General features: G+C 39.9%; 3 protein-coding genes across 3 annotated transcripts; 1 reads left to right on the forward strand and 2 right to left on the reverse strand.

Moving 5' to 3' along the window:
* Positions 1 to 20400: 20400 nt before the first annotated feature.
* Positions 20401 to 21988, forward strand: LOC145158934 (Zim17-type zinc finger protein). The gene is made up of 4 exons (XM_079077795.1): positions 20401 to 20762; positions 20853 to 20935; positions 21211 to 21462; positions 21585 to 21988. The coding sequence occupies exons 1-4, from the start codon at positions 20639 to 20641 to the stop codon at positions 21765 to 21767; spliced, it is 642 nt and encodes a 213-aa protein (XP_078933921.1). The 5' UTR covers positions 20401 to 20638; the 3' UTR covers positions 21768 to 21988.
* A 12799-nt stretch (positions 21989 to 34787) lies between these two features.
* LOC145158935 (phospholipase D delta-like) lies at positions 34788 to 40449 on the reverse strand. The gene is made up of 10 exons (XM_079077796.1): positions 39256 to 40449; positions 38324 to 38440; positions 37476 to 37670; positions 37030 to 37311; positions 36844 to 36912; positions 36330 to 36477; positions 35996 to 36144; positions 35758 to 35910; positions 35485 to 35685; positions 34788 to 35398 (listed from the first exon to the last, which is right to left on the reverse strand). The coding sequence occupies exons 1-10, from the start codon at positions 40195 to 40197 to the stop codon at positions 35108 to 35110; spliced, it is 2547 nt and encodes an 848-aa protein (XP_078933922.1). The 5' UTR covers positions 40198 to 40449; the 3' UTR covers positions 34788 to 35107.
* A 662-nt stretch (positions 40450 to 41111) lies between these two features.
* Positions 41112 to 42223, reverse strand: LOC145158936 (uncharacterized protein At1g76070-like). Its single transcript, XM_079077797.1, has one exon. It carries the CDS (start codon positions 42168 to 42170, stop codon positions 41286 to 41288), a length of 885 nt encoding a protein of 294 aa, XP_078933923.1. The 5' UTR covers positions 42171 to 42223; the 3' UTR covers positions 41112 to 41285.
* Positions 42224 to 72089: the final 29866 nt, after the last annotated feature.

Raw genomic sequence — 72089 nt, forward strand, 5'->3', positions numbered from 1 at the left:
AATAGACTTTCGAATAATAGATTCTACCCTAGGACCACAACCAAACAAGGAACAGGAAATAAGGCCAAATCAGTCATTCTAAGGCTATAAGCTCCCGACCGTATACAATTTTAAAAGCATACACATAGCAAGTTCCATACGATCATCAAAGCTCAAATATCAGTATAACATGGTTAAAACATTGGGAAACTACTTACTTGGCTCGGCTGATCATGCGCCTTGCACTCTCATCTTTTCATTTCTTTAAAATATTTAACTTTTTTTAAAAACAATTTTACCATTTCCTTAGTTTGAGTCCTGACACACCCGAGAGTGTGCCCGAATCCCTCAAACCAAGGCTCTGATACCAACTTGTAATAACCCAATTTTTCGAAAGACATTTTTCATTTTTAATTAATCAAAAACATTTCCATAAACCATGAAATCCCAAAACAATTGTTTTCAAATCCACATCCATTACAACTTTATTTAAAAACATCAGAGTGTCCTATAAGATGTTGATGAGAGAGTGCACACCGCGCCATCAAGCATTGCCCTTGCCCTTGGGCTCAGATGTACCTGAAACAAATCCACAAACTGTAAGCTAATGCTTAGTGAGTTCCCCAGAGCATACCGCACATACAATCCACATATCACATATCACATTAGCCTTAAAGCTACATATACCACATAAGTCATTCTTACAACATACATGGATGCCCTAGAAACCCTCCAGGGTCTTACTCCGGGTGCCTCGGGAACCCCCCGAGGTATTAGCCAAAGGATTCCCTGGAAACCCTCCAGGGTCTTATTTTGGGTGCCTTGGGAACCCCCCGAGGTCTTAGCCCACGTGCCTCGGGAACCCCCCGAGGTCTTTACCAAGGATTCCTCGAAAACCCTCCAAGGTATTACACCTAGGTGCCTCGGGAACCCCCCGATGTCTTTCATGCAAGTGTCACAAATAACTAGCATATCACATATTCCATAACCCACTAACACATCACATAACAATTAATGGGCCGGCCTTGGTTCCTTAGACCCATTGGTATGGTGAGGAGACTCACCTCTCTCGAATGTTGAACTGACAAGCTGAAATCAGATATGCCCCACGTGCTGCTCCAACTCAACTGCCTAAAAGCATCATAAGACAGACTTGTCATAATCCCAAAACTACCCTCAAAGTCAACCCTAGTCAACCTTGGTCAAAGTCGAAGTCAACAGTCCATGTTGACCTCAACTCGTCGAGTGCATCTAGCCACTCGTCGAGTTCCTACCGAGTCAAGAAGACCTGATCAAACCCTAGCCAACTCGCTGAGTTGTTTCATCAACTTGCTGAGTTCACTTGATATCCAGAAGGCAGGGAAACCCAACCCGACTCGTCAAGTTCCTAGGGCAACTCGTCGAGTTCCCCTTCCTGTATTCTTGTTGTGATGATACACTGAATGCAAGGACTCTAGAGCTTAGATCTGAAGCCCTAAGGTGTCTAGAAGGATAAAGTTTCCAACTTTACCTTCTAGAACCGTTCTAAATTCTCTAAGGCCCTTGTCAAAGGTTATAAAGCTCCAAAGCTTTGCCATATAGTCCAAAACTCTAGGGATCTGAAATCCCTCCTTTCCAAAAGAGTTTCTAGTCCTCAAAACGTTCCAAAGATGGAGGCTTTATGGACATGCATGTCTCTAGATCAAATGGCCAAAAAGAGGGAAATATGCCCTAAAAATCCTTGCATGGTGTCCTTTCTCGACCAAAGGCCAGATCTAGCCCACCTTGGGACCATTTTGCCCTAGAGATTCATAAAGTTGCAACCTTTATGAATCCCATGCATGTAATCAACAAGAAGGATAGGAAATGAAGAGTAAACTCAAGATCTAGCCATATTCTATGATAAAAATCGAGTCTTGAAGACTTACAGCAGTCCACAAGATGGTCAAGCTCAAGAGTGAGGGCTTGGTTTGCTGGATCTTCTTACTATCTCCTTCTTCTTAAGCTTCAAAGTCACACTAGCTCACAAAATGAAAGAGAATGGGGATGAGGGTTAGCACAGACGTTCTTAGGGTTTGGAGGCTGATGGAAGGTCAAGCTCAAGGCTCTTAAGGAGATTATATAGGGTGCAAACCCTAAAATTAGGGTTTTATCTTTACAGTGCCTACTCGTCGAGTAGGGTGTAGATCCCACGTCCTTGAAATGCCCTCTACTCGACGAGTTGGACTCCCAACTCGCCGAGTCCACACACCAAAACCCTAGATCTTAATTAAATTAAGTAATACCTGGAATAGATTTTACAGCGAAGGTCCTAAAACTCCCTCGCTAACTGCTGCACCTCGATAGCTGGTGCAAACTCTACCCTAAACCGGGTCACAAACTCATCCCAAGTCATTGTCTCATTGGCCTCGCCTCCCAAGGCGAACTCTACTTCCTCCCACCAATCTCGAGCTCTGTCCTTCAAAAGAAAGGAAGCAAATCTAACCTTTCACCCCTCGGGGAAAAAGCTTGTCCGAAAAGCGTTCACCATGTCTGCTAACCATCTCTTACTGGCAATTGGGTCCTTCTCCCCAAAGAACTATGGAGCTCCACAAGCACGGAACTCACGAAAGGAAAGAGTGCGAGCCCCCACAATATCCAAAATCTAAGTGTGGAACGTGCCTAGATGCTCATCCAAAATCTTCATAATCCCCTCCTTGACCAAAACCGAAGATCACTTGAGTCTGCTCCAAAATATTGCGGGTGATCTCGGAAGAGATGAACTCCCGCATATGCTCATCAATCGATTTAACACCTGCACCAGAGTTGTTGGAGTATTGAAATTCTCTACAAATTATGAGTGATAAGTTAGGTTATTTTTTACCCTTTATTGTATTGTAAGGTTTCTCTCTCTATAAATAGAGAGAGATGGTCATTTTTTTTTGTATGCACCAAATATGTAGTCTTTTATTTAGAGAGAGAGAAACTCTTGGCTGGGATCTCTCCCACCGAGGTATTCTTCGTTCTGCATATTGTAACCTATATTTCTAGTATATCATTCGATTACTCATCTTTTGTTCTTCATTTATATTTTTGTTATTATTAAATATCAAGATCCTTTAATTCCGCAACTAATCGATCATTCAAATGGGTTCCTACAATTGGTATCAAAGCCGCACATTGAAGATCTAAGCGATTATTTCAATGGAACGACTCCCGGTCGACTACTTTCATCTTTTATTTTTCGATTTTCATACAAGAATTTCTGGATTCGCAACCGGAAAATTTTTATGATGTGTTTTTGATTTTTGAAGTGTTGATTGAAAGCTTTTTCAAGCTTTCAAGAATAAATGTTGTTGCTGTCTCATTTATATTTTTGCTGAAAATCTGGGTTTAAGAAGATCTTATTTTGCTGTTGAAGAAAAAGAAGAAGAAAGATGATATTTGTGGTCTAAATCAGTGGAAGAAATTTTGGTCCAATCATATTTATGTTATGGAAAAGACACAATATCCTGGGTATTATGAAGATGGAGAAGATTTTTCTTGAAGACATCATCAGCTTATTCTTTTGAATTCATTATCTTCACATGAAAATCACCGAAGGTATGCTATTCCTGTTGTTTCTTTAAAGCTGCTTAATGCTTGATAGATATCTTGGAGGACCTTTCAAAAAGATGCTACATCCTTTTACTATTTTCTAATCAAAGGGTACTCCACCATCTATTACTTACCCATACTTTCCTGACAATTTCCGTGTGACAAGCAATCTACACCCATACTTTTACATGAAACCCACACCTTATCCTTACTTTTTACCTTTCTCTCTTATACTTTCTGCCACTTTTTCATCTTTCCAACATCCCACCTTATCCCCATATGCTTTGGAAATTATTTCCATGAATTAATATGAAGTTACATCCCTTTCGGTATCAAAATTTATGAAAAAATGGCATTTTTCGTCATCAGCCCTCTCTTCCTTGGTGCTCAGCACCGAAGACCTAACCTGACCAAAGAATTATGCTCTACCAAGGAGAAATGCTCTACACCGAAATCTGCTGAGAGGTCCTTGCATAGGCAGCCTCTGCGGTCCTTCTCAATCTGAGACACCGCGAAGTGGAGACTTCACATTGAAGACTTACTCTACAGTCGACTACTTCCATGTACCTAAGACTAAAGCATACCGCAGACCCCATTCTCCGCTCCTCGCTACCAAACCTTCAACCTTCACCGATGACCTGCTCACCCTCCTATTCTTCGCTTCTACTCCTCGCTACCCTCTCCTCGCAACTCACATCCGCCTCCTCGCAACAGCCTCACTCCTCGCTACTTCCTACTCCTCGTCACTTTCTGCCTAACCCTTCACTCTTCGCAGATCCTCCCAACTCACCCCTCTTCGGTACCCACCTTCACTGCAGACCCTCTCACCGGAGACCTCACGTCTTCTGTAGCCACAACCTACTCAGTCCATATCAACTATTCTCACATGCCCTCCTTTCACCTCCTCGGATTTTACCTTCCTCCCTCCTCTTCTCAACCTTCCTCTCAATTCAGCCCCTCCCTATAATACCGAAGCCTAATTTTTTTTTTCACCCAATTTTTTTCTCGTTCATTTTTTTCATAATTTTTTTCAACTTTTTATTATTTTTTTGAACTCTCATTTATTTTTTAAAACTCATAATTTTTATTTCACCAATTTTTTTCCCTCGCCAATTTTAATTCTAACACTATTTTTTACCACCGCAACCCATGATCTGAAGCACTTTTGTGAAGAATGATTTTTACAAGACACGATTTATTGTCTTCGCAAAAGAGATTATTATTGGATATTTATTCAAGCTTCAACCGTCACAATGGATTACTTCTTGATGATTACATTGGAAGAATTTTATTATTCTTTCCATGAGGATTGCCCTTTAATTAAGGTCCGTCAACCAACATTTCTTGGATCAGTGTCTTAGGACCAATGATCCTCCATACCGCAGTCGAACATCATATTCCTCTTCGCGAAGTTGGCACCACAATTGCGTCTGATCAACAAAATTGTTTTGCAATCTTCGCTCCATGAAGACCTTTTATGACTTGTCGCTCTTGATCTTCGGTTGACGAACCATGTGTCTTGAGCAAGTGAACTTTATTTATTGAAGTCGCTTCAGGAGTTCCGGCACTGCAGTTTGGATACATCAGTATTTCTCAGCAGAGCAAAGATTTTTCACGCATAGTTCTTATTTGTTACTACGGTACTTGTTCAAGTAGTTTTCAGAAACAGAATCAACCGACTACTTATGACCGGAGCAGTTTGGATACATCAGTATTTCTCAGCATGCGAAGCTCTTCATATCTGACACTCTCCATCCTGATTGATTTATTTATTTTTAATAGCCGGCTATATATATATATATATATATATATATATATATATATATATATATATATATATATATATATATATATATATATATAACGTTATTTTTAAACCAATATTGATATTTTAAATATAAAGATTAACCAATGGTCATGTAAATTATATTCAAGTTAACTAAGAATAAATAAAAATAATATCAAATTGAAAAGTATATTTAATCTTATTTATATGCAATTGGAATACAATGGTAAAACACTTTTGAGATGAAAATCGGTTATTTTATCACGTTATAATAATCTCGCACAACGTGCGAGTATACACCAAGTGTTACAGAAAACGTTTAAAACAACCACATCTGTAACGACCCAATTGTTTTTTTAAGGAATTTTTTTTCATTTTTAGTTAGTCAAACACGTTTACATAAATCATGAAATCCCAACATAATTGTTTTCCAATCCACATTCACTACAATTTTATTTAAAAGAAAACATCAGAGTGCCCCCAAAACACATCAGTGAAAGAGAGATAGAGTGCACGACGCGTCATCACGCCTTGCCCTTGCCCTTGGGCTCAGATGTACCTGAAACAAATCCACAAATGGTAAGTTTGAAAGCTTAGTGAGTTCCCAGAGCACACCCCACATACAAACCACACATCATATCAACTATGCAAGGTACCTCTTCGTTAATCTATCCACAATCACCCATATAGCGTCCATGCCCCTCGCTGTCCTTGGTAATTTCGTGATGAAATCCATGGTGATCTCTTCCCACTTCGACATGGGAATGGGTAGCGGTTGAACCTTGCCATGAGGCCACTGATGCTCGGCCTTGACCTTCCTGCAGGTCAAACATCGCTCCACAAACCAGGCGATCTCCCGCTTCATACAAGGCCACCAATAACTTAGTCTCAAGTCTCTATACATTTTTGTAGCCCCTGTGTGTATAGAGAACTTAGATTTGTGTGCCTCCTCCAATATTTTCTGTGTCACTCCTCCGGTCACCAGTACCCACACCCGGCCACACTGTGTCAAAAGACCTCGACCATCTTTAACAAACAACGTGTACTGCCCCCGTATCCGCTCAATCTTCCAATTTTCCTTCTTAACACCCTCGACTTGGGCCTCCTTGATCATATCCAACAAAGGAGAAATCATCGTTATCCTCATGCAAATTTTCCCAATCAGGGACCCCGCCGTCTTGTGGCTCAAAGCATCGGCCACCACGTTGGCCTTCCCCGGGTAATATAGAATCTCACAATCATAATCCTTTAGTACGTCCAATCATCTCCTCTGACGCATGTTGAGATTCTACCGGTCCATTAAATACTTCAAACTCTTGTGATCAGTGTATATGGTACACCGCACTCCATACAAATAGTGCCTCCAAATCTTGAGGGCGAACACCACTGCCCCCAATTCCAGGTCGTGAGTGGGGTAATTTGCTTCATGAGGCTTCAACTGCCTCGAGGTGTATGCTATCACATGCCCCCTCTGCATCAGAACCGCACCAAACCCCGAAATCGATGTGTCGCAATACACCACCAAATCGTCTAACCCCTCAGGTAGCACTAGAATCGGAGCCTCGCACAACCTCCGTCTCAGGGTTTCAAAAGCTATCTGCTGATCCGTGCCCCACCGAAAGGTCACATTCTTCTTGGTCAAATGGGTCAATGGCACAGCAATCTTGGAGAAATCCTTAATAAACCTCCGATAGTAACCCGCTAAACCCAAGAAGTTACAAATCTCTGACGCGTTCTTCGGTACTTCCCATCGCATCACTGCATCAACCTTAGCCGGATCAACCGAAATGCCCTCCTGGTTGATTATGTGCCCCAAAACCTGCACCTCTCGCAGCCAAAAATCACACTTGGAGAACTTGGCATACAACCTCTCTGCCCTCAAGGTCTCCAATACCTCCCTCAGATGTTGCTCATGATGTTCCTTAGTCTTAGAATAGACCATGATATCATCAATAAAAACAATCATCGACCGATCCAGCATCGGTCTACACACCCTGTTCATGAGATCCATGAATGCTGATGGGGCATTGGTAAGCTCAAACGGCATCACCACAAACTCATAATGCCCATACCGAGTCCTGAAAGCCGTCTTCGGTATATCCTCATCCCGAATCCTCATCTGATGGTAACCTGACCAAAGATCAATCTTGGAAAACCAAGACGCGCCCTTCAGTTGGTCGAACAAATCATCGATCCTCGGTAACGGATAACGGTTCTTTACCGTTAATTTATTTAGCTCCTGGTAATCAATGCACATCCTGTACGATCCATCCTTCTTTTTCACAAATAGGATCGGAGCTCCCCACGGGGAACTACTCGGACGGATAAACCCTCGATCTAGCAGCTCCTGAAGCTGTGTAGATAGATCCTGCATCTCGGGCGGTGCTAGTCGGTACTGTGCTTTCGCTATCGGGGCGGCACCCGACACCAAATCAATACAAAACTCCACTTGCCTCTCCGGAGGCACTCCCGGTAACTCTTCGGGAAAAACATACCGAAATTCTTGTACAACCGGCACACTGCCCACATCCACCGCGGTCTCGACCCTCGTATCCGAGATATAAGCCAGAAATCTCGCACATCCCTGTTGCAGGAACCTCCGAGCCCTTGCGGCAGAACAGAGGGTTAGCCCCTTCGGGGCCCTCTCACCATGAATAATCAGTTCTCCCCCACTTGGGGTCCGAACCCTCACTACTTGGCGCTCGTAGTCAATCATGGCCCCATTGTCCCCCAACCAGTCCATCCCAACAATCACCTTCAGACCTCGCAACGGTATTAGGATCAGATCAACTCGAAACCTTTCTCCAAGCACTTTCAGGACACTATCCCGATACACCCTCCCTGCGCTCACCGTGCGGTCGTCCGCAATCTCTACCTCGAGCAGGGATTCCAAAGTCCTCGAAGCATTCTGAAACTTCTTGCTAAGCGCAAGAGATACGAACGATCGGGTAGCCCCCGAATCAAACAAAACATGGGTGGATATTGTTGGATAAGGTGTCTAAGTCCATAACTATTTCTGGTATGTACTTGACCCGACCCGGCATGGTCCATTTGGGTTGCATGGCATCATGCATTTGGATAGACTAAATGAGAGAAATAACACTTGTGGTTTATTAATATATTATAAGTTCTAATATATTAATAGTATTATTTAATTAGTATTGATCAAGAATTAATCTAGGATTAATTAAGTGATCAAAAGATGACTAATTAAATATATGGGTTGATCATGTAAATCATCCATAACTTGTATAGTGGGCTAAAAGGCTCCATGGATAATCAAGTTGGGTTAAACCCATTGAATGCTCCATGGAGGCTCCATGGGAGTTACAAACCCATGGGTCATGGAAATGAAGAGTCATGCCACATTAGGGTTTACATGGTGTAACCCTAGATGTGACACACTATATAAGCAACATGTTCTCCACCAAAATCGGGACACTAAAAAAACAAGAGGGCTAGAGCCGATTTTGCAAGTATAAGATTCTCTCAAAGTTTACTCCTTTGCATTTGGTGTTGTGTGAAGCATTTGAGGCATCACACTTGGGGTGCTAGGCTCACAAGGTTTCAAGGATCATAATCAACAACAAGGTAAGTTATTCTATCTATTCAAGTTAAAAATGTTCCCCATGTATGCTAGATAGGAATATAACCTTGGAATTCAACTTTGCATGATTATTAGACAAACATAGATCCAAGGTTATTAGGGTTGCATGTACACTTAGGAAGTGTTAGAATGCTCAAAACCCATCAGTGGTATCAGAGCCTAGGTTTGTTTGTTGTTTTTTTTTTTGTGCAAACAGCTTGAAAAAAAATCGTTTTTCTGTTTTCTGCTCGTATGAAAGTTTGCACATTTGTTGCTGGAAATGGACTAGAAACATTACCCTAAACTGTTTTGATGTTTTAAAGCTTGTTTTAGATGGTGTAATGTTTATGCTAATCCATTTACAATGGCAATTATTAAAATTACAAGTTTTTTAAGTGTAATTTTTTATTCTTGAAAGTGTTCATATTCATGTTCTTGAACTTATGAAGATTAGATGATCATAGGAATTGTTTGTAACCTTCATGGTAGTTTAATTCATGATCATAATGTGTTTTAATGGAGTCCATAACTTGTCCTCAAGTTATGGAAAACCAAAAGTCTCACTTTTATTAAAGCCATTAAAAGAACACAAGAGTTATAAAAATGAAGAGTCTTCATTTTTATTACTCAATTAATTCATAAGTTATAAGAAATGAAAAGTTTTGGAAGTTTACAAAACTTGCCCTCAAGTTTTGGAACATGTAAAGTCTTGATTAAAACTTTAGTTCCAACCCTTAGAATTTTAAAAGTTAAAATTCAACCCTTATACTTTATAATATTATAAGTTACTAATATATATATGTATAACGTCAAGTCGTCTTACCGCTAGTACGCCTCATTCACGAAGCCGGTCTATAAAGGGGGTATAAGGTTGTTGCCTATAAAATAGCAACTTAATGGGTATCCACTCTCACCCACCGCTTCCTTGATCGGTGGAGGGTCGTTAGCCGAACGGGTAAGACAAGGACTTATAAATTCTCATTAAAAGTATGATGAATATTATAAAGTAACTAAATGCTTTTATTAAATTCCCAATCTTAGTTACTTTAGGAAAATGTGAATAAGGTGCTAATCCATGAAATTACACTTTACACTTTGTTTAAGTCGTTGGTGGAGCGTGTGTGGTTAACCGGCACACTAACTTGGACTTAACAAGGTAGGTAAAGGGTGACTTAAGGTTTACCATAGCATCGGTGGAGCGTGTGTGGTTTACTGGCACATCGATTGAGTGATAAACCTTGAGGGTACCAAGTGATTTGCATGGTTACTTCACACCTCGTTTTGTGATCCTCGGTATCCCAGTCACAAAACTTGGAGGGCACACTCGAGATTGAAACATGCCTTTGAAAAGTTCATTGAATCTCAAAAGAATCTAGGAATTTCTAAGAACCAATTAAAAACCTAATATTTATATTTCGTTTTTCATGGTGGAAATTGGTGAATCGTCATTCACCTACCTTTCAAATATGTTATAGCTTGGATTACGGCATACCTCTTCTAAGTTATAATATATTGTGATTGGATCCTAGCCTTAATATTACATTTGGGTGTTTTATTAAGGACTCTCTTAATATCTAAACTAATCGTGTTCTCTTCTTTCAGATGTCTTCAAACAATGCTGCTTCTGGCTCTAATCCTAATGGCTCCTTTACCCTTATGAACTTGTGTGGGAAAGTCACTTTTGATGGATCCAACTTCAATGAATGGATCAGAAACATCAGGATGATTACCCGCTACGAGGAAAAAGAATATGTCCTTGACAAGGAGCTTAAGGAGATTGATGAGACCACTGCAACTCCCCAGGAGATCGCTGACTTCCGGGCACATGAAAGGGATGCTACAAAAGTGGCATGCATCATGTTGGCCACCATGACAGCGGAACTCCAAAAGTCCTATGAGGACTTCTACCCTTTTGAAATGCACCAAGATCTGATGGAAAGATACCATCAAAGTGCACGACAAGAGAGGTATGAAATCATATGCTCTATCATAACAACCATGATGAAGGACGGGGAATCCGTCACGAGCCACATGCAGAAAATGCAAAGGTATGTGGATCGGTTGCTGAAGCTTAATGTGAACTTCCCTGAGGAGCTTGCAATATATATCATTTTGCACTCCTTACCATCGTGCTATGATCAATTCCGCATGACATATCACATGAATAAGGAAGAGGTCACACTCAGCAAACTTCAGGGACTCCTCAAGACCGCAGAAACAGGTCTTAAGGGTAAGTCGGTTGTTAACACTCCTACTCCAAACTCCGCCCCGGTTTTGGCAATCGGGAAAGGTAGAGGGAAGAAGAGGAAGAGATCTTCGAAGGGTACCAAGGCTAGGACCCTTGATGGCTCTTCTTCAAGTGGCACCAAGAAAGGTTTTGTCACTCCTTCTTCTGAACCTAAAGAGGCTGAATGCTTCTATTGCCATGAAAAGTCACATTGGAAGCGGAACTGCCCAAAGTACCAGCAAGATGTGAAGGATGGGAAAGTTAAACCCAACCATGCAGGTATTTACACTATCTTATCTAATAACTCACCCCATTCTAACTCTTGGGTCCTTGATACCGGTTGTGGTATTCATATATGTTCTGATTTGCAGGGACTAAGAAGAAGTGAGAATGTGGAGCATGGAAGAATAAACTTAATCATGGGTAATAGGAAAGCTTTACCTGTCACCAAGATTGGAGTTTATACTTTATCGCTAAGTAGTGGCTTTAGTTTAGATTTGAATAAATGTTGTTATTCGCCAGAAATGGCAAGAAATATTATTTCCTTTCATGCATTGTATAAACAAGGTTTCACCTTTTCATTTGATAATGAAGTTGGTTCGATTAATGCTTTCTTTAATAATGTTCTTTATTTTAAAGCATTACCTTGTGATGGTGTGTATGAAACTGTATCTGTGGTTGATAACTTAGGAAATAATGTATTGTGTATTGATTCTGTTAATGATAATAACTTGGATAAAGCATCATTATGGCATTGTCGTCTTGGACATATAAGCAAGAAACGCATAGGCCAACTCCAAAAGGATGGAGTATTGGAGTCATTTGACCTAAAGTCAGATGATAGATGCGAATCATGCTTACTTGGAAAAATGACAAAGTCACCCTTCACAGGTTCTTGTGAGAGGGGTGAAGGTTTGTTGGATCTTATACACATGGATGTGTGTGGGCCCTTCAAACATGCCACAAGGGATGCTAATCGTTATTATTTGACTTTTACTAATGATTACAGTAGATATGGATATGTCTACTTAATCAAGCATAAGTCAGAGACTTTTGAGAGGTTTAAAGAGTTTAAACAGGAAGTCGAGAATCAATTGGGCAGGAACATTAAGATGCTTCGATCCGATCGAGGTGGTGAGTATCTTAGTTCAGAGTTCCTCGACTATCTTAGGGAATGTGGGATTATCTCACAATTGACACCTCCCAGGACACCGCAGTTGAATGGTGTAGCTGAGAGGCGTAATCGAACCTTGTTGGATATGGTTCGTTCCATGATGAGTCGAGCTTCGCTACCAATCTCATTTTGGGGGTATGCCTTAGAGACTGCCGCCCATATCCTTAATCTAGTTCCCACAAAGAAAGTTGCCAAAACTCCTCATGAGATGTGGACTGGTAAAGTACCCAAACTAGACCACATTAAGATTTGGGGTTGCGAGGCTTTCGTGAGACGCGAGACTCATGATAAGCTCGAACCTCGAAGTGAGAGGTGTATTTTCATCGGCTACCCACAGAAATCCTTTGGTTACCTCTTCTACGGACCTAGTGAGAATATGGTCTTTGTAGCTAGGAGGGCGTTCTTTCGAGAGAGAGAGAGAGAGAGTTCATAAGCCAAGGAGACAGTGGGAGGCAAATTGACCTTGAAGAAATTCAAGATTCAAGTGGTGAAGGAACTTCAAACCCTAGCACTCAACTTGAGGAGGAAACTTCTATTGAGCCAATTGACAAGTCTGTACCTCTGAGGCGTTCCACAAGGGTTAGGAATGCACCTGAGCATTACTATGGATTCCATATTACTGCGGAAGGTGATACACTTATCAGTGATGAGACACTGATAGGTCTGGATGAACCTAACAGTTACGCGGAAGCCATGGCAGGCCCTGAGTCAGCCAAGTGGAAAGAGGCAATGGACAGCGAGATACAGTCCATGTATGACAATCAAGTTTGGAACTTGGTTGAGAATGTACCAGGTCGTAAGACTATAGGGTGCAAATGGATCTTCAAGAAGAAGACCGACATGGATGGTAATGTACACACTTATAAGGCACGACTGGTTGCAAAGGGTTTCTCACAAACTCCGGGAGTTAATTATGATGAGACCTTTTCTCCAGTGGCCAAGATTAAGTCTATTAGGGTTCTGTTAGCTATAGCCGCATTTCATGACTATGAAATATAGCAAATGGATGTCAAAACCGCTTTCCTTAATGGAAAGTTGGCTGAGGATGTTTACATGAGTCAGCCAGAGGGTTTTGTCAACACAGAGTACCCTAATAGAGTGTGTAAGCTTGAGAAATCCATTTATGGGTTAAAGCAAGCACCTCGCAGATGGAATCTTTGCTTTGATGAGAAAGTCAAGGAATTTGGCTTTTCTAGGAGTGAAGATGAATCTTGTGTATATGTCAAGGCTAGTGGGAGTATAGTTAGCTTTTTGGTATTGTATGTGGATGACATACTACTCATAGGAAATGACATCCCAACTCTGCAGGAAGTTAAGTCCTGGCTTGAGAAGTGTTTCTCTATGAAGGACCTAGGAGAAGCTGCCTATATTCTAGGGATAAGGATCTTGAGAGACCGGAGTAAAAGACTAATTGGACTTAGTCAGAGTACTTACTTGGATAAGGTGTTGAAGAGATTCGGCATGCAGGACTCCAAGAAAGGAGAGTTACCTATCCAGAGTAATGCCAGATTGAGTAAGACACAAAGCCCTAGTACTGAGGCTGAGATAGCAGAAATGAGTCGAATACCTTATGCTTCGGCTGTAGGATCGATCATGTATGCTATGACGTGTACTCGACCTGATGTAGCCTTTGCTTTGAGCATGGTTAGCAGGTATCAGGGGAACCCTGGCAAGGCACACTGGACTGCGGTAAAGAATATCCTCAAGTACCTACGGAGGACTAAGGACTGGGTCCTTACCCTCGGTGGGAGTGAAGACTTGAGAGTTGTAGGGTATAGTGATGCTAGCTTTCAGACTGATAGGGATAATTTCCGCTCTCAGTCAGGCTGGGTCTTTACCTTAAATGGAGGAGCAATTTCTTGGAAGAGTTCCAAGCAAGAGACAGTGGTTGATTCAACTTGCGAATCAGAGTATATAGCAGCTAGCGAGGCAGCAAAGGAGGCGATATGGCTGAAGAACTTCATTGGAGACCTTGGAGTTGTACCAGCTATTAAAGAGCCAATGGAAATTTTCTGTGATAGTGAAAGTGCAGTTGCCTTAGCCAAGGAACCAAGGGATCACGGGAGATCCAGACACATCGACAGAAAATACCATTTCATCATACATCGAATAGAAGAAGGACTCCTCGTGGCAAAGAGGGTATCATCGGATGAGAATCCAACAGATCCCCTCACGAAGGGACTGACTCGGGTTAAGCATCTCCAGCATGCTCGGAGCATAGGGCTGATATTAGATTTAGTAGTTAGATAACCTTGAAATTTGTAAAGTGTAATTGACATTAGATGATGAATAAAAGGTGTTTTATTTATGAGTAAAGTGTTGTTATCTCTTGTCGATCGTTTACTATATTTCTTTTGCATGTTTTGACTTCCAGAATAATTATGTTTGGTATATCATATTATTCGAACCTCCACAGTCGGTCATATGTCGGAAGTAGGTATGAATCAAGACTGTCATGATTGGTTGCAGAGGTCTAAGTTGTTGGACATGGCTACAACACTCATGAGTGCTCATAAGTTCTGAGCATTGGACTCAACCCACGCTCACTGGAATTACTTCATGCAATTTATCTCGAGTGATCGTGAGACGGTAATATCATATAAGTCTTCAAACATAGAGATATGATTTGTTACTTATGAGTTGGTTATGCATTGATTGTACGTTAACGCATTGGTAACTCGATGTTATAAAACGTGCTTTTGTGTATAATTCAATGAGTGGTAGAACAAACATATGAGTCGAAGTTTATCTGTTCCTTCTTGGATTAGAAGCTGATATCTGGGCCCCTCGATGATTTTGTTTTGACCTATGTACCGGGCCCGGTCAGAACTAAGTTGATGTGTTCAATTAAGTTCTTTGTCAAACAAATCGGAAATCGGGAAACAAACTGTTGGACACAAAGTAAGACACTGTTCCATGTATTTGTCCGGCTGATATCTAGAACAGAGGATTATATGATCACTTATCTGAAATGGCATATCATCATCTTCTCAGTTCCGAGAAACCTTGAAAAGAGCTATGATTGCTGATCGGTTCCTGAAGTCATACTTGCAGTTATAGTTATTAGACTTATCCAAGTGGGAGACTGTTGGATAAGGTGTCTAAGTCCATAACTATTTCTGGTATGTACTTGACCCGACCCGGCATGGTCCATTTGGGTTGCATGGCATCATGCATTTGGATAGACTAAATGAGAGAAATAACACTTGTGGTTTATTAATATATTATAAGTTCTAATATATTAATAGTATTATTTAATTAGTATTGATCAAGAATTAATCTAGGATTAATTAAGTGATCAAAAAATGACTAATTAAATATATGGGTTGATCATGTAAATCATCCATAACTTGTATAGTGGGCTAAAAGGCTCCATGGATAATCAAGTTGGGTTAAACCCATTGAATGCTCCATGGAGGCTCCATGGGAGTTACAAACCCATGGGTCATGGAAATGAAGAGTCATGCCACATTAGGGTTTACATGGTGTAACCCTAGATGTGACACACTATATAAGCAACATGTTCTCCACCAAAATCGGGACACTAAAAAAACAAGAAGGCTAGAGCCGATTTTGCAAGTATAAGATTCTCTCAAAGTTTACTCATTTGCATTTGGTGTTGTGTGAAGCATTTGAGGCATCACACTTGGGGTGCTAGGCTCACAAGGTTTCAAGGATCATAATCAACAACAAGGTAAGTTATTCTATATTTCATTCAAGTTAAAAATGTTCCCCATGTATGCTAGATAGGAATATAACCTTGGAATTCAACTTTGCATGATTATTAGACAAACATAGATCCAAGGTTATTAGGGTTGCATGTACACTTAGGAAGTGTTAGAATGCTCAAAACCCATCAGATATACCATTGACCAAAAAGGTCCCTATACAAGCATAATGTACACATAAGTCATACCAATAATAAAGAGCAGAGAGCAATAGACACGTACCAGCCACAACGTCTGGCGCTGCCCGAGCCTGCTCGGCAGTCAGCTGAAATGCGCGGCTCTTCACTGCTGGAGCTTCCGCCTTAACAAGGCGGCCCTCAGTGATCCTCATCGTGGCGGGCGCAGGCGCCGCCACCGCTCCTCCCCCTCCCTGCAACTACGAACAGTTGACCCGCTTATGGCCGGTCTGGTTACAGTGAAAACAAATCAAGTTCTTCGTAGGGCAATCCCGGCTCAAGTGGCCTTGTTGGCCGCATGCATAGCATCACGTACCCGAGATACGACACGCTCCATAGTGCACCCTACCGCACTTGGCACACCAGCCCCGACCTTACTGGCCCTTGCTGGAAATGTCTGAGGTCTAAGGCTTCTTAGCCTGTCCCACCGTTGTCTGTGCCTGCTCCGGCTTCCGCTTGGTGCGGAAGTCCAACTCCATCTCCCGTTCCCGGGCCTTCTCTACCATTTCATTCAGGGTTTTTCACCCTGTAAAGCTTACAAACTCCCGGATATCATCCCTTAGCATGGAATGATATCTCGTCCTCCGCATATCCTCATCGGTAGCATACTGTGGGATTAACAATGCTCGCTCCCGAAACTTGGCGGTGATCTCCGCCACAGTCTCGGTGGTCTGCTGGAGTTCCTGGAACTCCCTCACCATCCTCTGCACCTCAATGGCTGGTGCAAACTCCAAATCAAATTGCCGCACGAATTCGGCCCATGTCATCTCAGCCACACCGGCTGCTCCCACCTGGCTAGTAACTTCACCCCACCAATCTCGGGCTCTATCTCTCAGCATACAGGAAGCAAATCCCACCTTTGACGCATCCGGACAAGAACTCGTGCGTTGGGCGTTCTTGATATCCGCGATCCAGCGTCGGCTAACAATGGGGTCCCTGACCCCGAAAAACTCTGGTGCTCCGCACGCCTTGAACTCCCGAAACGAGGGAGTTCGGGCCCCAACCTGGCCCGTATCAATCTCGGCTTTGAATGCCCGGAGCCTCTCCTCCATAATCTCCATCATGCCCTCCTTGACCGTCCCAAATATGATTGGGGTAGCGTCAAGGATGCCCTTCGTAACCTCGGCCGCAATCAGCTCGCACAGCCTCTCATCAATGTCATCGGTAGTGTTACCTGATCCCGACCCGGATCCAGATCCCGATCGTGATCCTCCTGCTCCAAATTGTGTCACCACCATGCTGAACTGAAATACCATAATTCATAATGATCAGGATTACCATATAAGGGATCTTCCCACACCGGTCCTCCTTGAAGTTGCCAGATCTAGCATTGGTTCGGGTACAGGTCCTGTGCTTTCAGTAGTACGGGCCCAATACTACCTTCCACACCTACCTGTAACCTTCCTAAGGCTATATCCGATGACCCCATTTTGTCCCAAACTCAATCATGTCTTCCAGACTACTCATAACTCAAATCCTAGGCGATCCTAAGATTTGCTCTACCCATACCAATCAGACCAATCATAACCGGTTGCCTTTATGCATGCAAATTATACACAGAAGAGGATCAAATAGACTTTCGAATAAAAGATTCTACCCTAAGACCACAACTAGGCAAAGGACAGGAAATAAGGCCAAATCAATCATTCTGAGGCTATAAGCTCCTAACCGTATACAATTTTAAAAGCATACACATAGCAAGTTCCATACGATCATCAAAACTCAAATATCAGTATACATAGCTATCACATTGGGGAACTACTTACTTGGCTCGGCTGATCACGCGCGTTGCACTCTCATCTTTTCCTTTCCTTAAAAGCTTTTTATTTCATTTTGTTTTTGAAAAAAAAATCTTTTTACCATTTCCTTAGTTTGAGTCCTGACACACTCGAGGGTGTGCCCGAATCCCTCAAACCAAGGCTCTGATACCAACTTGTAACGACCCATTTTTTTAAGGAATTTTTTTTCATTTTTAGTTAGTCAAACACATTTACATAAATCATGAAATCCCAACATAATTGTTTTCCAATCCACATTCACTAAAATTTTATTTAAAAGAAAACATCAGAGTGTTCGCAAAACACATCAGTGAAAGGGAGATAGAGTGCGCGCCGCGCCATCACGCCTTGCCCTTGCCCTTGGGCTCAGATGTACCTAAAACAAATCCACAAACGGTAAGCTTAAAAGCTTAGTGAGTTCCTAGAGCACACCCCACATACAAACCACACATTATATCAACTATGCAAGGTACCTCTACCACATATCATATATCACATTAGCTATAAAGCTATCTCTAACAGTAGCCATAAAGACTATCTCTACAGTTAGCTATCAAAGCTATCTCTACTCTTAGCCATACAGGCTATCTCTACCGCTAGCCACAAAGGCTATCTCTACCACATATCAACACACAAACATGCCACACGTTTCTAACAACCAATATACCAACTATCATGGAATGGGCCGACCTTGGTGTTGTAGACCCATGGGTATGGTGAGAAGCTTCACCTCTCAAATGCTGAACTAGTAAGCTGAAGTCAGATACGTCCCACGCTGCTTCTTCTCAGCCGCCTATAATCATCAAGTGATTTACTTAACACAACCCCATAATACCCTCATAGTCTACCCTGGTCAATGTCCATAGCCAAGGTTAACAGTCCATATTAACTTCAACTCGTCTAGTATAACCAGCCACTCGCCGAGTTCCTTGCCTAACTCGTCGACTCGCCGAGTCACTAGAGTGACTCGCCGAGTCCCCTCCAAACACTCGACCGCAAACCCTAGCCGAAAACCCCATGGCCGCAAACCCTTAGCCGTAAACCCGACTCGCCGAGTTCCTTTAGTCCATTTCGTTTTCGGTCCTTTACAGTGGAATCTGGAGTCCCAAACTTTAGATCCAACCTTCTCTATCACAGATGACACGTAAAGTTGCAAACTTTACGTGCATGCAAGGCCTCATAATGCTAGGAGGTCAATATAATGCTCTCAACAAGGTTTGTGTGCATGGGAAGGGTCAAGCTACATAAAGGGAGCAACTTTATGACTTTGGGGACCTAAAAGGTCCATATCTGAAACTATATCCCAATGATACGTTCAGATCTAAGATTGGACTCCATTTGCCCCAAAATGGACATGAACTAGAAGGAGGAGAGATTTAAGAATCTACAGATCAAGGTAACGACTTTTTACCTTAAAATGATGCCCAATGCAGTGCAGATGCCGGATCTACTACTTCCCCTCTTGTTCCTTCTTCTAGATCTCTTCTTCAACACTCCAAGCTTGCTAAACCAAGCTCTTACTCTCACTCAAGGGGGGTTCACGGCCGCAAACGTCCTTCTCTGGGATAATAAGGTGCTAAGGGAGGCCCCAAGGGAAGATAATGATCCTTATATAGGGTGCAAACCCTAAGAACTAGGGTTTCCTCTTACAGCTCCTACTCGCCGAGTCAGGACTTTCGACTCGCCGAGTAGGTCTCGGTCCCGCGTCCGTGATTAAATGCCCCTACTCGACGAGTTGGACTCCCAACTCGCCGAGTTCATGCACAAAACCCTTATAATTTATAAATAGCCTCTAAAACCAGGAACAGTTGTTACAACATCACACCAATGACAACAAACACTCAAACAATTTAAATCGACATAATTCTTTTCCACTATTTCCTATTTATCAATAACCATTTTCAATCGGGACATATTATGACGAACAAAGACAAAGACGTTTCATCGTTTGCGCAATCCACTGGATTTCCCTATCAGACCAGACCACTCTTATTTGTACCAAAAAGACAATTCACTAGTAACAAAGAATAGATACCTCGTTTAACAAAAAAACAATGCAAAGTTTAGCAATAAATAGTAGATACCTCAATTAGTAATGTTGTTCAATTCCAACACAAAATAAAAGAATAAGCATAAACAAATTAGTTGTTGAATAGATTATCCAAGACACCTCTTCTCTATACACCAAAAAACTACTGGTTACAATAACAACCGATAAATCAAAAGGCAATAAACGGACAAACTAGTGAGAAGCCATTTCCAATTTAGCGACAAGTTATTTTTCGCAAATAACGCCGAATCCTTTTGCAAATACTGCTGCTACGTAAATAAGAGCTACATTTCCATTACTTTTAGAAAAACTACGTGTTAATATATCGACAATCGGTTATTAATAAATTTCAGTCTAAAAGTCAAAAACAGAAAGGATTAGGTATCCAATGGCTGGTCAAGAATCTCGAGCTACTTGCCTTTCATACATGACCTGATGACCACCAATTTGTGCAACAAAACCAACTTCATTTTTGCCCCAAAATTCAAAATTTAATTCCTTCGTGACGACCTACAATCTCTAGAAACATCCAGCGATCTCCCCAATTCTTCTTCTTCTTCTTCCTCTGGTTTTTCTGTGATTGTTTTTATTTCACAATCATGGAAACCCTAGCTTCATCTGCAACAATCGTATCTTCTTCTCCTAAATCCCTTAAAATTCTGTCTCCTAGATCCAAACACCCTATTGGAAAAAGACTCTTTCGGCTCCCGATTTCTGCCAAGAGTAAGCAATTCTGTAACTTTGTAGTTTTCACTACTTTGCTATACCTACAACTTTTTAATAAATTAGAATTTTCATGATTTGTCGTCTCAGGTAATGGAAACGAATCTGATCTCCGATCAGAGTCAAATGATGCGAGTATTGTCCCAATTTCCACCAACCGAACTTTCTCCAAGGTAATCATGAATCAGCTTACTTTCAATTTTGTGTATAATCATTATTAGGTTTTGTTAGATTAGATAATCTAGATTCTGTGGACCCTCGAAAACATGCTCCTGTAATTGCATGGGTAAAACTGATGATTGATTTGATCTGACGCTTCGATCGACTTCAAAGTTACGTACTTGTTGATGCTATACGATGTTTATGTGTTATCCGTGAAATTGAAGGAGAATCTATGCTAATTGTGTTCTTATGTATGCTGATTGATGTAAATCAAAAACTTTTGCAGGATGATGCTATGGGGTTAGTTTTGAGTGCAGCAAATGTAAGGGGATGGACTACAGGTTCAGGTATGGAAGGGCCTTCAGTGCCTGCAGGTGGTGATGGAGATTGTGAAAAGATTTCTACATTTCCATGGTCTCTTTTCACAAAGTCTCCAAGAAGAAGAATGCGTGTTGCTTTCACTTGTAATGTGTGTGGTCAAAGAACAACCCGTGCTATTAATCCCCATGCTTATACTGATGGCACTGTTTTTGTCCAGGTATTCAATTATTCATGATTCTTTACCTAAAGTTCTGTTTCTTTTTCACTTTAAGTAAAAAGAAACAACACTCAAAAGTGTGGATTCGAGTAATCCTAAAATCATGTTTGATTTGAATGCAGTGTTGTGGATGCAATGTGTTTCACAAACTTGTGGACAATTTGAACTTGTTTCATGAGATGAAATGCTATGTGAATCCATCATTCCAGTATCAGGATCCAAATGGGAATGTTGGAAGCCTTGGATTCAAATATTTAGACATGGGTGATGAAGATGATAATGATGACATCATTCCACTCTTATGAGGTGAGAGAAGTGGCGTGTATTGATTCTATTCAACCACACACACACACACACACACACACACTAGTGGTGATTGTAAATAACTTTGGAACTTTGGTTTAATGTTATATAAATAAAGTAGAATGTTATTCTGATGGGGTTGTAAATGGATCAAGTAGGAACTAATTGTGATTATATTTGTATTTGTATCAATATCTGCATATATGAAATGATAATTCCTAGATGTTATGTAGAGTATATAGTTTGGTTGTGAACAACCCAAATGGATTCTCTTTGGTTAAATTCCAAAACTTACTTCTTACTTCATATTTTGCTTTTCAATGAATTTATGATATGGAATTAGTGGCAGTTTAATCGCTTTCCTTGATCAGCTGATCTCGAATGGGAGAAAGATTTAGGGGGCGTATAAACTTTTCATCTTTGTTTTTTACCACATAGCTTTATATTATTATGTTTTGGCAACCTGGCTTTTGCAACATAGGGTATCTAAATCATTATTCAATGTTTTATAAACAGAGTTTTTTAGTTGAATCAGTCTGATTACTAGTTTTTGGTTCAACAGCCGGTCTACTTCTGGTAGTGGTGTGCATCAGCCTTCGGGTTGTGTACACTTTGGATAACCTGGTCGATTGAGTTATTCAATTTTCTTTGAAAATTGACTTATTTTTTAATGGACTTAAGTGAAATCCAACTATCCAAGTCTAATAAACCGGTTCAAACGATTTTTTTTGGTTCTATCATATTGGTTCAACCCGGTTTTTGAAAAAATTGTATGGTTCAATCCGGTCTAGAAGTTGACATAAAATCGATCGTTGAGGAACTGTTTGTGTCCCTGGTTTCAGTATCGCCCGGTCGAAGTGGGTTTTAAAGCAATGTCATTATTTCAAGTTTTGGTATAGGACACCAGGATTGAAAGTGGGTCACTTGTGTAAGTTGTGTTGACCTTTGTCTTATAGTTGAGTGACATATTTGAGACAAACTTCTGTCTTTTTGTATACTATTTAGGGGTGAGCATAGTGTAATTCTTGGCTAAAACATTTATCGGTTTTTAGCTTGTGAAAACCGTACGGTGCGGTTTTTTATGTTTGGGTCGGTTTGCAGTTTTAGCTGTAGTTTAGTTTGGTTTATAAACCGTAATAGGTCTGCTGTGGTTTTTATATGGGGGCGGTTTTAAAACCGCAAAATCAGTCATATTTGATTAGGCTGATAATAACAAATATATAAAGCGGTTTTGTTAGAAGTTAGCGGGTAAAATATTAGAAAAAATATTGAAATTATGTAGTACTAAAAATAATATTTTATTGGCCAAATATACATTTTGAATGACGTGAAACTAAGGTGGTGTTTGTTTTGGAAGTGGTAAAATGTCTTTAGTCTTTTTCCGTGTCTGCGGAAGAAGACGTGGACCAAAAGTCTTTTCTATGTATTCATACAAAAAGTCTTATTACAAAAGGATCTTGGGTTTCTTGTCTTCCAGAAAACAAATGGTCTTTTTGGTAAACATCTATCCGTCCGCAGATATAAGTGTCCAAAAAGTTTTTTTGCCAAAAAAACAAACAAGCCCTAAGTCTTTTATAAATGTTTTGTATATCTCAAAATAATGGCCAAAACATATTATCATAAATATTGATGTATGTTTTTCATAACTTTTATAAATATTAAATAGATAATATATATTATTTAAATATTTAAATGATCATACAGTGTACGATGTGGTATATGGATAATGACTTGAAAGGGTAATAGACTTTCGATTTTGTTCACATCTAGTCACTAAACTTTTTTTCAGTATCTATTTGCCACTGAAAAAAGTATCCTAATATTATACCCCGAAAAAGTATAAAAAAACGAAAATCGAAACCAAAAAACCCTTATATATGTTGTTATAATTCGGGTATTGACATACATTATATTAATATATTTACTATTAAAAAGGATATCGAAATTTTCATATTACATACAACATACATTTAAAAGTATTTTTAATATTATTATTCTTTTTAATTTTTCTTATGTAACTTGTGTTAACATATACATACATATAGTTAAATGGTCCATATTATATTATAGTTTCAAAAGTAGCCTCGTATGTAAAAAGTTATTATAGGGATTTTCCCTCGTTAGTTAGAAATTTTTTATTTTAATTTTTTTCATTTTTAACGATTGTATTTTAAAAATAAAATGGTATAGTATTAATCTGTCTGTGAGTTTAAAGCAACTTATATTCATTAAAGAAAAAAAAACAATAAAGAACAATATGGTATTTTTACTTTAAACATACACAAAATAGCTTTTCTTGGCCAGTTTTGTACAGAAAACACACATAGTCAAATATAAACTGAAACTGCCCAACGAACTAACCAACAACTTCTGAGAGAGGAAAAGAAGTTGATTCTTTAATGAAACTAAGCAGCAACATCAATTTTAAATCTATTATCAATAACTATTGGATTTACATTAAGGATGTCGTCTTTATAAAGATTTCAAGCTAACTTGCATCATCTCAAACATGAAGTTGAGTATCGATATTCAGATAGAATCAAAACACCCTATTTGTATCCAATAATGTTAGATTAAGTGTCTAAGGTCAAAACTAAATTGATATAACTTTATAAACTAAAAACAAAAATACTTTTTGGGTAGTCTTTAATAACTAGAAATAGTTAGGAACAACTTAAGGAGCATGATGAAATAATTCGTTTATTTATACCTTTTTCGGGGTATAATATTAGGATAATTTGAGAGGGAAACGAACTTTCAACTTTGTTCACATTTAGTCACTAAACTTTTTTTCATTATCTATTTGTCACTAAACTATTGAAACTGTTCACATTTTACCCTTATGACCGGCGGTTACCGTTCATAAGGGTAAAATGTGAACGGTTTCAATAGTTCAGTGGCAAATAGATAATGAAAAAAAGTTTAGTGACTAAATGTGAACAAAGTTGAAATTTCATTACCCTTTTAAGTCATTATCCTTGCGGTATATAATAAAAACTGAACCACACTACAAATAATAAGTTTTTTATAAAAGACGACAGTATTGGTTACTTGTTTTGTTTTGGAGCGCTGGTATTGTTTTGCAATCAAGTAACGACTAGGATGATTTTATTTTAAAAAAAAATGTTAAACTGTACAATCTGAGCCGTCGACATAAATCCGTCCTAAGATCCACGTAAGAGGTCAATCAATGAACACTGACAATATGTTGGGTGTGCCAGAGATTGAGCCTTAGACTTCATGTGTGGAATTTCACTCTACAACCATTAGGCTCCCATCGCAGGCTCAATTCGTTTACCGTTGCAAGTATTTAAAATATAATCATTTTAGTAGTGTTTTTATTTCAATGAATATTATATGTTAATAACGGAAACCCAAAAAAAAATAGTTGTTTATAATGTTGTGTACATGATGGGAATCACAACAGATTTCTCATTTCATTAAACAATCTATGAGATGGAGAATAAAAACAATCACTTATAAAAAAAAAAGGTTAATGTCATAAAAACCCTCAAGTTTTCAAGGTTTTATCGGTTTTGCCCAAAGTTGAATTTTATGTCCGTTTTTACCCTAACATTTTCGAAAAAAAAGTTCGGTTTTACCCTTTTACCGGTGATAACAGGTTTTCCAGGTTACCATTATATTAAATTCGCAAAAAAACTCTTAAGTTTACCATTTTTTAGCGTTTTTACCCTTAAGTTTATAATTTTTTTTACACTTTTACCCTAAGTATTTTTTTTTCATAATATACGTATTCATGCAGAAAAATCGTATTTATATACGAAAAAATGTTTAATTAAATATTGTTTTTTTTTAATGTTATATATATATATATATATATATATATATATATATATATATATATATATATATTTGTTTGTGTGTGTGTGTTTTTTGCAAGATTATATCATTTAAAAAGATAAATAATATTTTTAGAATTATGAATACGTGTTTTATAGATATAGTTTTTAGAAGTATAAATACATATTTTTACATTTTTATATATTAATATGTATCTATACTTCTAAAAATATATTTATACTTTAAAAAAATACATATATCAAAATACATATTTACACTTCTAAAAAGATATGTATATACTTATATAAACATGTTTATGAATGAACAAGTTTTTTTTATTGATATGTATATTTTTAAATACATAAAAATATGTATTTGTAGTTCTAAAAACATATTAATTTGTTTTTTTTACATCTTAAATGGTTTATCCAAGAAAAAAAACATACACACACACACACATATATATATATATATATATATATATATATATATATATATATAACATTAAAAAAATGTAAATACAATATTTAATTAAATTTTTTTCGTATATAAATATGATTTTTCTGCATGAATACGTATAATATGAAAAAAAAATACATAGGGTAAAAGTGTAAAAAAAATTATAAACTTAAGGGTAAAAACGTAAAAAAATCCGTAAACTTAAGGGTTTTTTGCGAAGTTAATATGATGGTAACATGTTATCACCGGTAAAAGGGTAAAACCGAACATTTTTTGGAAAATGTTAGGGTAAAAACGGACATAAAATTCAACTTTGGGCAAAACCGACAAAACCCTGAAAACTTGAGGGTTTTTATGACATTAGCCCTAAAAAAAATGTATTGTAGCCCAATCAAATTTGGGTTGTTTTGGATTAGTTACTAAAGTTTTTTTTATCAATAGTTTGTTTTATCGGTTAAATAGGAAAAGTATCAAATTTTACAGTTTTATCGGTTACATTTAGTCTAGGTGATTTTTTTTAACCGACTTGTCTTTTCATTTTCTCTTAATAGAAATCTAAACCAAAACACTCCCAAGCCCACCCATAAATACGTTGTCTTCTTCTTCTTCGGTCCCGTAATAACCCTAGCTAATGACTCCTTCACCAACCATCGCCAGCGCCTTTCTTTGCAACCATTTCTTACGACTGCATCACCAACCATCGGCGACGCCTTTCTTCGCGACCATCTTCTACGACTCCTTAACCAACCCTCATCGGCTCCTTTCTTCGCAACCATCTCTGGCTACTCTTTCACCAACCATCATCGACGTCTTCTTTAATGGTTTGTGGCTTCTAAAATCAAGGGTTTCTTCAAATCGATATGTTTGCTTATTCAATTTTTTTTTTCATTTTTAGGTTGAAATTTTTTCTTCACCAACTGTTTAACACATTCATGAGCCAATTTAAGAAATCATTTTAAATAATGAGTTCGATGAGTCGTTGATCAGATGCTAAATTGCTCAAGAACTTAATTGCAACCTCTAAGCTTCGAACAACATGTGTGTAATCCTAGAAGTTTTCCAAGCTATAGATCCCATTTTTTGAGCAATTAAATGTTTCACATCATCACCTTCTTTAACTAAATTGCTTGAACACGCAATTGAATGCTCATGTGCTACTATGGTTCTAGAGCCAGTGAGTGTTAGAAATACAAAAATTGTGTGCTCTTCAACGAATTTGATAGAATATATAAACTTTTGCTTCAGTTTCATTTATTGGATTTGAAGTTTTCAGGAACTCGATTTCCCTTCTTTTTTTGCCAGGTTCTTATTTATTGTAAGAAAAAAATCAAATCATATTCATTCTTGAGTTGAGAGCGATAAATGAGCTTTCCTATGAAGATCAAATATTGGGTTCGAACTTTTGGGTTTGTGGCGAATAGTCTTCTTCAACTTAGATTATCATTAAGTTTTCTGGTTTATGGTTCTTTTGTTGGTTAACTTTTGGGTGGTGATATGCGAGGTGAGGTTGGAACGGGTACATGGTAGTTAGGAACTAGGAAGTATCAAATTGGCAGGTTTTTATTTGAAACAAGAACTGAATATCTATTATTTTACATTGTAAAATGGTGAGTTTGCATCCATGATGGATCTATCATCTTTTCTTGATTGTTTACAATCCGGTGGTGGAAGGTGGATGTGATGGTGATGTTAGGGGTGGAGTGAACGGTGATTGTGATGGTGGGGGTAGGGGTAGGGTGGTTGACGGTGGTGATGGTGGTGGTGGTGATGGTAATGGGGTGGTTGGTAGAGGGTGGTGTAATTGACGGGTAAAAAATATATAGAAATCTAATTTAAAATGATTTTCCACAATGGATATTATGTGGCCCCTAATATATATATATATATATATATATATATATATATATATATATATATATATATATATATATATATATATATATATAGTTTAAAATGTCACAGAGTAACCTATTCTTCCTGCATGAGGTCACATAGGCCATATAATGGTGTAACCGACAGGTAAAACTTAACTTTAATGGTCTATTGCGCAAAAATAATTTTAGTGATTATCTCGTTATTACGTAATTATGTTTCATAGCGTGATTATACAAGGGTTGTAGAACCCGACATAGATATTCGTGTTTATAATACGAAGCTATTATGAACACAATAGTAGGCTTAATGAGTTTAGCTACGTACTTAAGTATTATGTATTAAATGGAATTGTAGAGTCGAACACAATGGTAGGCTTAATGAGAAGATGTCGTTTAATTGACAAAGTTGATAAGAATCAAGAATTATTGTGTCTTTTATAGGAAGGTCGAGGGATTGTTCCAATTGCCTATTTAAGCAAACTTGCAAGGAAGATCTTTCAACATTTTTTAGTGAAAACCCTTGTAGTAAGATTTTCTTACCCCCATCTCAAAAGGAGATTTCTTATATATTTTGGTTGAAAACATTATTGCCTAAAGTTTCAAGCCAATCCATTCCCGTGACCACCTAGAGGGTGCATAAATTGCGAACAAAGGCATCCATTATGCAAGTAAATGGTCCAAGTTTTATCTTAACATTGTTGCAATGTTCAATGACACGACATGCGAGCCATCTTTTAGTGTAACAAGAAAAATGTCAAATTATCATCCAAACGCTACAAGTTAATGAATAAAATAGGGACAAATGTATGGATTCGGTCCCCAATCTATATACCTCTCGCAATGAAAGCAAAAGATATACCAACGTGCAATATATATATATATATATATATATATATATATATATATATATATATATATATATATATAGTTTAAAATGTCATAGAGTAACCTATTCTTCCTGCATGAGGTCACATAGGCCATATAATGGTGTAACCGACAGGTAAAACTTAACTTTAATGGTCTATTGCGCAAAAATAATTTTAGTGATTATCTCGTTATTACGTAATTATGTTTCATAGCGTGATTATACAAGGGTTGTAGAACCCGACATAGATATTCGTGTTTATAATACGAAGCTATTATGAACACAATAGTAGGCTTAATGAGTTTAGCTACGTACTTAAGTATTATGTATTAAATGGAATTGTAGAGTCGAACACAATGGTAGGCTTAATGAGAAGATGTCGTTTAATTGACAAAGTTGATAAGAATCAAGAATTATTGTGTCTTTTATAGGAAGGTCGAGGGATTGTTCCAATTGCCTATTTAAGCAAACTTGCAAGGAAGATCTTTCAACATTTTTTAGTGAAAACCCTTGTAGTAAGATTTTCTTACCCCCATCTCAAAAGGAGATTTCTCATATATTTTGGTTGAAAACATTATTGCCTAAAGTTTCAAGCCAATCCATTCCCGTGACCACCTAGAGGGTGCATAAATTGCGAACAAAGGCATCCATTATGCAAGTAAATGGTCCAAGTTTTATCTTAACATTGTTGCAATGTTCAATGACACGACATGCGAGCCATCTTTTAGTGTAACAAGAAAAATGTCAAATTATCATCCAAACGCTACAAGTTAATGAATAAAATAGGGACAAATGTATGGATTTGGTCCCCAATCTATATACCTCTCGCAATGAAAGCAAAAGATATACCAAGGTAGAATATATAAAAAAAATTGTGTATATTGTTATTTCTTGCAATTTGTAAGTTATATTATAAAGAGCTTATTGTCATGAACTTGTATCTACAAGCTCACGACTGTGACACATAATCTTCAAACTAAGTTTTTCAAACTCAAAACACTCTTATAAGCAAGAGAGTGGAAACTAGATGCTAATAGGAAAGCACTTATATTATTCACACATACTTACAATAAATAAAATACAAGTTTAGATGTTTCTTACAAATGAAGTGATCCTACCTATTTATAGAAAAGTCTCTAAGAGAAGACAAGTGAATATACATGGAAATGAACGGACATCTTTCTAGAATATATGTATAGAAGTTTCATGATCTTTATATGTTTTCACCACCTTCCATATATTACGTGATGTTCAAGATCAATGTGGAATTCTCTAGAATCTCGTGTTGAACCCTCTATATGATGCCTTGAAGTTGGTAGTCGTGTCTGAAAGATCTAATATGCTCAAGAGTCATATTAGAATGATATTGTTAATTAACATGTAATACTAAGGGTCACACTAACAACAACTTGATATAATTGATTATTTATTAGAAATTGATTTTAATAAATATTCATAAACTCTTATAATAAATTGGAAAAAATATTTATTTCATGAAAATAATTATTTTACAATTACAAGTAAAACATTGTTTCATATGGTATGAATTAATAAGTCACGCACAACATTTTCGACTAGTTGAATCATTTTGTCTTTTACCTAAAGACAAAGTTTATATGTTATAAACTTAGAGTATATAAAATTTAAACTATCTCTTCTTTTTTCTACCTTAGGTCGAAACTACCTAAGAGAAGAAGGGGTGAGGTCTTTTGATTAGTTTAATCAAAAGAAATGGGTATGGTGAATGCATGGGGGGACATGCTTGTCTAAAGAGCTAAATGGCTAAAGACCTTAAGGTAATGTTTCTACTTTATGGCTAGTCTTAAGGGCTTTCATTATGGATGATTCACTCTTGCAAATGGCTGAAAATTAGCTCCTCTCTCTCACTCTCTTACATTCTTGCAAAGTGCTAAAGTGTTGAATTGTTGAAGAGTTACTTGCATTCTCTCTTTAAGTCATAATTTTGTTTTGACTTAAAGCTTATGAGTTGTAACTAGCATTACATAAAGTTGATCAATTGTTGGTGTCTTTTGGTTCCACATTCTTCATCAAAACTCAAGCCTCCCAAGAGGACTCAAGGTAAAACAAAGGTTGTTATCATCTTCCTTCTTCTATGATTGTGTTTTTATGTTTCCATTACTTGTAAGAAGATTCTTGGTGGGTTGTAATGTGTTATTATGTTCAAAATTTTGAGACTTTCGTTGCTAATATTATGAGTTTTTAGAAACTAATTTTGAACAAAACCCAACAATTCGTATCAATAGCCACCTTGCAATTTTGGTTAGATTTTTTGATTTATGGAAATCTTAGTTTTTGGAGAATAATGATAACTTGGTTTTGTTTTAAAACAAGTTCATACATATTTTCTTTGACCACTTTTTAAATTGTTATTTTTTGTGACAAAAACTTACATGCATTTTTTATCACGTAAAGTTGTCTTAGAAAAACAAAGGTTGTTTTATGATTATATGTATTTTAGAGTGCATAAACAAGCATTGGACCATTTGTGTTTTTGTTTGTGTGATTTATTTAAAAATGGTTTGTAATATTCTTTTATTCATAAAAGTATGTAATAAAAGTAGCGAGTTTTTATTCTTGTTATTTTTATATAATAGATTAGTTTTAGACTGTTAGCCTATATATTACTAGCCCACTTGTTTATGGGCCCTTTAGTCTTTAGCCCATTAGGGTTTTGTCTAGCTAGTATTTATATCCGCTTTGTTCTTTGTAGTCTTTATGTTTTTCATTGAGAACCCTTGTAATTTCTCTTCATTATAATCATATAACAATGTTATCATGGTATCAGAGCGGAGGTTTGATACGTTGTTACAAGACTTTGTAGCAGTCATCTATATATATATATATATATATATATATATATATATATATATATATATATAAAACTTGTTAGATAAAACTTTTTAACCCTTTTGTAACATGTCGAGCAAAAGGGTATCTTTCTCAAATATTTATTGTGTTATACAAACTGTTAAATTCTAAGATTTTCATTTGCATACAGAACATACATATAAACTATAATAGGTATTGTTTAGGGAACACTTACACTATTTTACTAAGTCAAGGATATCATAATAAAATAATTATTTAATTATAATTATTATACGCTATAAGTACACTATTACAAGGTAATACATACATTTTGAAGTACAAGAGAACACTAGTACACTATACGTAAATCAGTTAATACAGGGTTGTGAGACACTACTTCATTGTACTCATTAGAGTACAGGTCAAAGTCCTATAAATCGTAACCAGAGTCTCTTGGAGGGAGAGCGTGAATTTGTGTATAGATCTATACGGGACTGACAATCTCGCACCTCAACTGTTAGCTACAGTTAGGCCGGCAGGCCTGGGGTGACAAATGTCATAACATTCTAACGCCCGAAGAACGTTGTGCAGGCCACTAGGTCATTTTAGAATGGTTATGAGAAACTCACAATAGTATCAACTAAAACGTTTAGTTTACGGGAAATACATAGCTTCAAATGATTTTATTTTAATAATAGAATTACTTCACACCGCTTTTCTAGTATCATGAACATACATTTAGAAAGGATCCATAATGCTAATTCTATGACTCCTTAGTTTATACATTAGGGTTATATATAAATGGGATCCGGTAGGTAGTAGAATGGGTAATTTCCGCTTTACTTCCTGTTCCTTGTTTGGTTGTGGGCTTAGAGCAGATTCACACAGTCTACTACCTATTCGATCTTGGATATATATGACTCGTATACACTAAGTAATCATAGGGGGAAACAGGTATGAGTCAAGTCACGATATACAAGTACAGTACATTATTTTCTAGCACAGAACATATATTTCTGGGGAAAACATATATCTATATAGTTTTATTAAGTAATAAAACTACAAGTATACTTTTTCAGAGTACATTAACATGCATACATTTTGGCCTTAAGACCTAAGACTACATCTCATCTTACTAAAGAAAATATAGGATTTTCTGGAGGAACACACTAATACTTTCAAGGAACAAAGAACATACCTTTTACAAACAAAATATTTATGAACTCACCAACTTAAATGTTGATACACTTTCAAAACCACTTGTATTCTCAGGAAACTAATAGACAGGTACACCACAGGTTTCGAGAAGACGGAGCATAGTAGTTTCAAGTCTTTGTTTTGCTATTTACTTTTGTAGTCAATTAAACTGTGATTCGAATACAATGTAAACACTATATTATCAATACTATGGTTGTTGTTGTTCTGATTACTATTATGCAATATTTGTGATACTGTACATGACGTCCTCCGCCCCCGAACGTTTCCGCCGTTCCGGTTTGGAGGTGTGACATAGGGTTATGGAAAGGTGACAGGTTTATAAGTCCCGATCAATTCAAACTTTGATCGATATTGACACTTTTAGTCCCTCCTCCTTTTTCTTTCAAATTAAATCCAAATGTTACCAAATGGCCCCTCCTCTACAAAACCTTCTCAACTTAGGTCCAGAATTTACTCTTTAACCCCTGCTTCCATAAATCCTTTCATATTAAAGCCAAATGATATCAAACACCCCCTGACTTCTGAAAATTGTTACAAAATAAATCCCAGAATTACACTTTAACCCCCCGAAGATTCAAATCTTATCATTTGGCTCCCCGAAACCAACACCCCGTTAATTATTATTTGATTTTGGCTGCAATAATATAAAATAATAATAAAGATTACATCTCGGGGTTCCGAGTTTATTATTTAATTACTCTATTTAAACGGAATGTTACACCATTGCAAAATATATGAAATTTTTGGCTATTTTTTTTATAAATGATCAAGGAAAATAGTTGTTTTAGTCATTTTCTCTATATTGGTTAAGCTATTTTGCAAACGGTTGCTTAACGTGTGAGAATCTACTAAACAGTTCGGATCAAATCCTGAAGAAAGCTATAAACTATTTTCTGAGGATTTAATCAAAAAAAAAAATTCAAATTTACTGTCGTGGAAACCTTAAATTCTATGGCACACTTAATATAGTTAAATTGTATATACTAGGCTTTTCCTAAAGGATGACATGTAAAATCGATCAAAGGTCAACATCAACATCACTTAATAGTAAAAAGTTTCATCAATTGTTTTAGGTAGGTCGATCAATTTTTTTATAAACTAGCAACTCAACTTTTAGTTTTGTTCGAGAGCATAGTTCATCAAACATGTTTTGTGCTAAAGTACATCAAACATAATTAGATGAAAATTGTTTTGACTTAATAATTACCAAATGGCTTCTACCCTAGCGGTACCAGGTGTTGTTCTCCTTCCTTGAGGTCGAGGGTTCAAGTCCCCTATGAGACATAGGTGGTATTCTGAGTAATCTAGGAATAGGTTAGATTTGTCGTTCCAAAAAAAATATTTCAAACTAATCATGATTATGACGAATTATAAATAATATTTGGAAAACAGTCACAATTGCAACACATAATGCTTCATTCTTTTCCCTTTCAACACAATTCAAACAAATTTTCATATTTTTCATAGCATTAGGAAAAACAAAATGAAAATCAAGTAATTAAACCTCTTAGAAAATTAAAAAAAAAAAAAAAAAAATCTTTTTGAGAAAAGAAAAAAGAAAACCCATAGACATTCTAACTCAAATATATCCTAAAAATCCAAAAAAATTCTAGAATATTGGAATAAAGTTGAAAGTTGTATTTAAGCCTCTTGAATTAATTTGAATAGTGTAAGTAGAAGCATTGTTAGTTGTTGACTGACCCAGATTTGATTGAGTCAAGATCTGATTGACCGAGTCAGACACAACCTTGAATCTAACCGAGTAAGAGGCATATCAAAGGAGTCAGAACCGAGTCAAAGGCTTCCAAATGTGATACCAAACAGTCTAACAGCCTCTCTTACCGACCCTCAAACAGTCCCTTACTGTATAATGACATTGTCCTATCTAATTATTAATCAAACATTTCTATCAAACTGTAAGTTGTTGAAAAAAAAATAGCAAAATACAAATGAAAAAACAGATTCACACCATGAGGTTACTAAAAAAAAGGATTATGTAAATTACTTGTTTAAACACTAAATTAATAAAATAAAAGGTAAGCTTCCCCTACAAAAAATAGCATAACTCATCCGAGTATATGCCCATATATATACACACACGATATAGACAATCAACACTTTTCAGTTTCCATAATCAGAAAACTTCACAAAAAATGGCAATGTACTTTGTTTTCCGTTATAACCTAACCCAATTCTTGCAAAATTCCAAAAAAGGGTAATGTTCTTTTTCATAACTTTGCAAAAAATATACTTCTTTTTTTTGGTTTCATTTGAAAAGTCAATAAGTCAATGAGTTTTATGTGGTGAGGGCACTAGGGAGGTTAGAAAGAGAACCAAGAACCTTACCCCCAACATCCGGGAAACATTCGTGTCCAGGTAAGGGGCTGACTTTTCCGTCCTCATCGACTTTGACAGGGTATTTAAGAAGGTGGCCTTGTAGAGGGGTAAAATCGTCCGATGTGAATCTTGTCCAATTTTCTTCTGCTAAATTGTTTACATTTTGCACACAGTCTAAGCTTTGTGGCTCCTTGATGTGGTCTTCAATTCCCATGTGTTCTGCCCATAATGACATTCGGTATCCGTATACCTAATCATTGTTTTTCTTCTAATGAGAAGGGTATTTTCGTCTTTTTACATAGACAAGAGTGAGAATAAAAAATAAAAAATACTAACTTGACCACGGGGATGGTCTTGCTTTTGTGTCCACGTGTGATTAGGCTGATAAGCGCCCATAGCTATCTCTGTATCTCTTGAACCAGCCATTGATCTTTGGTTGATGTTAGCAGATCCCAATATCACATACTCGTCATCTACAATCATTCCTTTAGCATGTACATATATCATGAACCTTCCATTTTTATAAGAAGCCGAAACCTGAAAATTTTATAAATAAAATAAAAACAGTAGAAATATGTATTATATATGAAATGCTGCATCATTATTTACCGAATTACTTCCGGAAGTTGAATCTTCTTCTTTGCCTCTTTCACGATTCCCAAGGCAGTAGAAATTTAAGTAATCTTGTGGATGTGCATCTGTAATTTCTGAATTCTTTAGCTCTTGAGCAATAATATCGTACATCATTTGCATAGTTTGTCCCTGGGAGACCCAATCACAATCATTGGTTCGAGGGTAAAATGGTCATTTATAATAAAGTTTTATGAAATAAAAATATAAAATCTACCTGCCAGAATAAAATTTCTTGAACAGGGGCAGAGGTGGGATGGCCTTCAGGCCACATTGGAATGATGATGTAAACCGCAAATCTCTCATTTGCCCTTATCTTACTAGTAATCTTTAATGTAATCTCCATTGGTATTAAATGATCAGCACCTAACAATACAAAAAAAAACGAACCATTTTCCTCAAAATCATAAAACATTTGCATATTATTAGTGGAAATACTTACTTTTTGTAGCACAAAAGATAAACGTAATCATAAAATGAGAATGATTTTTTCAAAATAAATGTTACGAAATCTAGAAGATTGATGAAGATTTAGATAGAAAGTGCACAACCTGCATCTTTATGAGATAGCCATCCATACGATGACCCGAGAAAATATTGATTCTCAATATAGATAAACTTCTTTGCGGATCTTATGGCTTGAATGTAGGCTTTTTGAATGCTCTTATCAATCACAAGATGTTTTGCACAAACTAGTTTCTGCAATAAGTAAAAGCATTTATTTCAACACTGGACATGTCAATATATTCAATTCTTGTAAAAGATTTCGATAATGTCAACAAACTAGTTTCCACCTATGTCCTTCAAACTTTTTTCAAAAGGTTTCAACAACTCAACTTTCAATTTGGTTCCATTGTTGTAATATTGTGTGTTTATTTTGTTGACGTGGCAAATTCATTGATACAATTTCTTAACTGGTATGAAGCTGTTTCAATAAACCTTCCATGTCAACACTATATAAAAAATTTTACAATGGAACAAAAAATTGAAAGTTGAGTGGAACAAGTGTGAAATTTGATTGCTATTTAGTGACAATTGTCTCATTTCTTTGTAACAAAAATAAACCTGATTTTCAGCTTCTCGAGCATCTTTTGGAAATCCTCTTAACGAGCCAGAATCGATTGAGCGGAAAACCTGTGAATGAGTTAAAAGAAATCGCAATAAATCAATTTTGAAAAAGAACTACAGGATAACGATTAGATTTTGAACAATTTTTCTCATATAAATATATATATTTGAAGAATGATGAACCTGAACATGCCAGTTTTGAGGATCATTGTCCCTTGAAAGCCATGAAGCAGGAGCATCTTCTGGAAGATCAGAGGAAGGATTGAGTATCCATGAAATGCGTTCTATTTTAAGCAACGCATCTTCATGACAATGAGATATTCTTTTGAAACGGCGTCCAAGTTCAGACCATCTTGTGGCTTTTCTCCATCTTTGCTCGAAGTTTGTGAGGACATCGTATGCAGCTGGACCATCGATTTTGCAATGTAAATCATGCCATGGTTCTCTTGGAGCACGTGTGCCTGACTGTTATATTATGGAGATATTAGGGCACTGTAATTTGAAAATTTTACCCTAATTTGGATGACATTTATGTAATTTAATAGAGATTTTTCGAAGTACAGTGTTGTAATACGAGAGCTAAAACAGAAAAAGGTAGAAAATGTAGTTAAAATAATTTATAAGCTTACAGAAAATGTTGGATTGTGAAAATCGGTGGCAAATACAGTGTCGACATCTTGAAATAGACGATGATCTGGTGTGTCATAGCGTCCATCACAGAGGTCCAATCCTCCAATAAAAGCGGATATTTTCCTGTAATTTCCTTGGGCGAATGTATCCACTATCACACATTTTTGATGATGAGTGTATAGAGTCCCAACAACCTGTATGAGATTATAATAAAAAATTAAATGTAAAGGGTAACGGAATAAGCAAGGTAATACATTTGATATGAATTTGTTGTATTATATGTAAATACGATGCATACTTTTAACCCTATTCTATGCGTTATATAGTTATAGTTGATGGATTTTAATTTTCAAAAATTAAAATTGAAACCCAAATAAGAGTACGATAAAATAATATATTTCTAGTTACTTTTAGAAAACAAAACTATAATGTAATTAACATCTTTTAAAAAGATCAATATTGTTAACGATTACATAAATAAATATGGGATTTTCGATAGAATGAAACCACCTCTAACCAAAAATAATAATTAACAAAATGGAATGAATCACGTTCTACATCCCAATTCCATCGTAAAACATTACGTACCTAGTTTTCTTTTTCTTGAAAAAAAAATGTCAATTAGTTGCATGTTCATTCTACATAATTATATAAAGTAAAATGATGAACATTATTGTGACTTTTAGCTGTTGTAGATTTTCGCATTCATACACATGGACAAAATTTTATAAAAGAAACCATAATAACCTAAAGTACTAGAACCTTTTGAACGTGCACATGGCAATAATCTAATAGAAAATTCTGTGAATAAGTTAATAAAATTTGGAGAATGGTCAAAAGAAGATGCCTGTTGTTTAATAATGCTAAGCTTAGTGCTTGCATATCGGGGAGACAATACACAGTGTACAGATGAGTGTTTGAAAAACTTCCGAGTATCTTCATCATGAGTTTGCATCACTCCTTCCTGTTTACACAACAATCTGAAATATTAACACAAAAATCATAACAAAGTCAAAGACTTCATATCTTCTTTTCTATTTGTTCCTTTCCAATTTCATAATTTCTACTTTTGGTCATGATTTGGCACATTTTATTATTTTAAACTGGTTATTATATAATAAAAAGCACTTGTGTTGTGCGCCTAAGAAAAGTTTTGACCCTTTCTTGAAAGCATCAGCCACCAGTCTAAAAATTAAAAAAAGGAAAAATTTTGTTGCATAAAACCGTTGTTTGAATGACAATGTTTTCGTCTTGACATGTAAGACAAATGTTTGTTAAATTACCTAACCTACGCATTAATAATAAAACTGATGGAATATCACATATACCAAACTCAATCATACTGTCTACCCAATTCAATAGCATCAATTAATATGTAATGTAGTTAGTAGATAGTCCACGATATTAAACTGAAAGCTTAATATAATGTTTGAACATTTATTTTATATTTGATATGTCCAAAACCATTGCAATTAATTCAAATTGTAACAACAGACGTGACACCTAGTTTGATAGTTAATTATCAAATAAGCAAAATTGCAGCCTTTAGTTTAAACTTAATTAATTCACAGAAATATTTTAAGAAATGGAAATTTGTGTCATTTAATATCATATATAATTGAATTCACAATAAATATTTCACTATTAAGATATGTAAAAACTTCGATCTAATGTAAGGAATCTTGTAAACCAGAACTAATGTAATGGATCATGAAGAATAAGATTGAATGAACATGAAATAAAAACCCATAATACCAGAAGGGATAATTGAAGAAATACCGTTTTAATGAAGAATTTGTTGTGTGAAGTCTTATCATCCCAAACAAGCAACAAAACCCTCACACCTTCTTCTGATTTGTACTTCAACAACTCACCAAGAGTCAAATCTCCACCATTTGGCAATGGCATGTTTGGCTCTCTGATCAGCTTCACCTTATCGTAAATCGACCACCCAACAATGTACACAAGATGATGTGCCTCCAATATAGCATGACAAATATCTTCCCAACACCCCCTCTGCTTAAAGAAATTACACTCTCCACCCTCTTCTCCCCCATCCAGTTCAATTTCCGGTAACGTCCCTTCCACCGTGTGAGCATCCTGATACAGAGTCACACTCCCACCGGATCTCACCGGAAAATAACTATCCCTCAAGCAAAACGACTCTTCGCCCTCGATTGATTGTTCGTTCTGGTCTTCACAAGAGGTATATTGGAGCTGTAATCGTATCGCGCAATTAGGTTTTGGTTGTTTACCAGATGGACCAATAATTGGGAACCAATCGTCAATAAGCTCCCCGGAGTTAATCCTTTCGGCGGAGATCATAGCCACACCGATCAATTCAGCACCGAAAACATCATTATCCTTTATCTGAATCTCCACATGCGTTACCGGATGCGCGACTGGCGTAACGAAATGCTCGTCCCATACAGGGTCTTGTGAGTTAGGGATCACGCGCGTCCGTGCGACAGTGGCACCGGCGAGACAGACGGATGCGTACGGATCACAGGTAACGAATCTACGTCGGCGCGGCGTTCCTTTCTTCGATGACGCCGTCGGTGGTTTCGAAGGCTCGAGAGCGTTTAAGCAACGTCGAACACGTTGCGTCAATACGTCCATGTTCGGCAAACATTGAGCTTCGGATATCGTAAATTCTAAGACTCCATGAAGATAAATGATCGGATCTGAGTCTGAATCACCGCTACCCATTAGTAACAACATCGGATTTTATTTTATTTTTTTGCTCTGTAAAATGTGATTAAAGGAAGTGCAATGGCGTTTTCTCACGCCGGAGAAATTGACGAAGGTAATAAGTTGGTGGTGCCGTTGCACTTCCGGCGTACTTCCAACGGCGGAGGATACTAAAAATGGCAAGTCTGCGGCGGAGAAGGTGGTCGAACTATTGGGCGACGAAAACATAAAACTCCTGAACACGTGCAGAGCCAAATTAGAATTTTAAATATTTTTTTTAATAAAAAAAAATGTTGACCAAATAAACACAGACTGCACACTTACATTGAAAGCCTTTTTATATGACTTCAAAAGAATAAAAATAAAAAATTATTGATTGTACAATGTACATGGAATTGGTTGTTAATAACTTAATTTAATTTTAAAACTAATATTGTTATTTATAATAAACTATTAAATGTTAATTTGAAAAATATGTTCATAAAAAATAGAATTGGTTGAGAATATATGTATTTTTAGAGCAAATTGCAAATTTGCAATAGAAAATGATTAAGCTAAATATGGTAAAAGGAGCCTTTCGTGTTGACCTGTCGACAATTATTTTTTATTTGTTAAATATAAACTATATAAAATAAATATTTTATATACTAAACTTGATTATAACATATAGGCGGTTAAGATAATTAGTTTTATAATAAAACGATTTAACCAAAATTATTTTTAACTATTTTTTTAATAAAACGTACAAGGATGTATAAATACTAGAAATGACTAAAAGACTACAATAATGGTGCCCTATTTTTTACTAATCAAGCTTTTTATTCTTTACGTGTGAATAAGTCTTTTCTAACAAAAAAAATCTCAAAGAATATATGAACCTCAAATATTTATGATATATATATGCAATTGTGTGAAATCAATTTCCCAAAATTGTATATTCAACATTACAAAACCAAAATTGGTATAGAATATTTATTTACAACATTCTTCAAAAGAAAATACATTTAAAGAAATCCTTGTGACCATTTACACATGACTCAAACAAATCAAAAAAATATTGAATAAAAGAATTTTCCACAAAAAAGACCAATAAATCTTATAATTCCAAAAAAAAATAATTAAATATCATGCAATTGAAGAGGCTTAAGTTGAGGCATGGTTCTTCTCTTCCACAGATTAATTTCCTTTCTTGGCTCCAAATTTAAACCTGCAACTACTGTAATGAATTTATCATCAAACCCTTGATTTCTCATCACCACTGGAGCAGAAGAAGGGATTTTAATCTCTTCATCATCACTTTCTTCATCGGAATAATAACTCCGACCACCGGAATCCATGGCTGCAGCCTCTAATTTTGTCCAATCAATATTCGAAAGCTTACCCCGACCACTAGAAAACCGCTTCATCGAGCTCAAACTTGGAGTTTTGTCAAGATACAATGGAGCCTTTGACCTTTTATCATCAAGATCTGATTTTCTTCTACTACTGCCGGGGGTAATCGAAATCCCAGCAAATATTTTCTTAAACCCTAACTTTTTCTTGCTCTTATCAGTTTTCGATGAATCTTCATCATCCTCGACGCTATATGTCCTCGCCGGCGTGAAAGACGTTGTTCGTGAAGCTTTATCTGTGGGTTTTACTTTTACAGAGTTAGTTGGTTTGTTGCCGTCTACGCCGTTCCCATGGCGGCGTTGTATTTTTTCTTTTTGATGCTTGCACTTGACTTGACCCATGCATGAAACTCTTGGGGATGTGGGTTCGTAGACGATGGTGTAATCTGAATTGTTCTTGATTTTCCGGCGAGTATCAGCCGGAATCATGGAAACCATGGGACCGGAGAAGCCAATTCCGAGATTGGATTTATGGGTTTTTTCCGATGATCTCTTGTCTTTCGCCGGACTGTAAATCGGAGGGTTTTGAAACGTAACCGATGATGTTGCTCTTGGTAGAAACTTCAAGAGTGTGTTCTTTGCTTTTGCTGATGATGCCTTTTGTTGATCCATTTGCTTATGTATGATCGAATCTTATCTTCAAGAATGAAATTAATGACTACTGACATACTTTTTGGGTGTATATATATTGTGATCCAAGGAAACAGAGAGGAAGGTAGGTGGTGGGGGAGAAAAGTCTCGAACTCCGGCGAGATGAAGTGAGACAAAATTAGGGTAACGTGTTTAGAATAAAAAAGTCAATAATAAAACTTAGGTTAAGTTAACCTAGTTTGACTCATTTGAAGGGTATTTCATAATACTAGCCCCTACACTTTTGATAGTTTAATATACGGTCCAAAACTTTCTTGGGTTATTGTATATACATATGTAAACATTTTAATTGACAATTGTTGGATGACGATCAGGTATAAAAGTGGATCGTGGACACATTATTTAACTTGGTATATATATTACTAATTATCGATAAACATTCTCTTTACAGTAACAAACAATGATTGTAGCAATACTCGTCTTTATTCAATTTTACTTAACATATTTATCTGATTACGAGTTTTAAAGGCGAGAAAATACATCATGTTTATATTATTTTACCAAAGTATGAATAAGCATCTTTATTTATAGAAACTTATACGTTTTTACCAAATAATATATGTAATGAAGGATATTCATTAGCAATTTATGGTCATTATTGAATTTGTTCTAACTTTTTTTGATCAGTTTATGTATGCATAAATTGGTATGCTTTAATTAAATTAGTATTCTATAAATAAGGCGTAAGGCCTGAAATAAGAATGGATCATGCATAGTAATATTATGATTCCAAAAACTATGAATGTTTGTTTTTAAAATAATTAATTTTGTTATTCAGAAAGGATTAAAATCGCACGTTTAACTTCCATCTTGATATCGACATTTCTTTGATTTGCAATCAAGGATTTACAATCATTTGTCCTTTGAGCTTAACAAAACATTCACATGTAACAAACTTATTATTATATCTATCTTTTTACCAAAATGTAACATTAATTTGCTCTAAATGTTTGTAATTGTGTATCAGTGTATGTAACCATAGTATGATGAACTATGTTGTAGTTTTTTTAGGTCTAGCCACTAAAATGGTTGTGTTTAATTAATCAAACATCACATTTAAAATATGGAGGAGACATGCGAAACAAAACGAAAAAGTAATGGGGTGGGATGTAAATAGTCATGCTGTAAATCTCCAACTACGACTAAACTAGAGTTCTGACTTCCAGCTAAGCATGTAGACGTGGTAATCAACATTACTAATTATTTATTTCTCGTATGAAACATAAAGGTAACGATAATTATTGACTTTTGCAATCTTTAATTCTTTATGTTGGACTGTGAGTTACTCTATTGCGGCTAAATAAAATATTAAATGTTTTTTAATTTGTATTTTTTTACTAATAATAACAATAATACAAATAGGCAAATAGCATTCATTCTTAAATAAAAGCATCGTTATTAGTAAGAGAAAACTTGTCACCCCTCAATCAATTTTTGCCATTTTTTTTTTCAAAATAGTTAAAAATATGTTATAGTATTTAGGATTTTTAAAGAATTCTAAACAAATTATAATATGTTGCGCGTTTGACCTTATTTCACAGTCACGGTAGGTGGCAGGCGCAGGAATAAAGAAAATTTTGCCAAAACCACGTGAATGTTATATACGCATAGCACACGTCCATGATTTGCACGTGTGCAGAACATTGAAAACCAATTCTAAAAGTTTATTTTTGGTCCATCCATTCTTTGGTGAAAAGATTCGTTTTTAAGTTTTCTCAAGGATTAATATTTATGTCCCGTTTATTTGTATTGTTTTATAAAAAAAATTATCTTTTACATTTAAAGTTAAATCACTACTAGAAACTTGAGTTTCAGCTACCGATTTAACAACGGATAAATTATGTAGCAAATTTTAGGCTTATAGTGAGGGATTTACTACAAATATAACTAGGGGTGTTCGTTTGGATGGATCGTTTTGATCCAATCCAATCAAGTGAATCCAAATTGATTTCGGTTTTCAAAACGTGGATCCGAATAGTCCAAAATAACTTCAAATCTGATCCGATCCAATCCAATTACAATTCGGTTGGATCGGTTTTTATAATTCGGTTTTTAAAAACTAAAACATTTTAAAACGACATATAATTATAATATTACCGAATTTTACACAAGAAGAAAAAACAAATTATTTAGTTACGATTTGAAATTTATAAGCAGTTATTAAGAAGGTATATTATATTTTAATATTTTATAGATAAAAAACTTTTTAGAGAAAACGCATATTAATATTTTTTTATTAGGTGAAACGTTTTGAACCTATTTCAAAAAATAAATTACAAAATTAATAAATAATTATAGATATATATTAAAAATAAATAAATAATAAACTGTTATTCGGTTTTTTTGGACTATTCGGTTCTTATTTTATAAACCATAACCAATCCGAAATCCAAAATAATAATTCGGTTTTGTCGAAAACCAATCCAAAAATCCGAATATCCGAACCAAATAGTCCAATCCAAATTGTCCAATTGGACAATTCGGTTTTATCCGAATACTGAATAGCCCTAAGATTTACGATGTTTTAGACAATTACTTTATTTATTAAACATATTTCATATTAGGGATTAGCTACTGATCTCGCAATTGTTTATCGACGCACCCCCATCCCTCGCTAATTAGTCGAAATTGAAGGCATTCAGCAAGGGATCAGATCTCACAAATTGTCCATTTTTTCCATATGGTACACGACTACACGTTCAACGAGAGAATGCCGACGGAAATTTATTTGGGGTATGTGCATTTTGTTTTACTATTGCCAATCCCTCACTGAAATTGGCGCAACCCAATTCCAGTTTCACAAAATTGGTGTAAGTTTCCTTCCCTCCCGAATCTGCTTTATCACTCTGGAGTAAGTTCCCTTCGCCTTGTTAACATAATCTCATTCTCTTCATTCAAACAGATGACGATACCATTCACCATTGCTACTTCTGATTCCGACAATCTCCATACCCACCATAAAATCTAAAAGTAGTGTTCATTCATTGAGAAGCACTTGGCAAACTTAAATCAAGATTCTTTTGGATACTTGTTCTACAAACCTATTTAGAATAATTTATTTGTTTCTCGTAAGGCAGTCTTCCGAGAAAGGGATCTAATATCTAAAGAAACAAGTGGGAGTCAGATTGATCTTGATGAGATTCAAGAATCAACCAATGAATAACATGTTGAGGAATCTAATATACCTCCACTTCCACCTCGTAGATTTGATAGAGAACGTCGACCACTAGAGTTTTATGGATTCCATATTACTCAGGAGGATGACAACCTATTGGGTGATAATGAATCGTGCAACTATCAGGAAGCCATAACGAGCCCACATGCTGCAAAATGGAAAGAGGTAATGAAGAGCGAGATTCAGTCTATGTATGATAACGAAGTATTAAACTCGTTTGTGTAACACCCCAAAAATCAAGGTACTAACTAAGTTTTGTGCTTACGGTTTTCAGTTTATGTTTCAGGTACTTCCAGTTGCAAGGGGAAGAGCTCGGGGTGACTGCATTGCACACACCACATGGATTCCGCATTTGATATTTCACTCTGATTTTATGATATTTGATACACTTGTTTTATCTGGGATGTATGGATAATAATTGGAATAATATTTTACTTCATTTAAAAATAAAAAAATTAGACTATATTTTTGGGACGTTACAATTGAATTAAGCATGATCAATCTGGTTTAACCGCACGCTACAAGGCTCATCTGGTAGCCAAGGGCTTTCATCAACAATTTGGCATTGATTACCATGAAACCTTCAGTCCATTTGTCAAATTTACTACTGTTCGGGTGGTTCTTTCTCTTGATGTCTCCAACAAATGGCATCTTCGTCAACTGGATGTTAAAAATGCTTTTCTTCATGGTGATCTTAACGAAACTGTCTACTTACGCCAGCCTCCTGGTTTCTTTGATCCGCAGAAACCCAATCATGTTTGCTTACTTCATAAGTCTTTGTATGGACTTAAGCAGGCACCACACGCTTGGTTTCATCGTTTATCCAGTGCTCTTCACACTCTCAATTGTTGGGTTTTGATACGAAATAAAAGATTGTTTTTCACAAAAACGGGCAACGGAAGACTTTAAAAATAACAAGTTTATTTTTAGGTCATAACAAAACTGAACCAGCATGGATCCATTTATAGAGGTTAGAATGAAATAAAAACAACCATATGATGTTTTAGAGATAACCTTTGAAGCCTTTGAACCCACTTGGTTTTGGGGTGTTGATGAAGATAACAAAAGATCAAAGTGTATGATCTTCTCTACAAGTATCCACCATCAAAAGTAAGGCACTTGGAATGTTAGTTCCTTCTTCTATTCTTCAGTGTCTAAAGCCTTTAAGTGCTTAACTCAATTAAGCACTAAAGGGGAGAACTTAATAGGTCTTCTAAACATCAAAGTAAAGCATCAAAATGCATGGAGATGAAGCATCTCCATACTTACGATTTTAGAGAGAAGAAGAAGGGAAGAAGAAGAGCTTCACTCTTGCTCAAATGAAAGCCTCATGCATCTATTCTATAGCCCATGAAAAGTAAGGCCTAAACATTAAAATAATATAAAGTAATGGTAGCCTTTAGAAGCATGGGAGACAAAAGGTGGAAGGTTGAAAAAGCAACCTCCCACACCATCATTATGTCTTTTAAAAAGTAAGATTCTTTATTTTTTATAAACTCCAAAGTTTATAAAATATAAACTTTGTCTTTAGGTAAAAAACAAAAGAATCCAACTAGTCCAAAATGTTGTGCATGACTTATTAATTCATACCATATGAAATAATAACTAGTAATACTCTCTTATAATTATTATTTTCACAAAACAATAATTATTCCCTAATTAAAATACAATAATTGATATTATTTATTAGTAATCATATTAATAATATGTAACACCCAAAAATTTCAAGCCAAATTTAAACTTTTAAATCATTCAAAATACCAATGGTTTTTACAAAAAGGTTTTCCAAAATATTTTAATATCAGAGTTCCCAGAAATCATAATCATAAACCGAGGAAGTGTACGGTCACGCCTTCGCCTTCCCGCGGTCAGCCGCTGTACCTGAAACAATAATCGATAAATGTAAGCTCGAAGGCTTAGTGAGTTACCCCCAAAATACCAACGCGTTACAGATATAACCATATCATATCATATAAACATAATAGCAACCAATACAGCATGCGTAGTGAGCCATTAGTCTGACTGGACCGAATCCCGGTCCTCAGTCTATCTGGACCGCTCTCCGAGCCCTCGGCACGTCTGGACCGCCCTCCTCGGGGCCTTCAGCCTATCCGGACCGCTCGCTGGGCCTTCGGCCTGACTAGATTTGCCCGGCCCGGGCCTGCAGTCTACCCGGTCCGCCCAGGGTGTCTTGGCCTACTGCACACAGCAGGACCTGCCTCAACCCTTTCCCTAAACCAACAAACATGTGTACATACATATAAACAAGTAAACATACAGATCTAACAGATCACTAACATGACAACCATCCTATAACCAGGATACCGATCTAACCGATCTCTAGCATAGCAACCATCATAAACCAGGATGGAATTTAGCATAACAATAACATAGTAATCATCATATACTATGATGTAATCTAGCATAGCACTATCATAACGACCATCCTAACCCAGGATGTAAATCATAAAGGGTCGGCCTTGGTGTCGTAGACCCTGTTGATATAGTGAGGAGAACTCACTTCGCAACTGACGTCTGAAACTAGAAAGCTCAACTCCCAGATCACCACAACGAACTCCACCACCTATAGTTACCATTAGGGATGTTATTCGGGTCGGAACCGAACTGAACCGACCCGAACCCGAATAAACCGAAAACCGAATAAGGGTAATTGTATGAACCGAAAACCAAACCAAATAAGCAATACGGGTTCGGTTCGGTTCGGGTATTATTCGGTTCGGTTCGGTTCCGACCTGAATAACCCAAATAACATTTATAAGATGATTAATGAGCCGAATAACCCGAATAACCCAAATAACATTTAGAATATGATTATAAATATTGTATTTTGTATGACTTTTGTAGCTTATGATTTCATAACAAATCTTTTAAAAAAACAAATTAAAAGATTGAGTAGTAGATTAACACATTCAAATTTCAATGAGTAACATACATAATAACACATTGAAAGATTGAGTAGTAGATTAAGATACAAATACTTACTTGAGTTTCTTGATTTGGAACCCAATTTTTCATGACTTGAATAGAGTTTGATCACACTAGAAACTAGAAAACAAGGATGAGGAGACGATTATTTTTTCCAGATGCAAGGGCCGACTTTTTTTTTCTTATCGTGAATGGACTTTGAAGTTTGAACTTTGAACTAGTGATGATCGATCAATGAGTCCAGGTTATCGCAAGTCGCAAGGGCAGAAGCTGCAATCGTCGATCAAAGAGTAATGTCGCAAGGATGATAAAAACCTCAATCGATCAAAGAGTAATGTCGTCGACTCGTCGATTTGGTGTAATATGCTACTGTCGATTTGGTGTAATACGGGTGATCGAATTCGATTTCGTTGATTTTTTTTGGTGTATTACGTGGGTTTTGTTGGGTAACGATCGATAGAAAAGAAGACCAAATAAGCAATCGTGTTAGGAAAAAATATGTGACTTTTCATATTCGGTTCGGTCCTTTTGGACTGAATAAGCCCTTATTCGGGTAACCCGGACCGAATAACCCGAAAACCGAATAAGCCTAATATAGATACCCGAAAACCGAATCGAATTGCTTATTCGGGTCTAATTTGGTTCGGTTCGGCTCGGTTTTCGGTTCGGTTCGGGTTTTCGGGCCAAATTCTCATCCCTAGTTACCATAAAACCCTTTTTCATAAATCTCCAAATTACCAGAATACCCTTATAAGTCAACTGGTCAGCCCTTGGTCCAAGTCAAAGTCCACAGTCAAAGTCAACAGTTCGTGTTGACTCGACTCGTCGAGTGCAGTTCGCCGACTCGTCGAGTCCTTCCTGAACTCCAGAAGTCGTGAAATCCTTGATCGGCTCGTCGAGTTCCCCTTTAACTCGCCGAGTTCATACGTGTCCAAGAATTGGGAGAAACCCTAGCCGACTCGCCGAGTCTTCGAACGACTCGCCGAGTTCAAGGCAATCTTCAACGGACTCGCCGAGTTGTTCATCCAACTCGCCGAGTCCTTGCACACCTTTATCCACGCAGACGCTTTTTAAGCCATGGCAAGGTTTCAGATTACAGATCCAAGCTTTTAGGGCATGTTTATCACGTAAAGTTGCAAACTTTACGCATATGCAAGGCTCTAAAGGCCCTAAATGACCAATCTAAGCTTCCAATGGAGCTTTACACCTTGGGAAAGTCTCATCCTTGCACAAGCTGGAAACTTTATGGACTCAGAAGCCCATGGGAGCTCAATTCTGAAGTTACAACTTCAGATCTTAGCTTGCACACAAGAATAGCTTCCAATCATACCATGAAAACCCTAGAATTTGTCCAAAAAGGGGATCTAGAATGAAATGAGGTCAGGGTAACGATTTATACCTTCCAGAAGATGCCAAATAAGGTAGATTTCAGATCCCACAAGCTCCTTGCTTCTAATTACTTGATCTCCAAGCTCCCTTTTCCACAAAATCCTCTTCCAAGCTCAAGAATACACAAATGGGACACACACACACTCGATTAGGGTTTGAGAGGGACAAGAAACAGTAAAAGGGAGGCTAGGGGAGGCCAATGATCCTTTAAATAGGGTGCAAAACCCCGAAAATTAGGGTTTTACCTTCCAGCTACTACTCGTCGAGTCCCTTCTTGGACTCGGCGAGTAGGTCACTTAAACTCGCAGGCTACCCCGCTGCTACTCGGCGAGTCAGGCCACCAACTCGTCGAGTAGACCTTGAAATCATGAGGATTTATAACCCCAAATTGATACTCGGGAATCGGGGCGTTACAATTCTCCCCCACTTAAATTAGACTTCGTCCTCGAAGTCTGCTGCGGTGATCAACCTCGGATAGTGCTCCCACATCGCTGCCTCCGACTCCCACGTCTACTCAGACTCTCCTTGGTGCTCCCATCATACCGTTACCAAGGGTACCTCCTTGTTCCGCAGAACCTTCACCCTTCTTCCCAGTATGGCCATAGGCCTCTCCACCAAATCCAGACGCTTACCGACCTGAATGTCCTCCAACGATACTACCGCCTCCTGATCCATGACACACTTTCGCATCTGCGAAACGGGAAAGATGATGCAAAACCCAACCGAACCTGTTAGAAAGGTCTAACCAGCTGGCCACTTTGCCAACTGACAAAATCCTGATGATCCAACGCATCTGAATTCCAACTTCCCTCTCCCTTAAGCGAACCCTCTGAGCTGACAGGGTAATGCATCCTCCCGCTCTCAAAATATCATACATGCTCAGTCCACTAATAAATGCAAACACTCATGCCTGGCCCAATCAGCCTCGGGCTGGATTACCAAACACATCAAGTCCGATCAATCATAGGGTCCGGTCATCCTCATGATGGAATACCCTAGATTGGAATACCACTACATACATATCCCATGTCTAACCATACTTGGGATCCAAGGATCTCTCCTTGCATCTCCTTCAAACTCCTCTGATTCGACACAACCGAGTACAACTTACCCAATCTCAACAATACGTCTACCTCAAACCCGCTACGACAGGGAATATAACTATCACGATTTCTACGCCCACGACCTATGGCTGGAATACCCTTACGTGGTCCTCAGCATAAGTCTGGATTACTTCTGAGCCCACATCATGAGTCTGGTATGCCCTCCCCGGCCCTCAGCTCATGATTGGAATGCTCCCGATGACCGATCGACACTACTGTCGTCACTTCAGTTTCCCAACACTTCGACCCCACAGATATCCACTTTCCCCTGCCACTCGAAGGTCTAATCGACGCTCCTTTCATCAACGCACATCATACGATGTGAAAACCACTACCACACACGATTCACAATAGCTCTAACCAACAACAACATACCTACCACTATCGGCCAACTAGCACGGCTCTCATATCTAACCCATATCACCCCCTTCGAGTTAGCATACCAACATGTCTAATCAATTCAACTATCGAGTTGAAAATTCTTAGGGTTTGTTGGCCTACCGTGTAACATCCCAAATTTCACGTCCAAAAAATTTCATTTTTAAATCAATACTTTGGAAAACATTTGTGAATAAACATCGTTTGATCATATCATTTCATAAACATATTTCGTGTCTGAAAACCAAAACATAAAAAAAACAAACATAATGTCAGAGTACAAAATCCCAGAATAACTCATGGTGCGGAAAACATTGTGCGTGTATGATGTGCCGCTACCGTGCCAGCTCCTTCCCCTTCGATGAAGAGGTACCTGAAAACAAAATTGTAACTGTAAGCACGAAGCTTAGTGAGTTCCCCCATTATACCACATACCATACAAACACATAGCATACATACTGCCGGGCAATTCTGGGGTGCCCGACCTACCCGATACGGCCATTCTGGGGTGCCGACCTACCCGTGTCAAGCCATTCTGGGGTGCTGACCTACCCATGAACAACTCGTCGAGTTCATCTTCAACTGATGAACAGGTCCTGTCCTTGACTCGCCGAGTTGTATGAACAACTCGTCGAGTTCATCTTCAATCTTAAGAAGATTGCCTTGGACTCGCCGAGTCTGTTCATGCACTCGTCGAGTCCCATGAATTCCAGAACCATGGCTTAGTCCAGAACGTTGGGTCACTCCCCGGGACCTCCCTGAAACCTTTCCACACTCAACTGGGTCCTTGACCCAAAACATAAAAGGGAGTCAAGCCTCGGACTCGCCGAGTCCCAAGAACGACTCGTCGAGTCGAGTATGTCCAAGTCTCATTTTCTCGATTTCTGGTGTACAACACTTGACCAAAAGGTAGATCTAGGCTCCTAGGACCGTTCTAGCACGTAAAGTTACGAACTTTACGTGCATGCATGGGACTTTTGAGCCTAAAGGCCCTAAAATGGCTCCTACAATGCATGGGGCCTTCCTTGAGTGCCAAAAGCCACTCCTTTCTGCCTTGTAACCCCTCCAAGGACCTAGATCTGAAACTTCAACCCCTAACCATGCTTGCAATCATGGTTGGTGACCAAAATGGCTTAGAAAAGCCCTAAAACTTCACAAAATGGGATCTATCAAATGGAAGAGCAAGGTACAGACTTTTTACCTTCAATGAGCTGCAAATGGTGCACAAACTCGGATCCTTTTAGCCTCCCCTTGTTCCTTCAAGCTTTTCCTTCCCTCCTTGGATCACAAAAGCACCAAAGTCACTCCAAATGCCTTAGATTGCTTCAGTAACGGATAGGGTTTGCTATGGGGGTCTTCTGGGAGCAAATGGGACGAAGGAGGCCGAGTTAAAGTGTTTAAATAGGGTGCAAACCCTCGGATTAGGGTTTTTGTCCAGACAGGGTCTACTCGCCGAGTCCGGGACCCGACTCGCCGAGTCCATCGCTTAAGTCTCGTGTCCCCTCTCGCTTCTACTCGGCGAGTTGGTCCTTCAACTCGCCGAGTCCAAGGCCAAAAATGCAAAATATTTAAAGAAATACTAAAAAGAATACGTACCAAGAACCAGGTGCTACAAATCTCCCCCACTTATTTTAGACTTCGTCCTCGAAGTCTACTGCTCGTTCCTGAAACAGCTCGGGGTAATGCTCCATCATCTCGTCCATCGACTCCCAAGTCCACTCCGACCCCTTCCGGTGCTGCCATTGCACCTTCACGAGTTCCACTCTTTTGTTCCTCAGATCCTTCGACTTCCGGTCAAGGATCGCTACAGGCCGCTCGATGTAATTCATGTTGTCATCAACCTGAATGTCCTCCAAGGGTACCACTGCTGAGTCGTCCACCAGGCACTTCCGCAGCTGGGAGACGTGGAAAGTCTTGTGGATCTGACTGAGTTCGGCTGGCAGATCCAGCCTGTACGCCACCTTGCCCACCCGGGCTACGACCCTGAACGGTCCAATGTACCTTGGGCCCAACTTGCTCCGCTTCCTGAATCGAATGACGCCTTTCCAAGGCAACACTTTCAGGAGAACCATATCCCCGACCTGGAACTCCAGGTCTGATCGACGCTTATCGGCATAACTTTTCTGCCGACTCTGAGTAGTCTGAAGCCTGCTCCGGACCTGCTGAATCTTCTCTGTCGTCTTGAGCACCACTTCGGTGCTACCCATGACCCTTTGGCCAACCTCACCCCAGCATATCGGGGTCCTGCACCTCCTCCCGTATAACATCTCAAAGGGAGGACGATCAATACTCGCGTGGTAGCTGTTGTTGTAGGAGAACTCAGCCAATGGAAGGTAGGTATCCCAACTACCTCCGAAGTCTAACACGCATGCTCGCAGCATATCCTCCAGAGTCTGGATGGTCCGCTCGCTCTGACCATCTGTCTGCGGGTGAAAGGCGGTGCTGAAATACAGACGAGTACCCAACTCGTCGTGGAATTTCTTCCAAAATCTGGAAGTGAACCGAACATCCCTGTCAGAAATCACGGAGACCGGCACCCCGTGACGAGCCACCACCTCTCGAATATAAATATTGGCCAGCTTTTCGGCCGATATGCTCTCCTGGATTGGTATAAAATGGGCACTCTTGGTCATCCGATTAACGATGACCCATATGGAATCCACTCCCCGCGCGGTCCTGGGAAGCTTGGTGATGAAATCCATAGTAATATCTTCCCACTTCCACAGGGGAATATCCAACGGCTGCATCCTGCCGTGTGGTCTCTGGTGCTCGGCCTTGACCTTCCTGCAGGTCAAGCACCACTCCACATACCATGCTACATCTCGCTTCATGCAGGGCCACTAATAATCAAGACGAAGATCCCTATACATCTTCGTCGCCCCGGGATGAATGGAGAATCGGGATTTGTGCGCCTCCTCCATCAGAACCTGGCGCACGCCTCCGAGGTATGGAACCCAAACCCTGCGGTGTAATGTCAATAATCCCCTGCTGTCATAGTCGAAGGAGGAAACCTGACCCACTATACGCTCACTCTTCCGATGTTCCTCCTTCATAGCCTCCTGCTGGGCCTCTCGGATCTGCTCTAATAACGGGGTCACTACTGTCATCCGCATGCAGGATATCTCTGATCGGCGCCGCCTTGCGGCTAAGCGCATCGGCCACCACGTTGGCCTTCCCCGGGTGGTAGAGGATTTCGCAATCATAATCCTTCACCAACTCCAACCACCGACGCTGCCTCATGTTTAGATTTGGCTGATCCATGAGATACCTCAGGCTCTTGTGGTCTGTGTAAATGGTACAACGAACCCCATAGAGGTAATGACGCCAAATCTTGAGGGCGAATACAACGGCCCCCAACTCCAAATCATGTGTCGGGTAATTCGCCTCGTGAGGCTTCAGCTGCCTCGAAGCGTAGGCAATAACGTGCCCTCTCTGCATCAAAACCGCGCCTAAACCCGAAATAGACGCGTCGTAGTATACCACAAAATCCTCTACGCCCTCTGGCAGGGCCAAGATCGGCGCCACGCATAACCTCTGCCTCAGTGTCTCAAACGTTGCCTGCTGTTCAGGCCCCCAACAAAAGACTACGGCCTTCTTCGTAAGCCGAGTCAAGGGCATGGCTATCTTGAAGAAATCCTGGATGAATCTCCGATAGTAGCCGGCTAATCCCAGGAAACTCCGAATCTCAGATGGAGACTTCGGAACCTCCCACTTCATCACGGCCTCCACCTTGGCCGGGTCGACCAGAATCCCGTTCTGATTGACAAGGTGCCCAAGAAACTGCACCTCGCGCAACCAGAACTCACACTTGGAGAACTTGGCGTACAAGCTCTCTCTCCTCAGAGTATCCAAAACCTCTCGCAGATGCTCCTCATGCTGCTCCTGCGTCTTGGAATAGACCAAGATGTCGTCAATAAATACTATCACGGACCGATCCAGCATCGGTCTACATACGCGGTTCATGAGATCCATGAACGCGGCAGGAGCATTGGTGAGCCTGAAGGGCATCACCACGAACTCGTAATGACCATAGCGAGTCCGAAACGTCGTCTTCTGCACATCCTCCTCTCTGACCCTCATCTGATGGTAACCTTAGCGCAAATCAATCTTGGAAAACCAAGATGCTCCCTGCAGCTGGTCAAAGAGGTCGTCAATCCTCGGGAGTGGGTAACGGTTCTTCACCGTTACCTTGTTCAGCTCCCGGTAGTCTATGCACATACGGTGCGACCCATCCTTCTTCTTGACATACAAGATCGGGGCTCCCCAAGGTGAACTACTCGGCCTGATAAATCCCTTGTCTAGCAGCTCCTGCAGCTGCGTAGACAACTCCTGCATCTCGGGAGGAGCCAACCGGTACGGCGCCTTGGCAATCGGGGCCGCGCCAGGAACCAAATCGATCCTGAACTCCACCTGGCGCTCCGGGGGAATCCCAGGAAGCTCCTCCTGAGCCCTCGGGGGCTCTGCTCTACCCTGTCCCCCGCCAGTAATCCTCAATGTAGCGGGCGCTGGAGCTTGCACCAGTCTAGCAACAAGCTATGGACAGTTGGTCTTCACATGACCAACCTGATGGTAGTGATAGCAAATCCTCATGTCCTGAATTGGGGCCACCTGGAGACAATCCCTCACATAGTTCCCCTCCTTTCCGCACTTGCGGCACGCACCCCCGGACCGACACTCTCCGGAATGACCCTTCCCACACTTCTCACAAGTGCGGCCGCTCTGTCCTCCAACCCTGGAATCAGCGGTCTTGGACCGCTTTGGCGCCGACTGCGACTGCATCGGGGCCTGCCTCTGCTCTCGTAACTGTAACTCAATCTCTAACTCACGCCGCCTGGCGGCCTCCTGTAGCTCCAGCAATATATCACACCGTTGGGTAGCAACGAACTGTCTAATGTCAGTCTTGAGCATGCTCAGATAACGTGTCATCTGAGCCTGCTCGGAAGCAAACTCCGGGCAAAACATCGCCCTCTCAGTGAACATACGGGTAATCTCTGTCACCGACTCTGCATCCTGTCTGTAACATCCGGATACCCAGGTATCTTATTTTAAGTATTTTGTTGAATTTTAGAAAGGGACTCGGCGAGTAGGCGCTCAGACTCGCCAAGTGGAATCGCGCTTCTGCCAGCCTGGATTTAATGAAGGGACTCGACGAGTCCATGCGTGGACTCGGCGAGTCCGCGCTGTTAAATGAAGCCCTAATTTTCGGGGCTTGTGCCCTATTTAAAGGCCCTTATGGCCGTCATTTGAGGCCACCATGTTCCAGAGAAACCCTAGAGAGAGTGAGGAAGGCTTGAGTGCAAGAAAGGGATTATAATCTTCATTTTGGGGTGATTTTTGCTAGAGAAAGAAGAGAGGATCCATCTAGAACGTGAAGGGAGCTTGGATTGGAGCTAATCATCTTGATATATTGTCTCTGGATGTATAATCCCTTCTATTTCGTATTGATATGATAGATTTCATGATTTTAGGGTTTTTACCTCCCTTTTTTTTATAAGATCTAGTAAGTATGAGGTCCCATTTGTGTTGATGATATCAGATCTGGACCTTGAGAGGTCCATAGAGTCACTACCTTCTAGCTTTTTGCAAGCAAATAAGCAATTGGAGACTAGGTTGCCATTTCTAGTGATATTTATCCATTTGAGGCTTGATATGGGTTGCATGCACGTAAAGGTTGCACCTTTACGTGACTTTTGAATGTTAGAAGGATGGATCTACTGTTTGGTGAAGCAGATCTGACCTCAAGAGATCTTTTGAGAGTTTTCATGGGAGGAACTCGCCGAGTCCATAAGGGACTCGACGAGTCGAGTCGGGTTGCCCCGTGACTCGCGATCTGTAACGACCCGGGGAGTATAGGGTTGACTCAGTGAGTCAAGTGAGGACCAGGGACGAGGAGGCAGGCATGTACTCGCCGAGTCACTCTAGTGCACTCGGCGAGTCTGGTCAATGTTGACTGCTGACTTTACCTGAAGTAGAGTCAAACTTATTGACTTTAACATCCTTAGGTAAATTTGGCAGCTTCGCAACTAATGCCCCTTTCTTTGGCAATAGACCCTTGATAATGGGACTATCTCAGACTTAGCCGTTCTCTTTACCATTTGGTCAACCGAGTTGACTATGGCCGATCCCTTTCCATTGGGAAGAGAGAGCTTTACTGGATATCCAATGTCATCATTGTCAATGTCCATAAAGTTTTAGGAAGTTGATCTTAGCAAATAGATAAGATCATTAAGGGTCTTGTCATAGTCTGTTTCATAGGAGTCCCAAAGGAACTCACTATGTGACTTAGAAAATAGTTGAGTCACCAACTTTCTCAAGACTTTGACACCCAACTCTCCCGGCTTGTCAATATCTGACTACATCTCCAAGATGTGATCACATATAGACCTTTGCTTGAGTGACCTTAAACTTTTCAGGAACTTATAATTGGAGGAGGTGAAAGAAGTATGATTTCCATGGGACATCAGCTCCATTTAGGAAAGCTTGTTTCAAGAGATTTGGGAAGATCATCTTTTGGGAGATATTCAAGAGAGTTGATTTAAAGTCCTTAATATAACACCCAATATGAAATATTAAGGCTAGGACCCAACAACCTATTTATAACTGGAAGAGGGATGCCGTAATCCAAGTTATAAAATAGTTGAAGGTAGGTAAATGACGATTTACCGATTTCCACCATGAAAAACGAAATATAATTAAGTTTTAATTGGATTTGAAACTCCTAGATCTTTTGAGATACATTGAACTTTCAATGGCATGTTTGAATCTCGATTGTGCCCTCTCAAGTTTGTGACTGGGATGCCGAGGATCACAAACAAGGTGTGAATAACCATGCAAATTGACTTGGTACCCTTAACTTTATCACCTAATCGATGTGCCGGTTAACCACACACGCTCCACCGATCTATAATAGAGTCAAGTTACCCTTTGCCAATCTTACTAATCCTTATTAGTGTGTCGTTTAACCACACACGCTCCACTAATGACTTGGTAAGGTACAAAGTGTAATTTCATGGGTTAGCACCTTTTCACATTTTCCTAAGTAACTAAGATTGGGAATGTACAAGTGTTTAGTTACTTAATATTTATCATTAATACTTTTAATGAAGGGAGAATTATAGTCCTTTCCTACCCGTTCGGCTAACGACCCTCCACCAGTCAAGGAAGCGGTGGGTGAGAGTGGACACCCATTAAACTGCCATTTTATAGGCAGTAACCTTATACCCCCCTTATAGACCGGCTTCGTGAATGAGGCCTACTAACGGTAAGATTGACTTTATCTTATACATATCTATATAATTTAAAATTATAATAATAGTATAAGGGTTTGAATTTTAACTTTTAAAATTCTAAGGGCTAACTTGGAATTAAAGTATTCATAAGAGAAAACTTTTCAAATTCCAAAACTTGAGGGCAAGTTTTGAAACTATTCAAAACTAACATACCAACATATAACTCTTCATTTTTGTAACCATTACCAACTTTTATGAGTTTTATGAAACTTAAATGTGACTTTTCATATAACTTGAGGACAAGTTACAAAAACACATTTTAGAATCAACTCTTAGATTAAAATGGATTGAAAACACATAATCAATTAACTTTTCTATTAATCTAAGCAACTCATAAGAACAAGATAATTTAATCAAACTTTTTCATGTAATTAGCCTAATCACTAAACTAATACAAAACATGAATCTATTGACAATTATCTTTGAAATTGGATTAGTCTGAACATTACCACATCAAAAACAGGATTATAGGTTCAAAAATAGCTTATGGTAATGTTCCTAGTCCATTTCTAGCCAAAAAACTCGAAGATATGCTGTCAGGGGCTCCTACTCGTCGAGTGTATCAACCTACTCGCCGAGTAGGATGATTTTCTTCATGGAATCGGCGAGTTCATCAGTGGACTCGGCGAGTCCACTGCCCAGAATGCCCGAAATTCGACTTTTTCAGCATTTTTCAGCAATTTGCATCAAGTATAATTGAAAACAAGCCTAGGCTCTGATACCACTGATGGGTTTTGAGCATTCTAACACTCCTAAGTGTACATGCAACCCTAAATACCTTGGATATATGTTTTCTCTATTATACATGCAAATATGATTATCCAAGGTATTATCCTAACTAGCATACCAAAACATTGATACTAGGATACTAAATTAGATAGAATACATACCTTGTTGTTGTTGCTTGACTTCATGAAGCTTGAGAGCCTAGTGCCCCAAGTGTGACACCTCAAATGGTTCACACAAAATCATGAACTCTTGGAATAACCATGAGAAGAAGACATACATGTTCAAATCGGCTAGCCCTCAAAATATGTATCACTAGTGCCAATTTCTTGAACTAAAGGGGTTCTTATATAGTGTGGCTATTAGGGTTACACCATGTAACTCATGACTTTACCCATTCCTTATGCTCCATGGGTTTTAACCTCCATGGAGTATCCATGGATCACCACATGGGTTAAACCCAACATAAAGGAATCTTGGATCATAAGCCCACATATATAAGAATGAATGATTTACACAATCAATCCCCATATATTTAATTAGTCTCTTTTTGATCACTAAATTAAGTCCAAATTAATTCTTGATCAATACTAATTAAATAACATGATTTCATATTAATATATTAGAACTTATAATATATTAATATGTCACAAAATGTCTTTTCCTCATAAACGGTCTATCCAAATGTTCCGATGCCATGCAACCCAAATGGACCATGCCGAGTCGGGTCAAGTACATACCAATTATAGTTATGGACTTAGACACTAATCCAACAGTGAGTACCAGGGACGAGGAGGGAGGCATGTACTCGCCGAGTCACTCTAGTGCACTCGGCGAGTCTGGTCAATGTTGACTGTTGACTTCTGTTGACTTTTAGGGATTAGTCAGTGTTTGGACTTATGAGCCATTAGAGGGGCAGAATGGTCTTTTACCCTTCTTAGAGAACTTATAGAGAGGAGTTGGCCTAGCCGTTAGAAGTTGTATTAATTAGAGAATTTATTTATGTGATTAGGTGAAGGCTAGTGCAATATTTCAGAGTTCGAGGTTTACCGAGTTACTCGAGGTGAGTCTTCTCACTATACTTTACCTAGGGTGGTAATTAGAGTTATGTGACAGAGTATTTTGTATGCCTTTGCATGATGTGATTTCTATGTGATTTATGTTATGTATGTTACAGAGTTTACAGAGTTAGGACCGGAAGGTCCACAGAGTTAGGGCCAGAGGGCCCACAGAGTTATGGGGCTGGAGGGTCCCACTGAGACACATTGACCAGAGGGTCAAACAGAGTTATAGCCTCGAGTGGCTAATATGTGTTGTGTGTGGTATTTTGGGGAACTCACTAAGCATTTATGATTACAGTGTTTTGTGTTATGTGTTTCAGGTACCAGTGAGGATCGCGGGAAGGCGCCGGCATGATCAATACACACTATTGGAGTTTTATACATTATGATCTTGGGATGTGTTTTTATGGATTTGATATGTGATACATTGGGATTCGAGAATATTTATGAATGAAATTATATTTTAAAAAGTGAAAAATTGTTTTGAAATCTACGGTGTTACAAGTTGGTATCAGAGCCTTGGTTTGAGGGATTCGGGTGCATCTTCGGATGAATCTGAACTCAAACTGAGGAATTGAGAAAGTTTTCATAAAATAAACAAATTTTCTAAAAGAGTAAAAAGATTTTGAAAAGAGCAGAGCAGAGCAGTGTGTACGATCAGCTAGCGCCTGAACGGTGATTTCCCAAAATACCCATACATTATGTGTTATAAGATGTGTTATGATATGATATGCATGCTAGAGTAGGCTAGGTATTACTATTAGGACTAGAGTGGCCTGATCTGTGATGCCTTAGCCTAGGAGTTACTGCTACTATGAGATGTTTCGAGAGTAAGTAGGTAGCAGCGAGGAACTTATGAGTGGTTTACTAGAGAGTAGCCTGAGTTTAGTGAGATATGGAGTACTGGTGACCTGGGATCCAAGGAGGAGGACTTAGGGTGAATACTGATGCGGTGTGGACGGTAGTATAGGGCTCGTACTACTGAAGACACCGGAGCAGTGCGCACTCTAAGTAAGAATCCTTTGGATACTAAGAGAGCAAGTAGGGTCGAGTATCGAGTGCGAATATACTCGAGCGAGTCTCTGATTCCTTTTGTGTTGTATTTCAGAGACATCATGGTTGGGACGCGCCATCACCCAGGGGGCAGTGGTACCAGTGGTACCAGTGATGAGGAGATCCGTAGGCTGATTCACGAGGAGGTGGCCGCAGCCATCCGAGCTGAGATACCAGAGATGTTCGGGTCTATCAAGACCACGTTGATTGAGACTTTTGATGAGCGGTACGCTACTCTCACTGAGGCTGTTGTTGCTGCGGCCACCGCAGCCGTCGCTGCTGCCAGGCCGCAGGGGGGTGACTCGTTGCTGTACCGAGAGTTTAGCAACACGAAGCCACCAGAGTTTGATGGGATGTAGGATCCGATTGCTGCGATGAGATGGGTTTCTGATATTGAGGGATGCTTTTATACGTGTTCTTGTCCGGAGCATCTGAGAGTTCGGTTCGCGCTGAACCAGCTTCGCTTGGGAGCGAAGGACTGGTGGAAGTTTGTGACATCGCACTACACACCTGCAGAGTCTGCCGCAGTGACCTGGGAGAGGTTCACCACTATGTTTCGTGATGAGTACGTTCCCCCGGTGGAGAGGGAACGTTTGGCCCAGGAGTTTCTGACCCTCAAGCAGGGTACTGAGTCTGTTACTGTGATCACCAGGATGTTCCATGAGAGGGTGATGTTTTGCCCTGAGCATGTGTCTACTGAGCAGGCACGTATGAGTCGGTATTTGAGTATTCTGAGGAGGGACATACGAGAGTTCGTGGCGAACTCGTCATACCGGACATTTGCTGAGCTTCAGGCAAATGCCCGGAAGAGGGAGATAGAGCTAGAGACTCAGGCTAGAGAGGAGGCGGAGTCTAAGGGGAGAGATCGGCGACCGGCACAGTCCCAGCCGGCAGCCAAGCCCGCCAATTCGAGATCAGGGAACCAGAAGGGCCGCACTTGTGGCAAGTGCGGCAAGGGTCACGAGGGAGTTTGTAGAGCAGGGTCTTGCTACAAGTGTGGCAAGGAGGGGCACATGGCCAAGGATTGCCCCAAGGGGTTTGCAGTTTGTTTTCACTGCAACCAGACCTGACACCGGAAGGCAGAGTGTCCGCAGTTGCAAGGGTCAGCTCATGGAGCTTCTCAGGGATCTGTCCCTGCTGCCGTGCGAGCTACGAAGAGTCGGCCAGTGAAGGCCGAGGCGCCAAAGGCTCGCGGGAGATCTTTCCAGTTGACAGCGGAGGAGGTCCGCGCAGCGCCCGATGTCGTGGCTGGTATGTATTCTTTCATCTGCTTATTTTTGGATTGTGGTGTTATGCTTATATTGTGTTATGCGTAGGTACATTTCTTGTGTGTTCTGTACCTGCTTTGGTGTTATTTGACTCGGGTGCGAGTCGGTCTTTTGTGTCGTTAGCCTTTAGTCAGCACATCAGTACTCGTCGAGAGGCGTTGAGTCGACCTTTGCGAGTTTCCATAGCTGACGAGAGAGCAGTGTATGCCACTGATGTGATTTGAGGATGTGTACTCGAGATCTTCGGCGTTGAGTTTCCGATTGATTTGGTCCCGATTGCTATGGGAGATGTATGTGTCATCGTGGGCATGGACTGGTTGAGCAGATTTGGAGCGGTTATCAACTGCGAGCGACAGCTGGTGACCATACGAGACCCTAGTGGGGGAGTTCTTACAGTTTATGGCGAGGGTACCCGTTCTGGGTCGACATTTTGTTCAGCCGCAAGAGCGACGCAGAGTCTACAGCAGGGCTGTAGTGGGTTTGTGGCTTATGTGGTGGATACGAGAGTAGGTGCAGAGAGACCAAGGTCGGTCGATGAGGTCCCGATAGTGCATGAGTTCCCGGATGTTTTCCCCGAGGAGTTGCCGGGTGTGCCTCCCGAGAGGCAGGTGGAGTTCCGTATCGATTTGGTTCCGGGGGCAGTGCCTATCGCCAAGGCGCCCTATCGCCTTGCACCTCCAGAGATGCAGGAGTTATCCTCACAGCTTCAGGAGCTGCTGGGAAAGGGGGTTTATACGGCCGAGTAGCTCGCCGTGGGGAGCGCCGATCCTTTTTGTCAAGAAAAAGGATGGTTCACACCGGATGTGCATTGACTACCGGGAGTTGAACAAGTTAACGGTCAAGAACCGTTACCCATTGTCGAGGATCGATGATCTGTTCGATCAGTTGCAGGGAGCGTCTTGGTTCTCCAAGATTGATCTGAGGTCTGGATATCATCAGATGAGAGTGCGAGATGAGGATATCCAGAAGACGGCGTTCAAGACTCGTTATGGGCATTACGAGTTCGTGGTGATGCCCTTCGGGCTCACCAATGCACCAGCAGCATTCATGGATCTCATGAACAGGGTGTGTAGACCGATGTTGGATCGATCGGTGATCGTGTTCATCAATGACATATTGGTGTATTCGAGATCCAGAGAGCAGCATGAGGAGCATTTGAGGGAGATCCTCGGAGTTCTGAGATCGGAGAGGCTTTACGCCAAATTCTCCAAGTGTGATTTATGGTTGCGAGAGGTCCAGTTCCTGGGACATCTCGTTAATCAGAATGGGATATTGGTCGATCCGGCCAAGATTAAGGCGGTAATGAGCTGGGAGGTGCCGAGGACCCCCACCGAGATCAGGAGTTTTCTGGGGTTGGCCGGCTATTATAGGAGATTTATTAAAGATTTCTCTAAGATCGTCGTGCCTCTCACCAGGTTGACCCGGAAGGGCGTTACTTTTTCGTGGGGTCTTGAGCAGCAAGCCTCGTTTGAGACTCTTCGCCAGAGGTTGTGCGAAGCCCCGGTGTTATCCCTTCCAGAGGGAATGGAGGATTTTGTGGTGTATTGTGACGCATCGATATCAGGGTTGGGTGCAGTGCTTATGCAGAGGGGGCATGTGATAGCATACGCATCGAGGCAGCTGAAGCCTCATGAGACGAGGTATCCCACTCATGACTTGGAGTTGGGGGCTGTGGTGTTCGCTCTCAAGATCTGGCGTCACTATCTGTATGGGGTTCGGTGTACCATATACACGGACCACAAGAGCTTGAAGTATTTGATGGATCAGCCCAACCTGAATATGCGCCAGAGGAGATGGTTGGACGTGGTAAAGGATTACGATTGTGAGATCCTGTACCACCCGGGCAAAGCTAACGTTGTAGCTGATGCCCTGAGCCGTAGGGCGGAGAGTGCCCCGATACGAGATGTTTGCTTGAGATTGACAGTGATGACTCCGGTGCTGGACACCATTCGGGAGGCCCAGGCAGAGGCCGTGAGACCGGAGAACCGCAAGAGGGAGCGGGTGATTAGGCAGGCACCTGAGTTCGTTACCGATAGCCGTGGGCTTATGACCTTTCAGGGTCGGGTTTAGGTGTCGTATACGGACAGGACGAGCATCACTTTGATGGAGGAGGCGCACAAATCGAGGTTCTCGATCCATCCCGGGGCCACTAAGATGTATTTGGACCTGAAGAAAGATTATTGGTGGCCCTGTATGAAGAGGGATGTCGCGTGGTTTGTGGAGAGGTGCTTGACATGTCGCAAGGTTAAGGCCGAGCACCAGCGTCCGCATGGCAAGTTGCAGCCGCTTGATATTCCCCAGTGGAAGTGGGAACATATTTCCATGGATTTCATCACCAAATTGCCGAGGACCACGAGTGGTGTCGATGCAATTTGGGTGATCGTCGATCAGCTGACGAAGAGCGTGCATTTTCTTGCCATCAGTGAGAGCTCTTCTGCTGAAAGGTTGGCAGAGTCGTATGTACGGGAGGTGGTATCGCGTCATGGAGTACCGATCTCGATTGTGTCAGATCGATATGTACGTTTCACTTCCAGGTTCTGGAAGAAGTCCCACGAGGATTTGGGTACGAGATTGCATTTCAGTACCGCCTACCACCCCCAGACGGACGGACAGAGTGAGCGGACGATTCAAACGCTCGAGGACATGCTCCGAGCATGTGTGTTAGACTTCGGAGGAAGTTGGGACACGTATCTGCCGTTGGCTGAGTTTTCCTACAACAACAACCACCATTCGAGTATTGGTATGCCTCCCTTCGAGTTGTTATATGGGAGAAGGTGTCGGACTCCCATTTGCTGGGGAGAGGTAGGGCAGCGTGTGATGGGTAGCACTGAGATAGTGCTTCGGACGACAGAGCAGATACAGCAGGTTAGACAGAGGTTACTGACGGCCCAGAGTCGTCAGAAGAGTTACGCGGATAGGCGACGATCTGATCTTGAGTTCCAGGTGGGAGACTTCGTACTCCTGAAGGTATCTCCTTGGAAAGGAGTGATCCGATTCAGGAAGAAGGGCAAGTTGGGGCCCCGGTACATCGGTCCGTTCAGGGTGACCGCGAGGGTGGGCAGGGTAGCATATCGGTTGGAGCTACCTGCGGAGTTGAGCCAGATTCATGATGCCTTCCATGTGTCTCAGTTGAGGAAGTGTATAGCCGATGAGTCGGCAGTGGTGCCACTGGAGGATATTCAGGTGGATGCGAGCCTGAATTATGCGGAGAGGCCAATCGCGATCCGGGATCGGAAGATCAAGGTTCTGAGGAACAAGGAGGTGTCACTGGTGCAGGTCCAGTGGCAACATCGGAAGGGGTCCGAGCTGACCCGGGAGCTGGAGTCGGAGATGCGGGAGCAACATCCAGAGTTGTTTGCCGAGCAGGACTTCGAGGGCGAAGTCTGATTCTAGTGGGGGAGAATTGTAACATCCGGATACCTAGGTATCTTATTTTAAGTATTTTGTTGAATTTTAGAAAGGGACTCGGCGAGTACGCGCTCAGACTCGCCGAGTGGAATCGCGCTTCTGCCAGCCTGGATTTAATGAAGGGACTCGGCGAGTCCATGCGTGGACTCGGCGAGCCCGCGCTGTTAAATGAAGCCCTAATTTTCGGGGCTTGTGCCCTATTTAAAGGCCCTTATGGCCGTCATTTGAGGCCACCATGTTCCAGAGAAACCCTAGAGAGAGTGAGGAAGGCTTGAGTGCAAGAAAGGGCTTATAATCTTCATTTTGGGGTGATTTTTGCTAGAGAAAGAAGAGAGGATCCATCTAGAACGTGAAGGGAGCTTGGATTGGAGCTAATCATCTTGATATATTGTCTCTGGAGGTATAATCCCTTCTATTTCGTATTGATATGATAGATTTCATGATTTTAGGGTTTTTACCTCCCTTTTTTTTATAAGATCTAGTGAGTATGAGGTCCCATTTGTGTTGATGATATCAGATCTGGACCTTGAGAGGTCCATAGAGTCATTACCTTCTAGCTTTTTGCAAGAAAATAAGCAATTGGAGACTAGGTTGCCATTTCTAGTGATATTTCTCCATTTGAGGCTTGATATGGGTTGCATGCACGTAAAGGTTGCACCTTTACGTGACTTTTGAATGTTAGAAGGATGGATCTACTGTTTGGTGAAGCAGATCTGACCTCAAGAGATCTTTTGAGAGTTTTCATGGGAGGAACTCGCCGAGTCCATAAGGGACTCGACGAGTCGAGTCGGGTTGCCCCGTGACTCGCGATCTGTAACGACCCGGGGAGTATAGGGTTGACTCAGTGAGTCAAGTGAGGACCAGGGATGAGGAGGCAGGCATGTACTCGCCGAGTCACTCTAGTGCACTCGGCGAGTCTGGTCAATGTTGACTGTTGACTTTTAGGGATTAGTCAGTGTTTGGACTTATGAGCCATTAGAGGGGCAGAATGGTCTTTTACCCTTCTTAGAGAACTTATAGAGAGGAGTTGGCCTAGCCTTTAGAAGTTGTATTAATTAGAGAATTTATTTATGTGATTAGGTGAAGGCTAGTGCAGTATTTCAGAGTTCGAGGTTTACCGAGTTACTCGAGGTGAGTCTTCTCACTATACTTTACCTAGGGTGGTAATTAGAGTTATGTGACAGAGTATTTTGTATGCCTTTGCATGATGTGATTTCTATGTGATTTATGCTATGTATGTTACATAGTTTACAGAGTTAGGACCGGAAGGTCCACAGAGTTAGGGCCAGAGGGCCCACAGAGTTATGGGGCTGGAGGGTCCCACTGAGACACATTGACCAGAGGGTCAAACAGAGTTATAGCCTCGAGTGGCTAATATGTGTTGTGTGTGGTATTTTGGGGAACTCACTAAGCATTTATGATTACAGTGTTTTGTGTTATGTGTTTCAGGTACCAGTGAGGATCGTGGGAAGGCGCCGGCATGATCAGTACACACTATTGGAGTTTTATACATTATGATCTTGGGATGTGTTTTTATGGATTTGATATGTGATACATTGGGATTCGAGAATATTTATGAATGAAATTATATTTTAAAAAGTGAAAAATTGTTTTGAAATCTACGATGTTACACTGTCTCAACTCCAAAAACTCGTGAGCTAGCCGTTCACGCTCGACTCGTGGAATGTAGCGGGAGCGGAACATATGCCTGAACTGCTCCCATGCAATAGCAGCTCTCTGCTCATCCGAATACGACCCAGTCATCAGTCTCCACCAGTCCTTTGCCCCAGACCTCAGCAGGTTCAGGGCACATCTGACCTTCTGGTCAGTAGGACAGGAACATGTGAAGAAGCACCCCTCTACGTCAGATAACCACCTCCTAGCCTTGATGGGATCCTGAATCCCATCGAAAGTAGGGGGCTTCGTGTTGTCGAAGTCCCGATACTGAAAAGCCCGACTGGCTCCTACCCCTGTCGCTGTTACAACTACAGTACCTGCTGCGGCAGCCGCCTCCGTGAGGGCTGCATAGCGCTCGTCAAAGTACTCGATCATGGCGGTCTTGATATACCCAAACATCTCCGGCAACTGAGCCCGGAACATAGCAGCAACCTCATCATGCAGGATCTCCCGGATCCTGTCATCCATCTCGTCTGGCCTCATCTGGCCGATAGTCTCGGGCGCTGCCGGCGCCTCCTGTCCATCACCTCCTGATCCTGACCCGGATCCAGCCACGAATCGCCGTGTAACCACCATACTAAAAACATACCCAAAGGATATTAGATACTCCTCATAATAACCCGGGAACCAACTCCCAACCAAAACCCTAGGGGTTGTGACTTCCTTGATACGCGTATGGGTCCTGTGCTTTCAGTAGTACGGGCCCATACTACCTTCCACACCTACCCATATTTGTCCCAAGTATCATCACAACGCCCTAACAACACACACAAATATAGCGAGCGCTCATTCCTCACTCCTAGAGAAAATACTAAATATCTCATAACTGGCCTCCCGACCTCTTACTACCCACCCATCCATGAAACTTCCACCAACCCTGCATCGCTAGTGTATGCTAGCTATACATAACGCTGGACCCCATAGACTTTCGAATATTCAATCCTACCCTAAGCTCCCAATCAAACAAGAACAGAACATAAGGCCAAATCAAACATTCTCGGGCTATAAGATCTTAATTATGTATAACCGTGATGCATACACTAAGCAACTACATTAAGGATGTCAATTTCATCTAAAAGAACCCCTAGGCTAGCAGGCATCATGTAATCAGGCAATTCTATCTTGCAATTTCCTGAAGATCCCTAGCCTAGTACTAGCATGCTGTTCTAACATATCACAATATCAAATAACTGTATAGTATTTTGGGGTCTACTTACTGGCTCTGGCTGATCGTACACTTTACATCCTCCTTTACTTATTTTGAAAACCATTTTAAAATCATTTTCTTGATTTGAGACTGGATTCACACGAGTGTTCCTCCAATTCACTCAAACCAAGGCTCTGAAACCAACTTGTAACACCCAAAAATTTCAAGCCAAATTTAAACTTTTAAATCATTCAAAATACCAATGGTTTTTACAAAAAGGTTTTCTAAAATATTTTAATATCAGAGTTCCCAGAAATCATAATCATAAACCGAGGAAGTGTACGATCATGCCTTCGCCTTCCCGCGGTCAGCCGCTGTACCTGAAACAATAATCGATAAATGTAAGCTCGAAGGCTTAGTGAGTTACCCCCAAAATACCAACGCCTTACAGATATGACCATATCATATCATATAAACATAATAGCAACGAATACAGCATGCGTAGTGAGCCATCAGTCTGACTGGACCGAATCCCGGTCCTCAGTCTATCTGGACCGCTCTCCGAGCCCTCGGCACGTCTGGACCGCCCTCCTTGGGGCCTTCAGCCTATCCGGACCGCTCGTTGGGCCTTCGGCCTGACTAGATTTGCCCGGCCTGGGCCTGCAGTCTACCCGGTCCGCCCATGGTGTCTTGGCCTACTGCACACAGCAGGACCTGCCTCAACCCTTTCCCCAAACCAACAAACATGTGCACATACATATAAACAAGTAAACATACAGATCTAACAGATCACTAACATGGCAACCATCCTATAACCAGGATACCGATCTAACCGATCTCTAGCATAGCAACCATCCTAAACCAGGATGAAATCTAGCATAGCAATAACATAGTAATCATCATATACTAGGATGTAATCTAGCATAGCACTATCATAACGACCATCCTAACCCAGGATGTAAATCATAAAGGGTCGGCCTTGGTGCCGTAGACCCTGTTGATATAGTGAGGAGAACTCACGTCGCAACTGACATCTGAAACTAGAAAGCTCAACTCCCGGATCGCCAACATGAACTCCACCACCTATAGTTACCATAAAACCCTTTTTCATAAATCTCCAAATTACCAGAATACCCTTAGAAGTCAACTGGTCAGCCCTTGGTCCAAGTCAAAGTCCACAGTCAAAGTCAACATTCCATGTTGACTTGACTTGTTGAGTGCAGTTCGCCGACTCGTCGAGTCCTTCCTGAACTCGAGAAGTCGTGAAATCCTTGATCGGCTCGTCGAGTTCCCCTTTAACTCGCCGAGTTCATACGTGTCCAAGAATTGGGAGAAACCCTAGCCGACTCGCCGAGTCTTCGAATGACTCGCCGAGTTCAAGGCAATCTTCAACGGACTCGCCGAGTTGTTCATCAACTCGTCGAGTTCATGACCATCTTCAACGGGCTCGCCGAGTTGTTCATCCAACTCGCCGAGTCCTTGCAGACCTTTATCCATGCAGACGCTTTTTAAGCCATGACAAGGTTCCAGATTACAGATCCAAGCTTCTAGGGCATGTTTATCACGTAAATTTGCAAACTTTACGCACATGCAAGGCTCTAAAGGCCCTAAATGACCAATCTAAGCTTCCAATGGAGCTTTACACCTTGGGAGATTCTCATCCTTGCACAAGCTGGAAACTTTATGGACTCAGAAGCCCATGGGAGCTCAGTTCTGAAGTTGCAACTTCAGATCTTAGCTTGCACACAAGAATAGCTTCTAATCATACCATGAAAACCCTAGAATTTGTCCAAAAAGGGGATTTAGAATGAAATGAGGTCAGGGTAACGATTTATACCTTCCAGAAGATGCCAAATAAAGTAGATTTCAGATCCCACACGCTCCTTGCTTCTAATTACTTGATCTCCAAGCTCCTTTTTCCACAAAGTCCTCTTCCAAGCTCAAGAATACACAAATGGGACACACACACTCGATTAGTGTTTGAGAGGGACAAGAAACAGTAAAGGGGAGGCTGGGGGAGGCCAATGATCCTTTAAATAGGGTGCAAAACCCCGGAAATTAGGGTTTTACCTTCCAGCTACTACTCGTCGAGTCCCTTCTTGGACTCGGCGAGTAGGTCACTTAAACGCGCGGGCTACCCCGCTGCTACTCGGCGAGTCAGGCCACCAACTCCTCGAGTAGACCTTGAAATCATGAGGATTTATAACCCCAAATTGATACTCGGGAATCGGGGCGTTACATAATAAATATACAAAATGTGCCAACTTGATAAATGTGTGACCCTATAGGATCATATATTATTAACAATATCACTCCATAATGATTATTGGGCATATAGATCCAACATCAGTTTCAAAGGGTTACGTAATGACCCCTCTCTGTTTATACTCTCCATTAAGGGCACACATATTTATATGTTGGTATATGTTGATGATATCGTTATTACAGGGAACAATACCGAGGCTATTGATCGAGTTGTACGAAGTCTAAGTCAAACTTTTGCTCTTCAAGACATGGGGTAACTTTCGTACTTTCTTGGTGTTTCAGTTGCTCACATTGGTTCTAATCTCTTTTTATCCCAACAACAGTATATTTTAGATATCTTGCATCACATTGATCTCACTGAAGCCAAACCAGTCTCAACGCCTCTTCCCACTGGTGATAGTCCCTTATTTCAAAACCCGGTTTGGTATCGTCAAGTGGTTGGTGCATTACAGTATGTCACCTTGTCCAGACCAAACATCACCTATGCAGTCAACAAAGTCTGTCAGTTTATGTATTCCCCAACTAACAACCATTGGTCCGCTATCAACGGATCCTTCGATATCTCAAGGGCACCAGTAACTTTGGTCTATGCCTTACACCCTCATGTGACAACACCATCCATGCTTATGGAGATGTGAAATCTCATATGGTTACTGCTTATTCTGATGCTGATTGGGCTGGTTGTCCAGATGATCGTCGATCCACCGGTGGTTACTGTTGGATTAGTGTCTAATCCCGTAACTATATTTGGTATGTATTTGACCCGGTTGTGCATGGTCTTTTTGGGTTGCCTTCACTAAAGCAACATGATAGGATGATTCATGAATAAAGAGGTTATTATGATTTATTAATATGTTATATGAATAATATATTAAAGGAGAAATCATATAGTTTAATTAATATTAGACAAGAATTAATTAGGAATTAATTCTGTGGCAAAAAGAGATTAATTAAATAAAGTGGACTGGAACTGTCAATTGTGTGATAGTTGATTT

Source organism: Lactuca virosa, chromosome 2, assembly GCF_052849685.1.
Source record: "Lactuca virosa cultivar CGN04683 chromosome 2, Lactuca_virosa_CGN04683_v6, whole genome shotgun sequence".
In the NCBI taxonomy this organism is placed as follows: Eukaryota; Viridiplantae; Streptophyta; class Magnoliopsida; order Asterales; family Asteraceae; genus Lactuca; species Lactuca virosa.

Coding starts and splice junctions, on each gene's coding strand:
- LOC145158934 (XM_079077795.1), top strand. CDS start 20,639: ATGGAAACCCTAGCTTCATCTGCAACAATCGTATCTTCTTCTCCTAAA. Junction 20,763..20,852: donor GCTCCCGATTTCTGCCAAGA/GTAAGCAATTCT, acceptor TTGTCGTCTCAG/GTAATGGAAACGAATCTGAT. Junction 21,463..21,584: donor ATGGCACTGTTTTTGTCCAG/GTATTCAATTAT, acceptor ATTTGAATGCAG/TGTTGTGGATGCAATGTGTT.
- LOC145158935 (XM_079077796.1), bottom strand. CDS start 40,197: ATGTTGTTACTAATGGGTAGCGGTGATTCAGACTCAGATCCGATCATT. Junction 37,312..37,475: donor TTCACAATCCAACATTTTCT/GTAAGCTTATAA, acceptor ATAATATAACAG/TCAGGCACACGTGCTCCAAG. Junction 36,145..36,329: donor GCTATCTCATAAAGATGCAG/GTTGTGCACTTT, acceptor TTGTATTGTTAG/GTGCTGATCATTTAATACCA.
- LOC145158936 (XM_079077797.1), bottom strand. CDS start 42,170: ATGGATCAACAAAAGGCATCATCAGCAAAAGCAAAGAACACACTCTTG.